This window comes from Lathyrus oleraceus, chromosome 5, assembly GCF_024323335.1.
Source record: "Lathyrus oleraceus cultivar Zhongwan6 chromosome 5, CAAS_Psat_ZW6_1.0, whole genome shotgun sequence".
Classification (NCBI taxonomy): domain Eukaryota; kingdom Viridiplantae; phylum Streptophyta; class Magnoliopsida; order Fabales; family Fabaceae; genus Lathyrus; species Lathyrus oleraceus.
Window position 1 is genome coordinate 110,840,006 of NC_066583.1, and position 72,089 is coordinate 110,912,094.

At 35.6% G+C, this 72,089-nt stretch overlaps 4 protein-coding genes and 1 pseudogene across 4 annotated transcripts; 2 read left to right on the plus strand and 3 right to left on the minus strand.

The window, feature by feature from the left end:
* Positions 1-6,775: 6,775 nt before the first annotated feature.
* On the minus strand, positions 6,776-7,336 carry LOC127079058 (uncharacterized). The gene has a single exon (XM_051019469.1). It carries the CDS (start codon positions 7,334-7,336, stop codon positions 6,776-6,778), a length of 561 nt encoding a protein of 186 aa, XP_050875426.1.
* A 171-nt stretch (positions 7,337-7,507) lies between these two features.
* Positions 7,508-9,073, minus strand: LOC127079059 (uncharacterized). Its single transcript, XM_051019470.1, has 3 exons — positions 8,471-9,073; positions 8,117-8,260; positions 7,508-7,954 (listed from the first exon to the last, which is right to left on the minus strand). The coding sequence occupies exons 1-3, from the start codon at positions 9,071-9,073 to the stop codon at positions 7,508-7,510; spliced, it is 1,194 nt and encodes a 397-aa protein (XP_050875427.1).
* Positions 9,074-27,815: 18,742 nt separating this feature from the next.
* Positions 27,816-29,370, plus strand: LOC127079060 (FBD-associated F-box protein At5g56370-like; annotated as a pseudogene).
* Positions 29,371-39,714: 10,344 nt separating this feature from the next.
* On the minus strand, positions 39,715-42,099 carry LOC127088075 (putative cyclin-A3-1). The gene is made up of 8 exons (XM_051028985.1): positions 41,654-42,099; positions 41,317-41,549; positions 41,139-41,214; positions 40,968-41,044; positions 40,828-40,861; positions 40,588-40,737; positions 40,365-40,499; positions 39,715-40,258 (listed from the first exon to the last, which is right to left on the minus strand). The coding sequence occupies exons 1-8, from the start codon at positions 41,960-41,962 to the stop codon at positions 40,187-40,189; spliced, it is 1,086 nt and encodes a 361-aa protein (XP_050884942.1). The 5' UTR covers positions 41,963-42,099; the 3' UTR covers positions 39,715-40,186.
* A 26,509-nt stretch (positions 42,100-68,608) lies between these two features.
* On the plus strand, positions 68,609-70,771 carry LOC127084942 (putative cyclin-A3-1). Its single transcript, XM_051025474.1, has 8 exons — positions 68,609-69,064; positions 69,149-69,375; positions 69,474-69,549; positions 69,668-69,744; positions 69,857-69,890; positions 69,980-70,129; positions 70,219-70,353; positions 70,461-70,771. Exons 1-8 carry the CDS (start codon positions 68,747-68,749, stop codon positions 70,524-70,526), a joined length of 1,083 nt encoding a protein of 360 aa, XP_050881431.1. The 5' UTR covers positions 68,609-68,746; the 3' UTR covers positions 70,527-70,771.
* Positions 70,772-72,089: the final 1,318 nt, after the last annotated feature.

Here is a 72,089-nt window from a genome sequence, read left to right on the forward strand (position 1 = left end):
TTTAGAGTAGAATAAAATTGTTTGTTCAATGATTTAGGAGTAAAAAAGTATTGTAGTATGTTGTAACATTCAATAATTTAGGAGTAAAAAACTGTTGGAGTATTTTGTAGTATAATGCAATTATTAGATACCAATCCATATGAAAAAATATATCTATAAAATATAAAGTATAATGTGATTGGTTATTTCTAAACAGGTTTGAGATTTTGAAAAAGCATGAAGAATAGTAGCTATCGTCCCCATTTTGTTGCGCCAGGCTCCTTCTCGACCAGACCTGCCTCTTCCTCGGCTGCGCCGGCCTCTTCCTCGATTGCACCTACTTCTATTGGTGCGCCTGCCATTGCTACACAGGTAATAAATTCTTTGCTTCTGTCAGATTTCTATTTTTTCTTACTACAATACTTTGCTTCTATTGATGCGGGATATTTTTCTGATAGGTGAATAGAATACTCCTCCTATTAATAATTTTTTTACTAAGTCATATATTCTTATTAATTAGATTAAGTCGTGTTTTGTAATGGCAGTTAGATTAATGTATGTATACAAAAGCTTTAAAAGGCTAAAAAGATAACATTGTTGCCCTTTGTAGAGATCAAATTCAATATTACTCCTATTTTTGTAAAAATGTATTATGTTTCTATAGGGGAGTGGAAACCAGCATTGAAAAGCATATCTAAAGTAATAGATGTAGGCTTCAAGTTACAATACTTATGTTTCTTTCTTATAGTGCTTAGATATTAGAGTTTTCCTTTTTCAAACATGTATTATGTACAGTAGTATAATAACTAAAGGAATATAAATAGAGGATTAGACAGTAATATGATATGGTCATGTATTGGTTCTAAAATGATGTTCCCTTAGACAAATATATTGGACACCTACCAAAGAATTGAACACAATAAAGTTATCACAAACTCATAGTAAATACCATGACAGTAGAGAAACAATGATATTGAAATTAAAATTTAGAATTGTTTTAGTCAATACATTTCTCCTATAATCTACATTTTATTGCTCAGTCGTTTACTTGCTCCTATAAATAAGCTTATATCTGATCGATTTATTATGTTTCTATGCCATGATAATCTTGTATGTTCTTCAAATTTTTGAATTATTCATTTCTTGAGAAATAGTTTTCATTGGACTTGAGGCAATAAAACATGATTATGTTTTTTATTCTTGTGAATGACTATGTGTGACTTTATTCTAGATTTCCTAAGTTGCTTATTTTTATGATAGATGGCAACTAATGTTGGCATTAGTGACTCAAGGCTTTGGCCTGATTTTGTAACTAAAGCTTTCATTGACATTATCGTTAATGAAGTTACAAAAGGAAATCTGTCAAATGGTGTTTTTCATAATAGAACATGGACCTAAATGACTATTAAGTTGAGTTGCATAACTAATCGATCATTTAAAGCCTGATAATTAAAGGCAAAATATGTAGGTTGCGGGCCATGTATTGTGGGTTATATTCACTCTTACAAAATACCAGATTTTGGTGGAACACAGAAACAAACACAATTACTGCAAGTGAAGATGTCTGGAGAAATTATCTTAAGGTATGTTTCTTATAATTTATAATTTTTAATATTTGAATGTTTCAAGAGATGCTGTCAAATTTGTTTTACAATGTTTCTTCTATATATTTCATTGTACTGTGATTTATATTGGCTGGATATTTTTTCTAAATTGATTATCATTAGGGGTAAGGGGAGGGTGTGGTAACTCTAGATCCTATTTTCCATGGTTCTTAAGAACTATAGTATTTTACTCTAATTACAAGTTGCTATTAAGAACATGGTTAATACAATGTGCTTGCTAGTTACAACAGAAGTTGCGAAGCTTAAGCAAGGTTTTTTTAATTTGAAATAAGGTTTAACTAATGAAAGTTTATTTTCTTACTAAGTAAAATTTGTCTTTTATAAACCTTGAGGTGTTTTGGGTTAATTGTAAAATGCCCCACATAAGTAGTGTTGGTTGTAACTGTTTCGGTGACAGATGCAAATGGGCATGGGTTAGGGTCTTATCTCATGAAAGTCAGTAGTTGAATAAATGATTGTAATAAGAATCATAATATTCACAATTGAAAATATTCATAAACATCAATTAACTATTGCAACATTGCTACTTATTGATCCAACAATAACAGACACAAAAAATTGAAAGCCATCCAAACTATAGGAAAACTAGATCACAAAATGTCACTAAATAGACAATTTTATGACTAAATATATCAAAACACTAAACCCATGAGATAATATGTTAGTTATAGTCTTCAAATAAATGTGTGGTTAGCTTTATTTATTGGATTACCTCTTTTGAATTAAATTACAGGGTAGTATATTAGTTATTGCCTCAATCTTCATAATGTGATAGTAGCACAAAGCTTTTTTTTACCGACATACGCCATAGATGACTAACATTAGAGTTCTAGTTTGAAAAAACATGTTATTGATTTAGGATTTTTTTAATTAATGGGATCTTGGAGTTCTAGTTCGACATAAGATGTCTATTTTCCAAGTTAGTGTTCTTTTTGTAATGTATCAATGTGATTGAAGATTGATTGTGAGGAAAATTGAATGGTTATAGAATGGGGTTGAGAAACATTTTATTATTTGTTTAACAATTTGATCACAATGCATTTACTATTTGTTAAATATAGTTATAATCTTTTGAAATTTTTTAATCTATTTCCAACTGATTTTAGGCACATGATAAAGCTTCTCAATCCCAAAAGAAAGGGTGTGATAATTATAAGTTGTTAGAAATCATATTCAACAAAAATAATGCAACTAGAGTACTTCATCATTCATCTACCCAAGACCCACCAAATACAAATGAAGAAAATGAGCTTGGCAATCAATACCTTAACAATGGGAGTGCGAGTCATGTATGTGTTGATAATGATAGTCCAGACGATAATCTACATGAAGTTGAGCACATCACACGTAGTGGAAAGAGATAAGTTCAAGTACGATCCAAGAAAGAGTCTACATCATATATGATGGGAGAGTCACTTTCAGCATGGGCTAAAGCATCTTTGGCAAAAGCTGAGAGGTATAGGGATAGGAGTGTGGAGGTTACTTCACGTGTAACAACAGACTGCTCTCTTACTAAGTGTGTGATTGTTCTGGATGAGATGGAAGACATTCCACATGATGCATATGGAAAAGCTTTGGAAAAGTTTCTGGATCCTGATTGGAGAGAAGTGTTCATCGCCATGTCTGTTGAGAGGAAACGTGGATGGTACTTAGACTTTAAGGATAAAGTCTTACTTAAACTTGTGGTGATATTAATGAGACACACTTCTCTTACTACTTTATTTATTGTTTTTATGATTGTGTACTTTGTTCTATTTGCTAACAATTGTTTGTGTTTTTATTCATTATTTGAGTTTTATAGTTATGTTATGAAACCTTTTTATTTCCTTTTTATTTCCTATTTATTGAATATACTATTCTTAAAGTTTTGTTATTAAATTGTAGACAGGTTCTAACCAGAATTGATATTGATAAAAGTGATGATTCTACTTTTGATGCAAGTGATGATGAATTCACATAATTTATCTTTAATAGTATGATTTATAACTATCATCAGAAATACTTTAACAAAGAAAAGATTTTGACATCTTCATTGACTGGTCGTGAGTTTGTTGTTGAAGTATTAAATGGATTTCGAATAAGTTGTTTTGATTTATTTCGAATAAAGAAATAATGTTTTATTAATTTTTGTAATGAATTGAGGGAGAAGAACTACTTATGTGACTTAAAATATGTGCTTGTTGAAGACAAGATTGCTACATTTTTATTCATAATTGGTCATAATGTTCATCATAGAGTTGCTTCAATCCGCTTTCAACATTCCACTCAAACAATATCACGACATTTTAAGGAGGTATTAAGGGCAGTTTGTCAATTTGGAAAGGAACTAATTAAGCAAGAGTCCAAAGAGTCTCCCGAAAGAATTAAAAATAATTCAAAATACTATCATTGGTTTAAGGTATGCACATAATTCTTATTCTTCTATTGTAGCTGTATCTTTATTTCAACATAATTTGATTATGGTTTACTTATTCATATTATTTAGGTTGTCTTAAAGAACTGCGTAAGTGCGATTGATGGTACACATATCAGTGCATCAGTTCCTGCAGGAAAAAAAATCATGTAGAGATAGAAAGGCAACAATCACACAGAATGTCATGTGTGCTTGTGATTTTAACATGATGTTTACGTATGTATATTCAGGATGGGAAGGAAGTGCACATGATTCAAAGATTCTTTTGGATACAATTACAAATCAAAATGCTGAATTTCCTTGATCACCTAGAGGTAAGTCATAGTATCAACATAAAATTATGTTCAATGAAATTAACAAAGTTGAACTAACATATATTTTATTTGATGAAGGTTCTTTTATCTCGTTGATTCTGAATATCCATGTATTGGAGGTTTTCTTCCCCCTTATAAGGGTGAAAGGTTTCATGCACAAGAATATAGAGGTCAAAGTAGACAACCAAAAAGTCTGGAAGAGTTATTTAACTATAAACGCTCGTATCTAAGGATGACAATTGAGCGTTGTTTTGGGTTGCTGAAAAATAGATTTCCTATTTTAAAGTTGATGCCTCCTTATAAACCTTATAGGCAACGACTCATAGTTATTGTGTGTTGTGTTATTCATAATTACATACGCAAGTTGAATTTACCTGACGAGTTGTTTAGGATATGGGAAGCAATGAATCTTATCGAACTTTAAGGAACACAAGAAGATCATATCATAGAAGGAACAAGTTCCAATGTCGACAACTTAACAAAGTTATCTAATGAAGGTGCAGCTGAAATGGCAATGAAGAGAAATCATATTAGAGATGAGATGTGGGTACACCATAACAATTAAGTGAACTAATTATCTCTATGTTAGATTTTCATACAAGCAACTTTGAATTTTAGTGATTATTTTTAAATACTTATGTTAGTTTGGTTTGATGTATATGCTTCAGATATTGATATATGCTATAAAATTTTGATAACAAAATATTTTGTGTGAACAAGTTATTAACTTGACTCTAAAAAAAATTAAATCATATATTTAATCATAACAAGTTTTTATCTCGATTTTATTTAATAATAAATTTTACATTTGCATATTTAAATATGAGTCATTAAAAATTTAATTGTTATTTACTAAAAGTCTTTTTCATTTTATATTAGTTAAAAAAATATTTTTTTAAAATTGACTATCATTTTTTATTTTCTCTTTTTTAAAACTTCTTTGAAAAGTCATATCAAACAAATTTTTAATAATTCCCTTTTTAAAAATACTAGCAAAACTATTCAAACGAGCCTAATTATTGACTTTTAATCAATAGTCACACATCGTAAACTTTGTAAAATACCCAGAGCAAGAAGCCTATAAAATATAGGCTATGATATTCGACAATTTTACACTTACAAAATCATCGACGTCTTCAATGTCACGGGTTCGCATTCTAAGGAAAGCCTATAAAATATAGGCTATGATATTCGACAATTTTACACTTACAAAATCATCGACGTCTTCAATGTCACGGGTTCGCATTCTAAGGAAAGAGGACAGAATAAGGACTTTTTTCCCATAATGCCCCAATGTTGAAATAATTTTCCCACAATGCCCCAGTCTGAAAAAAAAATCCCAAACTGTCCCATTTTCTTATTTGGGCTCGTTCATTCATTGGGCGAGTTGATGAAGGACTTTTTTCGTTGGGCAGGCTCGACCATTCATTGGCCGAGCTAGTGAAGGGAGTTGTTTTTTTTATTTTTTATTATGTTAAAAAGTATTATATAATTAAATAACTTTATTAAAATTATTATTAAATGGTTTTCTAATTAATTCTATATTTAAGTAATATAATTGATTTTTTTAAAAATGATAATAATATTTTTATAAAATACAAATAATAGTTTTCTACTATTGTTTTATTAAAATATTAATAATAAAAATGATTATTTTTTATAATATTAATAATAAAAATAATTTTTTTATATATTAATAATAAAAATGATATGTTTCCCTCCAAAATTTCAATAATTTTTTGGGAATGATATGTTTCCCTCCAAAATTTCAATGGTCGAGCAATTGCTTTGTGTTTGTACTGTCTCGGCCAATGATTGGCCGAGTATTCAAGTATTAATTTTCTATAAATAGCAGGACTTGTAGAAATGTAACTCAGATCACAAAATCCTTTCTTTTTGTAAGAATGTATGTTTGGGGTCTTGTATTTTATGGACAAAGTGAAAAAATCAGTGTTTGCCTTGATCCGCAATGGAATTTCATAACACTGATTTCAGCCATCCACACTGGCTTCCGACAGTTGGGCGGGCATCGTATGAAGGTGAGGAAAGTAGAGTATCGTTGTCCATACATAACGTTGACTGATGCAACCCCGATGGTACGTACATGTATTACCTGGATCGTATAGAAAATGATGAAGATGTTCGGTGTATGTTTTCGGCACATAGTGGTGAAGTTAATAGAGGAGTTGAAGGTCCACTTGTGTTGGTTGTTGTTGTTGATTAGTTTTTTAATTACCACTTGTGTTGGTTGTTGTTGTTGTTATTGTTTAGTTGATGTGGTCGTACTTTGTAACCAGAAGCCTTTGATTATGAAATGTATTTCCTAATTGTTTGTTCCCAAAAGACATTAGAAATACACAATGGTTTATATATAGTGTGTGCATAGTAGTTAATAATTAAAAAAAACATAATCATCTGGACGGATATTAAAAATAACAACATAATCATCTGGATGGTCGTTGGGACGGTCCTTCAACATTAGGACATTTCCTACGCATGTGTCCTATTTCACGGCAAATTCCACGCCTTCTCTTTTCCTTCTCAACATCGTCCATCTCGGTTCTAATCCTGGTGTTGTTTGGGTGCCCTTTCTTCCTCCTTCTCATAGAGTCGTCGTGGCAAAGAGTAAATCCTTCATATTGTGGCCAATTTTCCTCATGGGGAAGTCCTAGGAAACTCTCCGTATAGACCTTGAAGACGTTATGATTTTTAAAGACGCCTGGAATGTGAATGGAGTAGTCCTGGCGTATGCTCGAACATGCTGCGATTACATGGGAGCAAGGTAAGTGAAATGCCTGAAATTTCCCACAGTCACAGTGTTGTTTCCTCATATCAACGTTAAATGTTTCGGTTGGTCGACCGTCGTTATGATTAATCTTCTCTTGGACCATGAAATAAAATCTCTCGCGATCGAACTGCATGACGTTGTGCGTGTTAGCTTTGATGACTTCCTCGGTCATCCCCTTGTTGCAGTTATCAGTGAAAACCTGCCCAGAGGCTAACATTTTTGTCCATTGATGGCCTCTTCTACCAAATAGTGATCCTAATCGATAGTACGTAGATTTGACCAATGCGGTGATTGGAAGGTTTCGGGTTTCTTTTAGCACTGAGTTCATTGCTTCTGCTAGGTTAGTTGTCATGTGACCCCAGTGTTGCCCTCCGTCAAATGCCCTTGCTCACTTCTCCTGAGGGTTGTTGTCTATCCATGATAAAGCGTCGTTGTTTGTTCTTCGGATTTCCCCCTGATAGTAGTTAAATTTTGCCTCTATTAACGCATAACCCATGTTAACAATTATTTTGCGCAGATCCTTGTCTTTAATCTCACGCATGAAGTTTTGCGCGATGAGTCTAATGCAATAGACGTGTGATGATGGAGGATACTGCCATCCATTTTCCGGATTGTTATATGCACTCTTTATCGATTCATGCTTATCTGATATTAGACACTGATTTGCTTGGGGGGTAACGTGTATTCTTAAATTCTTAAGAAAGAAACTCCAAGCTTCCTTGGTCTCACTTTCAACCAATGCGAACGCTATCGGAAATATGTTCTCGTTCCCATCCTGTGCCACATCCATCAATAGAGTCCTTCTGTACTTGCCATACAACCATGTTCCATCAACCTGCACAATAGGTTTACAATATGCGAAACCACGTATACATGGTCGAAACGCCCAAAACAGACGATGAAATATCCTTTGGTCACCCAAGTATGAACCATCACTTGAAATCACAGATAAGGATTGTAATTCTATAATGGTACCTGGTAGATATGTTTTCATTACCAGTATCCACTGCGACAGATCGTTGTAAGATGTCTCCCAATTTCCATACAGCGACTCAATTGCCTTACACTTTGCAATCCATGCCTTTTTATAGGATATGATATACCTGTATTTCTCAGCAACATGAGTGATGATAACCTTCACCTTAAGATAAGCGTCCCGATTTATAAGCTCCATTATGCTCTTACTAATCATTTCTGAACTGAGTTTTGTATGGTCTTATGACATGGAAGTGGTTGTGCACGTATGAGGCCCACCAGACTTACCAACTCTCCACCTTGAGTTGCCCTTACGCAAAGAGACCCTGCATTTGAAATTGCATGTTGAATTTCTACATTTGATGATAAAACGTACATTGTCAGATTTAACCACAGAAAAATCTAGACTATGTTTTATATGCCATTGTTGCAACGCCAGAACACACTCTTCCTTATTTTCATACTCGATGCCCTCCTCTATTTCGTCAGCATTGTGAGTTGGTATGAAACTTCCGAAAACGGAGATTAGTTCAGCATCATCCAAACTTATGTTTTGCATGTGCACAGGTGGGTTGTACAAACTAATTGGTTGCACTCTTAGTGCAACGGTCGGTGTATCGAAGATGTCTTCATTGCCATCATCATCGCTAACACCAAATAGATCTTCAAATCTAACCTCCTCAAGATCATCCTCACTATTCTCGCCTACCTCTTCATTTGGTATGAAAGGTTCATTATTTTGAGTCGGTTCTTCGTCAATGGCTTGACTCATTCTGTAATCGTGTGACTGTACAGATTGTGTTGGATAACAGAGATTTTCATTGTGAGTCGGTTGTTCTTCAACATTTTCATTGTGACTCGGTTGTTCTTCAAGATTTTCGACTAGACGAACATATATCTCAATGGTGGGTAATTGAGATAATGTTATATGACATTGAAACATCGACTTGACATCTTCATCGGTCTCAATGGGTGTCATTATGTAAAAGACGGTATTATCATCTCCATTAAATAATGGATGGCGATAAATGGTGTCTTCAACATAACTTTGTAACTTTTTTTTCAATACGGTCTTTTAAATGATGGAAGTCGGAGTTGATGTGGATTTTGAACATATGCAAATTCGTATTGCAAAATGAGAATCCCTCATTTGCATCTGTGAAAAGGGACCCTTCGGAATGGATAGACACAATTAAGTTTCTTTGAGCCATGGATGTGGAATATTTGATTTGATTTAGGAGATATGAATGTAGAATATTTGGTTTGATGAAAATAAGTAAAGATGTAAATGTAGTAGATTTGGTTTGGTGAGAATGAATGAAGATGTTAATGCAATTTATAGTAAACCAAACCCTATACAAATCACATGCAGCTAGTCATTCAATTGGAAGAGAGAGAAAGCGTGAACCCTAGCCTTTACTAGCTCGCCCATTCATTGGACGAGCCATAACCCTAGAAGAAAAAACTCGTCATTCCATTGGAAGAGCCCATACATTACAAAGGTTAACTCGTCCATCAAAGGGACGAGTCTGCAAGCAGGCTTTTTGGCAGTGTGATTTCTCATCAGCGTGGGAATCTCTTGGTTGCAGGATTCCTTGCCAAAATATTTTGCATGCATTCCATTAATTGTCCAATCAACCATTACAATTCTAACCTATATACTTATTATTTTTTACTATTATAAATAATCCTTTCCTCTCCAATTCTTTCTCATCATCTTCCTACAATTTCTATTTCACAATTACTTACTCTCTTCAAATATTTATTCTCTACAAATATTCACTATCTTCAATTCCAAAATGTCTTTGTTATGGATGGGAGAATCACATTGTGGGACGGCGGTAAACATTGCCAAATACGTAAGTCTCTTTAAAATCTATTTCACAAATTCAATATGTAAATATCACATCAAATATTCATTACCATTTTTATTTGAATTTCAGCAAGACCGTAGGTTCCGGGTCCATTCGCATACATACATTCAACCAAGTGCGGTTATAATACTGTATTTGGAACTAGCTGGTTTTGCAAATGTGGCCAAGATTGCAAGTCTAAAAGTAGATTCTAAATTAATTGTTGCATTGTTAGATAGATGGAGACCCGAGACACATACCTTTCATTTACCAACGGGTGAATGTACTATCACACTAGAGGATGTGAGTATGTTACTCGGTCTCCGAATCAATGGTAAAGTTGTTAATGGTCCAACAAACGTAACCAATAATGTTTACATAAAGAATTTGGGCATCGAACCAACAGCTTCGGATAAAAATGGGGCTTCTGTCAAAATAGTTTGGTTAGAAGCAGTATTAACACAACTGAAAAATAACCCTAACCCGACCGAGGCAGAAAATATTCTTCATTCAAAAACTTATATTTTACTTTTAATTGCTACTTTTTTAATGCCAGATAAGAGTCACAATTTGTTGCATTCTTCTTGGTTACCTTTAGTAGGAGACCTAGAAAAATGTAATACATACAGTTGGGGTTCTGCTTGTCTGGCGACACTATATAGACATATGTGCAAGGCAACCCATAAAGGAGTCAAGAGCATAGGAGGGTGTGTTGTATTACTAACTGTATGGGCATTCACATGCATACCCTTGTTAGCCCCTGTTAGTAACGAGGTTCCATCACATCCTTATGCATTAAGGTAGCGATTTTCATTTAAATGCAATTTATATTTCTCAAAATTATTTATACATCGCTTTAAGGTATTTTTTTTTAATATGCAAGATGGTGCAAACGAGGTATGAATTACGGAAATAATCCTCGTCATCGTCTACGAGGGTACCGTGTTGCAATAGAACACATGGAAGAAAACGATGTAAGAATGATTAATTATAATATTCAACTTATTTAAATTTATTTTATACATTCTAATAGTTATATTTCTTTTAACAGTTTATTTGGAGGCCGTACATACAATATACAGTGCCTGATTATAGTGACAGCCGAGTTTGGAGTGCAACAACATATATGGTATGTTTCTTTACCGTTGAGATGCATCAGACGGATTGAGTCAAACTCCAATTTGGATTTGAACAACAAATACCGTCTCAGCCAAGATGTCTAAGTGAACACCATAACATGACTATGGTCCAAGCTTGAGCCACACATTGGCAAGATTTAAACAAAGAAGAGCTAAAAGAATGGAAAAGAAGAAGGCATTTGGTGTTACAAGGAAACTCGGTAATTGGTGAGTCTAAGTCGGGTAGAGAATACATGAATTGGTTTTTATCAATTCCTTTTATGCACGTTGCTCCAACACAGTTTTTGAATGATCCCCGTCAACGTGTAGCTTCTTCAATCCAACAAACAACATCACCCCCACAACAACATAACCAACCATCATCCTCAGCTCAACAAACTTACCAACACACCCAGACCACACAACAACACACAATTTATTCCACCTCAACCCAACACCATAATCCCTGCACTTCATTCCCTCAAACAAACTACTATTACAACCAACAATATCAACAACAAACCAACCTACGTCCACCCATACAATACACTCCAATTCCTCAACCCAACTTTGAATACTCAAATCCTCATTCTCAACCCCAAACATCTAACACCACATTCGCACAGCCCACTCCTACATACAACCCTGATGATGTCTATTATCCTCCTATCCAACACACCCAACCCAACACCTACGCACAACTCCCACATTCACTACCCAACTATGACCTCATTGATGATCATCTAATGAATATCCCTTCTTTTCGCATTCAAGATCTCGACAGTATGGATATGCCTCCAAACACATCACAACTGTAAGAACAAAAATTGTTCTACAACAGATTCCTTGATTTTGATGATAACAAAGGATGAAACCAAAAATGGCACCCTAACGAAAAGTTTCTAAGTGTGCAGGATTCTAAAGAAAGAAGGAAGAAATCTGATGATGTCATCAGATACAAAACTAGATCAGATACAAATTATCAAATGATCAGAAGCATCTGAAGTGGAGACACGTTCAAGAAAGTCTAACTCTGAGCAAAACAGCAATACATTAGTAGCATCTGAACAAGAATACGCTATAGAAGTTCTGACTCTGAACAACGGTTGTCTAACTCCAGAAATTCTCAGCGCTATCTGAAGAAATCCATCAGAACTCAAAAGAGATTAACATCAGAAGCAAGATTTCAAGATTCTCCAGAAACACAAAATACTCTGAGCATGGAATTGCTAATCATGAAAGAGTAACGTTTAAGTCAAGAAAAGATTTGCAAATGGATTTCCTAATTGAGAAAGAGACGTTAATCTACAACTTCAATAAAGAAAATACTACTTGTGGTAAGTAGTCATTTCAAGAAGAAAAAGTCATCCTGCAGAAGCTATTTATGTGATGGCGTAACTTCATCTCAATATCCACCAGTTTCAACTACTACCTCACTGATCTATATAAAGGATTGCAAATCAACATTCAGCTACACTACATATACAAGGAAAAATTATACTGAAACATCAACACAAGAAAACCTTCTTGCTCTCTAAATCTTCACGAAGCTTTTGCTTATAACGTGAATCACTTTGTTCATACTATTGTAATATTTGCTTTCCTAGAAGCACTCTAGATTACATAAATCTTTCATTCATTGTTTGTTGATTTCCTCAAGTGACTTAGTGTAGTCTGTAAACTTGAGAGGGCTAAGAGATTTTTCTCTTAGACGTTGTTTGTAATCTTTCAAGATTAGTGGATTAAGTCCTTGTTGAAGGCGAAATCACCTTGGCCGGGTGGACTGGAGTAGCTTTGTATTATAAGCGAACCAGTATAAAATCCTTGTGTGATTTTCTTTTTGAAAAGCGCTTATTTTTCAAAATAATTCAAACCCCCCCTTTCTTGTTTTTCTCTTCTTCAATTGGTATCAGAGCTCCGGCTCTGTTATTGATTTTCTAATCAAACACTTAACCGTGTAGAGAGATCCAGTACGAGAAAAACAATGGCCCACTCAAATGAAAGAGATTCTTACAATGCTAAGCCTCCTGTTTTTTATGGAGAGAAATTTGATTACTGGAAAGATAGAATCGAAAGTTTCTTTCTGGGTTATGATGCTGACCTCTGGGACATTGTCACAGATGGATATACACCTCCAGTCTTGGAAAATGGAGCTGAAGTTCCCAGAAACAAGATGTCAGAAGATCAGAAACGTATCTTCAAAAATCATCACAAGGCCAGAACAATACTTCTAAATGCTATATCATACAACGAATATGAAAAGATCACCAACAGAGAGACAGCCAAAGATATACTTGACTCTCTGAAGATGACCCATGAAGGAAACTCCTAAGTCAAGGAGACGAAGGCTCTGGCGCTTATCCAGAAATATGAAGCCTTCAAAATGGAAGATGATGAAGCTATAGAGGCTATGTTTTCCAGATTTCAAACTCTTATTGCAGGTCTTAAAGTGCTAGATAAAGGATACACAACTGCAGATCATGTTAAGAAGATAGTCAGAAGTCTGCCAAAGAAATGGAGACCTATGGTTACTGCTCTGAAGCTGTCAAAGGATCTGAACAATATCAGCCTTGAAGAACTTGTTAGTTCTCTCAGAAGTCATGAGATAGAACTAGAGGAGGATGAACCTCAGAAAAGGAACAAGTCCGTAGCGCTAAAGTCCAGATCTGAAAGACGGAAACCTGACAGAACCAAAGCTCTCCAGGCAGAAACTGAAGATACTGACGACTCTGAACCTGAAGACTCTGATGATGAAGAAGAGTTGTCCCTACTAACCAGAAGAGTTAAGCAACTCTGGAAAAAGAGGAACAACAACTTCAGAAGACCAAGACCCAGAGGGGATCGATCAGAGTCAACTTCAAAAGGTAAAGCTAACAAAGATATTACCTGTTATGAATGTAAAGAAACAGGTCATTACAGGAATGAATGCCCTAAGCTAAAGAAGGACAACCCTAGAAAAGAAAGCTTCAAGAAAAACATCTTCAGAACAAAGAAAGGACTGTTGGCTACCTGGGATGACAGTGAATCTGGATCATCAGAATCTGACTCTGATGAACAGGCCAACGTAGCACTTATGGCTACCACATCCAGCAGCTCAGACGAAGAATCTGAAGAGGTGTTTTCTGAACTTTCTCGATCTGACTTAGAATCATGTTTGTCAGAAACTCTTACCTCTTATCAGAAATTAAAACAAAAGTTTAAAAACATTAAAGGCTGTCTTAAAACAAAATTTGAAGAATGTAATGAACTTGAGATAACAATTCTAGCACATGAAGATACAATCAGATCTTTAACGTTAGAAAGAGATGGAGCAAAAACAAAAAGCTCAGAATTAGAAGAAGCGTTGTCTCAAGCACCACAAACTTCAAATAAAATTATTTATAAATATGAAGAAGCCTTTCAAGAATTTCTGAAGAATGGGATAGATAGGAGTATTATGGCATCCATGATTTATGGAGTAAGTCAGAACAATAAAAGGGGAATTGGGTATGATCCTAAGGAAGATAAAACTTCTACAAGTGATCAAATTAAATCTCCTTTTTCATATCACTACACACACACACAAGAACACAAATTTAAAAATGCTAGAAGACCCAAAGTTATAAGAAACTCTGGGAAAACTAATCTAAAAGGACCCAAGAGATTCTGGGTACCGAAAGATAAGATTATCTATGTTGCAGATATCCTATGCAGCAAAGTTCAGACACCAGTCATGGTACCTGGACTCTGGATGCTCGCGACACATGACGGGAAGAAAGTCTATGTTCCAAAGTCTGGAACTTAAAGACGCTGGATTTGTAGGCTTCGGAGGAGATCAGAAAGGAAGGATCAGAGGCTCCGGAACTATTGGTAATGGTACTCTTCCCTCTATATCTGATGTTCTTTATGTAGAAGGATTAATGCATAACTTGTTATCCATAAGTCAATTAAGTGATAACGGTTATGATGTAATCTTCAATCAAAAAACATGTAAAGCCATTAATCAGAACGATGGCTCTGTCCTTTTCACAGGCAAGAGGAAAAACAACATTTACAAAATAAATCTTTCTGATTTAAAAGATCAAAATGTTAAATGTCTAATGTCAGTTCACGAAGAGCAATGGGTATGGCATAGACGCTTGGGACACATTAGCATGAGGAAACTTTCTCAGCTAACTAAACTCGAGTTAGTCAGAGGCCTACCTAAACTGAAGTTTTCTTCAGATGCTCTGTGTGAAGCTTGTCAGAAAGGAAAATTTTCAAAAACATCTTTTAAAAAGAAAAATGTTGTTTCTACCTCTAAGCCTCTGGAACTTCTTCACATTGACTTATTTGGTCCTGTGAAAACAGCATCAGTTAATGGAAAGAAGTATGGACTAGTCATTGTTGATGATTACAGTCGCTGGACATGGGTAAAATTCCTAAAGCACAAGAGTGAGTCTCACTCTGTATTCACAAGTTTCTGTTCCAAAGTGCAAAAAGAATTTGACTCTAAAATTATTAGAGTCAGAAGTGATCATGGTGGAGAATTTGAAAACAAAGATTTTGAAGAATTATTTGATTCTAATGGAATATCCCATGATTTCTCCTGCCCTAGAACTCCACAACAAAATGGAGTTGTAGAGAGGAAGAATAGGACACTCCAAGAGATGGCCAGAACCATGATATTTGAACCAAATGTAGCAAAGCACTTTTGGGCAGAAGCTGTAAATACAGCGTGTTACATTCAGAATAGAATCTCTATAAGACCTATTCTAGAAAAGACTCCCTATGAACTGTGTAAAGGAAGAAAACCAAACATTTCATATTTTCATCCTTTTGGATGTTCTTGTTTTATATTAAATACTAAAGAACATCTGAACAAGTTTGATTCCAAAGCACAGAAAGGTATTATGTTAGGATACTCATAACGCTCTAAAGGCTATAGAGTATACAACACAGAAACCAAAATTGTGGAAGAATCAATTCATGTCAGATTTGATGATAAGCTTGACCCTGAAAAGTCAAAGCTAGTTGAAAAGTTTGCAGATTTGGAAATCACTCTTGTAGAGTCTGATAAAACTCCAGAAGCAACTGTCACTCAGAACTCTGAAGAAATAAAATCTCCAGAAATCCCAAAGAAAGTCAAAAGTCGTATCAATATATCTGAAGATTTGATTCTGGGAAACAAGGACGAACCTGTCAGAACCAGATCTACCTTCAGAACTTCTGAAGATATTCCTCTGGGACTAGTGTCTCTGATTGAGCCTACGTCTTGTGATGAAGCACTTCAGGATAACGACTGGGTGGCAGCTATGCAAGAAGAATTGGATCAATTCTCAAAGAATGATGTCTGGGATCTCGTTCCTAAACCCAGAGGCACTCACGTCATTGGAACCAGATGGGTTTTCAGAAACAAGCTGAACGAGAAAGGAGAAGTTGTCAGAAACAAAGCTCGACTGGTAGCTCAAGGTTACAGTCAACAAGAAGGTATTGACTATAATGAAACCTTTGCTCCAGTCGCGAGGTTAGAATCTATTCGTCTTCTTGTATCTTTTGCTATTAATCATTCTATTAAATTATATCAAATGGATGTTAAGAGTGCATTCCTTAATGGTTATATATCAGAAGAAGTGTATGTCAACCAACCTCCAGGTTTTGAAAATTCAAATTTTCCAGAACATGTTTTTAAACTTAAGAAATCCTTATATGGACTTAAACAAGCTCCCAGAGCTTGGTATGAACGTTTAAGTAGTTTTCTTCTGGAACAAAATTTTATCAGAGGGAAAGTTGATTCTACACTCTTCTGTAAAAACCTTAATAATGATCTCATGATATGCCAGATTTATGTTGATGATATTATTTTTGGTTCTGCTAATATCTCTGTTTGCCAAGAATTTTCTAAGTTAATGCAGGCAGAATTTGAGATGAGTTTAATGCAAGAACTAAAGTTCTTTCTGGGAATTCAAATTAATCAAACTCCAGAAGTCACGTACGTCCATCAAAGTAAATATATTAAAGACGTTCTGAAGAAGTTTGACATGACTGAATACAACTCTGCAAAAACTCCCATGCACCCAACTTGCATTCTGGAAAAGGAAGAGGTAAGCAACAAGGTTTGTCAGAAGCTCTATCGAGGTATGATAGGCTCTCTTCTCTATCTGACTGCTACTCGTCCTGATATTCTCTTTAGTGTCTGTCTTTGTGCCAGATTCCAATCAGATCCTAGAGAATCTCATTTAACAGCAGTTAAGAGAATTCTTAAGTATCTGAAAGGAACTCCTAACCTGGGCCTGATGTATGAGAAAACATCAGAGTATAGACTCTCGGGTTATTGTGATGCAGATTATGCAGGAGATAGAATAGAACGCGAAAAAGCACATCTGGGAATTGTCAGCTTCTGGGAAACAATCTAATCTCCTGGGCTAGCAAAAGACAGTCAACTATTGCTCTATCAACTGCAGAAGCAGAATACATCTCAGCGTCACTGTGCACAACTCAGATGCTCTGGATGAAGCATCAGCTAGAAGATCTACAAATCTTTGAGAGTAACATTCCTATCTTTTGTGATAATATTGCTGCTATTTGTTTAAGTAAGAATCCCATTCTACATTCCAGAGCCAAACACATAGAAATAAAACATCATTTTATCAGAGACTATGTTCAGAAAGGGATAGTAACATTGAAGTTCATTGATACAGAACATCAATGGGCAGATATCTTTACTAAGCCTCTAGCTGAAGATAGATTTCTTTTTATCTTAGAACATCTGAACATTAAAAATTGCCCTGAGCGAAATATGGCTCTGAAAATGTAAAATGTGACTCTGATGTAGACAAATGTACTTCTGCCTCTGACTCTGATATTTCTACCAAGTTAAGAAGATATCTGAGTTAGAAATCTTCAGAAACCAATCCTTTGGTATTCCTGAAGATCAGATACATCAACACGTGGAGCTCTAAGCGTCTAACCCTAGAACTTCTAGACAGCTGTCAAAAGAAATCAAAGGTCAGAACGTTTGAAATCTCCTAGAGCAGTGTGCGTACTGTTGGGATTAGACATTCATTTATTAGCTGTAATCATTTTTCCCCCCAAACGTGCTATTTTGATTTTTGTGCTAACGCTGGAATGTGTGTCGTTTTGCATGTGTTTTACTTAGAGTATATAAACACTTTTCTCACATTTCACACTTATCACTCTCACTCACTCTCAAACCCTCTCTAAAACCCTAAAACTCTCTGAAGCATTCTCTGCAAGTTCTTCAATCTTCATCTTCTTCTTCACCATGGACGCTCAACAACAAGAAGTGTTTAACTTTTCACAACAAATGGAATCAAGTTCTACCGCTCAAACCTCAAACACTCAAACTCCAACCGTTACAGGCGTCACCATCACCCCTGTTTACAAAGAACCTCACGTTCTTGACCGAGAACGCCATATCAACCTTTCAACTCCTTTTGAAGGTTTGGATGTGTTGTGCGAATCGCTTGTTGATTTCGAAAACTTGAAGAGGAATGGCGTTGATCTCACTGAAGAGCTTCGTAAACAAGGATGGGAAAACTATTTCCAAAGGCTTTATGGTCCTATTTACCCACTTCTCGTCAAGGAGTTCTGGAGACATGCAGATGCAGATGACAACTTCATCGTCTCATATGTTCTGGGGGTGAAGATTGTTATTACTGAAGGGTCTATTGCCTCCTTGTTGAACATGGAGCGAAGTGGAGGAAAAAGGATTTACAACATTCCTCCTAGGTCAAAGCGCATTACTGATGTTATCAACCCAACAATCTCCAAACCCAACGTTGAAGGAAACCCTTCTAAAAACAAAGAGCTACACCAGAACCTCAGAGTGTGGCTGAAGATTATTCTGGGAACCATTCACCACCGTCCAGCCTCTAACTCTTCTGACTACATCAATGCAGACCAGAAATGCATTCTGTACTGCATTCAGAAGGGTGTGAAGATCTCTCTCCCTGTTCTCCTTTTCAGATATCTGAGAGATTCGGTCAGAGAAACCAGAAACAACATGAAGCCCAGATCCTACATTCCTCTGGGAAGATTGCTATCTGATGTCTTCATTGAGCATGGACTGGTAGACCATCTGGAAAAGACAAAACTGATGGATGATCTGGCAATAGATGTGGGGAAGCCTCTGAATGCCAGAAACCTCAAGAGTATGGGGATAATCAAGAAAATTCAAGTTAGGCCAACTCTGGATACATCCTGGGATAGTTTGAAAGATCAGAGGAAGATGCCTCATGGCCTTGCCAGATTCTTCAAGAATGAACCCAGAGACGCTGTTGCTATCTATCTTCATCGTCTGCTGGAAGAAGGTGTTGACGTCTCTGATTTCAGCCTCGACGACTGTCTGGACTCTGAAGAAGACTTCGTCAGATACAAGAGAGGTCTTTCTGAAAAGAAGATAGCACCACAGGCAAAGAAGGCCAGACTTGGAGAAGCTTCTGGAAGCAAATCTTCAGCTCCTCTGAATATATCAACTGGTAAGTCTGTTCCTCCTAATACCTCTAATCCTCTGATGGCTTCTTCTAATCTTCTCTCTTCACAACCTATTTATACCACCTCTGATATTTCACCCTCAATCACCAGAACCTCCCAACCTACACCAGTTCTAAATATAGCCCGTACATCCATACCTCCCTCTGAACCTAAACAAACCCACCAAAGCACTTCATCTTCATCATCCTCAGCACCAGAATCACCCCCATATGTTTCCCTCTCATCTGACCCAGAATTTTCTGACCCTGATTCCCCAACCATAGCCACAATTTATGCTCATAGACTTGCTTCACAACAAACACAACCACAATCTGAAGCAACTTCACCTCCACCACAACGAACAACCACCATACCTTCTGAAAACCAACCCTCTGACCATCCCACTTCTGATATCAACCCACCAAACATCTCCGTTGAACCAGAACCAGAATCCGAACCTTTAGATTTAAACCCTCTTTATGCTTCACCTCAAACATCTGACCCTCAACCAGAAGCAGAATCTGAACCCCAACCTGAATCAGAATCTGAACCTCAAATTTTAAATCTCAGCCCTCCAAACTCTCCACCTCATACCTCTGAACCAGAACCTGAACCTGAACTTTCTAAACCTACCCTTAAGGAAGCCATCTTGATGATTGCAGAGGCTTCAGTTCAAAAGGTCGATTCTCTGGTCACTAACTCTGAAATCAGTGATGATCCTGAATCTGTAAGGACACACTGGAACAGAGTCATTGGCTGGATGACATCTGAGGCCTTTAGACTGAAGGGCATCTCTGAACAAGTCAGAAATGGCTACATCAGAGATGCTGAGGCAAGACTCCAGGAGAGACTTGCCAGAGAAGCTGAAGCCAGAAGGCTTGAGGAAGAGAGAATTGCCAGAGAAGCAGAAGAAGCAAGAAGGATAGAAGAAGAAAGACTTGCTAAGGAAGCTGAAATCCTAAGGCAAAAGGAAGCTGAAGCAAAGGCTCTGGCAGATGCAGAAGCTCAAGCTGCTGCTGAAGCTGAAGCTCAGAAGGCTCTGACTCTGGGGGAGTCCTCTTCTGTGATTCCTACGGTTCTTCAGACTCTGAAAGAACTCAAGCAAGATCAGAATGAACTCCGGGCCAGAATGGACAAGCAAGATACTGTCAACGAAAACATCCAGAACATGCTTGCTATGCTGCTTCAGAGAATGCCTCCGCCTCCGAACCCTTAGGCACTTAGGATTTATTTTTGCTTGCCTGTTGTCTTTGTTTTTTGCTCTCTCTCTGAATCTGATGTTTTCTTGTTGCCTTTGTGCTTTTATATGAATTTCAGTTTTTATATGAATTTCAGTTTTTCTCTTTATTTTATTTTGGGTTAAATACATTTTTCCCCCCTGTAATGTTAGCGAGTTTAGGATTACCCCCCTGTAAAAATATTTTTTGTAAACCCCCCCTTATGTTATGTAGATTCCTTCATAGAACCCCCTAATATCCAGGTGGCATGGAATCTAATAAGAGGTCCTACACCTGGCATATTTTTAATTTTGTTAAAGTGATTATGTGTCATTTTACACTTTTTAATTTCAAATACCCCCTTAGAAAATTAGGGTTCTGAACATAGCAGGGAAGACGAAGACGAAATTTCCAGGGGAAGACGAAGACGAAGAAGAAGAATGCAGGGAACGAAGCAAACGAGAAAGACGACCGCAGTGAAGACGAAGATGAAGACAACCTCAGCGAATACGAAGAAGCGATCCAGCTCAGTGAAGACGAGCTCAGTGAAGTGTCCAAAGTCCGAGGTTAGTAAAAATTTGAAGTTCATCAATGTCGTAGGGTAAAATTTTGAAATCAACAATCTTTGACATGTGGGTATAATATATTGACAGGATTCACAACACTTTAGTGTTACACTCCACCATGGGGGTGAATTTTACAGGGTTTTTGAAGAAGAAATTATATACAAAGGGGGTACGGATACGACAGTTAATGGGATACATGTTTCAAATTGGAACATGGATAACATTGAGAAGTTGTTGAGTAGGTTAGGGTATAAGGCTGATTGTGTTAGGGTATGGACAAAAGTTTTAGAAATTCAAGATGGTTTTTTTCTGATTAGGAAAGATGATGATGTTGTTGATGATTTTGCTCTATACTTTAGTGCAATGAATGTGAAAGGAGATTTGTATGTTGAACATAGTACTGGGAACATGGACCCTGCTGATAGGGAACCTAAATGTGTGAATGATGATGACCACCCCCCTGATAATGGAATTGTTCCATTAGATGAGGAGAAGGTAGAGGGGTTAGATGACAGTGAAGATGAAAGAGCTACTGCTTACTTTGATGGTTTTGAAGGAATAGATGTTACTAAGCCTATTAGGGAGGAGCCCAATAACAGTATGGAGGAGCCCAATAAGAGTATGGATTCAGATGATGTATACTATAGTGATGAGTTGAATAGTTCTGACCCAGATGATTCTTGTGATGAAGAAAGGCCCAAGTATGCTAGGTTTAGGAAAGAGCATCTAAACAAAGACTTTATATTCAAGTGGGGTATGGAATTCAACACACTTGATGACTTTAGGGCAGCTATCCGTGAGTGGTCAGTGCTTAATGGGAGGGAAATTTCTTTTGTGAAAAATGAGGGAGATAGGGTAAGGGTGGTGTGTAAGCATAAATGTGGGTTTTTAGTCTTATGCTCTAAGGTGGGCCACAAGGAGACTTTTGCTATAAAAACACTTGTACATAAGCACACATGTGCTAGGGTTTTGAACAACAAGTCTGCTAGCTCAAAGTGGGTGGCCAAGCATGTGGTAAAGAGGATGCAAACTTCTGATACAGTCAGGATAAGAGACATCATCCAAGATATGAGGCAAACATATTCTGTGGGTATTACTGTTGCAAAAGCATGGAGGGCTAAGCTAATTGCCAAGAAGATAATTGAAGGTGATGCTGACAATCAGTATGCTTCCATATGGAGGTATGCAGAAGAACTAAGAAGGGTAAACCATGGCAACACTGTGAAGATAAATGTAGAAAGACCTAGTCCATCCATACAACCAAGGTTTGGGTCATTTTATTTCTGTTTTGATGGCTGTAAGAAAGGCTTTATTCATGGATGCAGACCATTTGTGGGGGTTGATGGATGTCACTTAAAGACCAAGTATGGTGGACAATTACTTATTGCTGTAGGCAGGGATGCTAATGATCAATACTTCCCTTTGGCATTTGGTGTGGTTGAAAATGAAACAAAGGAGAGTTGGAGATGGTTTATACAACTACTAATGGAGGACATTGGTCAGGATAGAAGATATGTATTTATCTCTGATCAACAGAAGGTATGTATTTAACTCTATCTTTCTGTTGCAAATTATTCTATTCTCTAAATGTTGAAAAAATTTCTATTTTGTATCAGGGACTTGTGGCTGTATTTGAAGAATTGTCTGATACTATTGAGCATAGATTATGTCTTAGGCACTTGTATGCTAATTTCAAGAAAAGGTTTGGTGGAGGAGCCCTTATTAGAGATTTAATGATGGGAGCTGCTAAAGCCACATACTATCAGGCATGGGTCCAAAAGATGAATGAATTGAAGAATGCAGATCCCAATGCTTGGACTTGGTTGATGGTTGTTCCTACCAAAAGCTGGTGTAAGCATGCCTTTTCTTTTTACCCTAAATGTGATACATTGATGAATAATATCTCAGAGTCTTTTAATGCTACCATTCTAGCTGCTAGGGACAAACCTATACTCACAATGTGTGAGTGGATAAGAAAATATCTGATGAATAGGTTATCCACCTCTGCAAGTAAACTAGAAAATTGGCCACATAAGGTGATGCCAATACCTAGGAGAAGGTTAGATAATGAGGTGTTCAATAGTGGTCATTGGTTGCCAACATGGTCAATTGCTGAGACTTTTCAGGTTACACATAGTTACAACACACATGAATTTATTATTGACATTGCTAAAAGGTCATGTAGTTGTAATTTTTGGGAATTAGTAGGAATTCCATGTAGGCATGCTGTAGCTGCTCTGAGTTATAGAAAGCAAAACCCTGATGAATTTGTTGATGCTTGTTACACAAGAGAAAAGTTTGCACTATGTTATGGATTTTCAGTAAGTCCAATCAATGGTCAAGATATGTGGCCAGAAGTTGAGATGGAACCACCTCTACCACCTGCATATAAAAATGGTCCTGGTAGACCTAAGAAGATTAGGATAAGAGAAAGTGGAGAGGATGGTGCAAGGAAGAGAAGATCTGGTGTTGCATATAAGTGCACCAAATGTGATAATTTTGGTCACAATGCTATGACTTGTAAGGCTACCACTCAGGATCCCAATGCACTTAAAAGAAAGGTAATTCATTGTGATATACATTTTGTCTTACATTCTACATTCTGTCTTACATTCTTCATTGTGATATGCATTGTGATGACAACCATACATTGTGTCTTACATTGTAGAGAAAACCTAAAAAAGGACATGTGCCAACTGCAACTGATATGCCAACTGCAAATGATATGCCAACTGCATCTGATATGCCTGCCCCAACTGCAACTGATATGACTGTTCCAACAAATGTGCCTGTTCTAACTGATCCACAGCCTCCAACTGATATGCCTGTTCCAACTATTATGAGTCAAACAGGATCTAGTGTGGCTGCCTCTATCACAAAACAATCCAGAAAAAGGGTTGAAAAAAAACCTATCATCAAAAGAAGGCAAAGTGAGAGGATCAAGTTGAGTTGGTTTAAAAGACCCATAACAGGTGAAGGAATATCTAGTGACAAACCAATTACCCTACCAGAAAATGAAGACATACCCACTTCAAAATGAGGGACTGATTATTATGTTTCTGCTATGTATTTTGTAATCCTTTTGGAAAACTCTTTTGTAATGCCAACTGATCTTTGAAGACATGTATTTTGTAATCCTTTTGTAACAAACATATGCACTTACTGTGATGATCAATTCTAATGTATCAGTTTAACATTATTGGTGTGTATTGTCTATAAAACACAATGGCTAGTCTGTCACATTTTTTTCTTGTTTTTCATAAACCATGAATTCTGCAGAGAGCCATGGCTAGTCTGTGCACTAATCTTACAACAAAACCATGAATTCTGCAGGACCTAAAGAAAAAGCCAAAGTATTTAATTACATTCACCTTGAATTCTGCACTGAAAAAGTTTAAGAGATAGACTACATTAATATATTTCAATTTATTTATATGTTTACTATGTCATATTTTCTTTAGAATTACTGACTATAAAATTGTTCTGTAGTTTTCTGATGATTTTGCAATTTTGCTCTTTCATTATGATATAACTTTTTTCTGTCATTATTGGTAGATTGAATGCTGAAAGTTTAATCAAATAATGATGCTGCACTGACAGTTTAAGATTGATGAACAGATTACATTTCATTGATGAACACATTACAAGTTCAACATTACATTGCTGAAAAACACTAATGACATAACAATTACATGACAGACTCATTAGACTAACTTAACCATAGCTGCTATCAACATCCATGACAGACCAATTACAAACATTAACCATAAATTTTTCCTCTTTTCCATTGCAATCTTTTTCTTCAGTTTTTCTAACTTGTTAAGCTTTCCGACTCTGCAATCTATCTCCTCAACAATCTCTTTAGCAAATTCAATCAAATAAGCCTTGTTGACTTCACATTGGCGGCATCTGGACGGATTGGTTTCTTTCACTGCAAACTCACTGACCAAATCATCCCACAAAAATAAACCGCACCCATTCTGCAATTTGAGACAAACACCACCAACAATTAATTTCGAAATCAAACTCAAAATAATAAAATGCTTCAAAATTGCTCACCGTATAATTCCTGCATTTCCAAAATTTGCGACCGGGGTTTTCAATTGACTTGGAGACCAACAACTTCATGGTTTCATTGCATCCACATCTTGGTAAGCCGTTTCCAACTTCACTCGTGGAAGATGCCTTGCTGCCACCCATAACCCAGATGAAGGGGACACGGACGAAAATGAAGAGAGGGATGGATTTGGGGTAGGGATGGATTTCACGAAGAGAAAGAGGGATGGATTTGGGATAGGGATGGATTTCACGAAGAGAGAGAGGGATGGATTTGGAACCCTAATTTCTAGTTTATGCCATGCTGGAGACCTAATGAAGATTCACATGTGAAAATAAAAAAATTAAAAAGCCACGTCTGAAATAAAAAACCAAGATTCCATGCCACCTGGATATTATGGGGTTCTATGAAGGAATCTACATAACATAAGGGGGGTATTGAAAAAATAACTTTACCAGGGGGGTAACCCTAAAATCGCTAACATTACAGGGGGGTAAAGTGTATTTAACCCTTTTATTTTTTTATTTTTTTTTTCTATGTCTTTTTTATTCTGACAAAAAGGGGGAGAAGTCATTAATAGCTCTGATGAAAACATTGTCTGATACCTTAAGCATTCTGCAACATATCTTTTTCTTAAAAATAAAATTTATCTAACCTGGACTTAAGAAATTGCAGAAAGTTTCAGAAACCTCTGTACTTAAGAAACTCTGGTAAGAACTTCTGAACTCCCTAGCATTATCTCAGGGGGAGCTTCTGTCTATCTGATCTAATATTTTTCATGTTTCATCTGCTAATTAAGGTTGTTTTGTCATCATCAAAAAGGGGGAGATTGTAAGAACAAAAATTGTTCTACAACAGATTCCTTGATTTTGATGATAACAAAGGATGAAACCAAAAATGGCACCCTAACGAAAAGTTTCTAAGTGTGCAGGATTCTAAAGAAAGAAGGAAGAAATCTGATGATGTCATCAGATACAAAACTAGATCAGATACAAATTATCAAATGATCAGAAGCATCTGAAGTGGAGACACGTTCAAGAAAGTCTAACTCTGAGCAAAACAGCAATACATTAGTAGCATCTGAACAAGAATACGCTATAGAAGTTCTGACTCTGAACAACGGTTGTCTAACTCCAGAAATTCTCAGCGCTATCTGAAGAAATCCATCAGAACTCAAAAGAGATTAACATCAGAAGCAAGATTTCAAGATTCTCCAGAAACACAAAATACTCTGAGCATGGAATTGCTAATCATGAAAGAGTAACGTTTAAGTCAAGAAAAGATTTGCAAATGGATTTCCTAATTGAGAAAGAGACGTTAATCTACAACTTCAATAAAGAAAATACTACTTGTGGTAAGTAGTCATTTCAAGAAGAAAAAGTCATCCTGCAGAAGCTATTTATGTGATGGCGTAACTTCATCTCAATATCCACCAGTTTCAACTACTACCTCACTGATCTATATAAAGGATTGCAAATCAACATTCAGCTACACTACATATACAAGGAAAAATTATACTGAAACATCAACACAAGAAAACCTTCTTGCTCTCTAAATCTTCACGAAGCTTTTGCTTATAACGTGAATCACTTTGTTCATACTATTGTAATATTTGCTTTCCTAGAAGCACTCTAGATTACATAAATCTTTCATTCATTGTTTGTTGATTTCCTCAAGTGACTTAGTGTAGTCTGTAAACTTGAGAGGGCTAAGAGATTTTTCTCTTAGACGTTGTTTGTAATCTTTCAAGATTAGTGGATTAAGTCCTTGTTGAAGGCGAAATCACCTTGGCCGGGTGGACTGGAGTAGCTTTGTATTATAAGCGAACCAGTATAAAATCCTTGTGTGATTTTCTTTTTGAAAAGCGCTTATTTTTCAAAACAATTCAAACCCCCCCTTTCTTGTTTTTCTCACCTTCAACAACAACATCAAAGTCAACAACAACATCAACAACAAGACGCCCATGATGAATTGTCTTCCGACTCATCTCTGTCTCCCGCAAGATAAAGACAAGAAGACTTGGGCAAGGGAAAACGCAAAAAAGTTGGCACAAGATATGGAACAGGCGGTCACTATAAATAAAATGTATTCATTCCATTATATCAATAAAATATTTCTTCCATTATATCAATAAAATGTATTTCTTCCATTGTAATTCTTAAAAAAATAAATCATTTCTATTATTAATATTTAAAAAAAACATTTTAGTATTAATATTTTAAAAAAAACAATATTAGAAAACTATTATTATTATAAAAAAACTATTATTATTAATATTTTATTTTAAATATTTTTATAAAAATATTATTATTATTTTAAAAAAATCAATTATATTATTTAAATATAGAATTAATTAAAAAACTATTTAATAATAATTTTAATAAAGTTATTTAATTATATAATACTTTTTAAAATAGTTATAAAAAAACTACTCCCTTCACTAACTCGGCCAATGAATGGCCGAGCCTACCCAGCGAAAAAAGTCCTTCATCAACTCGCTTAATGAATGGACGAGTCCAAATAAAAAAATAGGACAGTTTGGAAAAAAAAATCAAAGTGAGATATTGCTGAAAAATTATTTCAACATTGGGACATTCTGGGAAAAAAAGTCCAGAATAAGTGTTTTGCCTGACTTGCTTATTGATCACATTCTCTCATTCCTTCCGACCAAAGAAGCCTTTGCCACGAGCATCCTTTCAAAATGTTGGAAACAACTCTGGCGTTCACAACGCACCATCTACTTAGATGACAGATCCTTTCCAGACACTTTCGCCTTTCGCAGTTTCTTCAATTCCTTCATTACCATGCGAGATAAAACCCTACCAATCCTCTCATTCCACCTTAAATGTCAATATCGCTTCTTCTGCTACAAGGATTTCCACGATTTTGTTTATGCCGCTATCACAAGACGTGTAGAAAACCTAATCATCGATCTCTGCCATCCAACCACATTGCCTTTTTAGTTCTAACCACAAAAACCTTGACAGTACTCAAATTGAAGAGAATAAAATTGAAAGACGTTTCTTTCGTTGATCTTCCCTCCCTCAAAGTCCTTCACTTGGAATATGTCACTTTCACATATATTGACTATCTCCATAAACTTCTATCTGGCTGCCCCATTCTACCAGAGTTGGAAATTAATGATTTAACAGTCAATATCCCAACTAGGATGTCTCCTACAGACATGGCAAGCCTATCCAATTTGGTCAGAGCTAACCTTTCCGGTGATTTCATGATTGGGTTTGAGTGGCTTCATAATGTAGAGCATCTCCACATACAACTTGTATGTATCAATATCTCTCCCTTGTCCAAATTTATCACTTTCATTCTTCCATACTAACATCTTTCTTACTCAATGCAGAATTGGAGCCCACCTACTATTACCGGTGTGTTTCACAATTTAACCCACCTCGACCTTATATTCAGCTTTGACAGTGAAGATTTTGCGGTTTTCAAGTGGCGTTGGCTCGTACAAATGCTTCAAAATACCCCCAACCTTCAAACTCTTATCATTCATGAAGCCTTTAAGGTTACTACCATTGCCCCCTCTCTTTTTTTTTAGTTCTACTTCTATCTATTTTAAAAAAAATTCAATTGTTTATCATTCAGGTTGATGTTCATGCACTCTACTATTTCCCTATTAAAGAATGGGAGGACCCAGAAATTGTTCCGGAATGCCTTTTATCTCGTCTTACAACATGCGAATTTAGAAATTACAGTCACTTGAATTGTGAGCTTCGATTTGCAAAATATATACATGACAATTGAGAGTGACAAACTCTTTGACACAAATGAAAAGCTTCAAATGTCAATAGATTTATCTTCGTGCACAAGGATTTCATCCACGTGCAAACTCTTATTTATTTGAATGATACTTGATAGAGCATGCGTGCAATAGCCACATAGAATTCCAGAGCTTATTAGATTGACCTGTCATTGTTGTTTTGTATGGACTAATGTAAGCTAGTATGATTACACTTTTTCTAAATTAGATTGACAAAGAAAAGTTAGAACACCTCCCTTTAGTTTCAATTGTTGTGGAATGGATGCTTACAAGTGACTCACTTAAAGACGAAACCGTTCGTTGTTCTCACAGATGTGAATGTTCCCTAGACAAGTCACTGTTAATAATGAGTTGGTCTTCATATTTAATGTTATGTTAGATATCATATTCAGAATTTATTTTTGTTGCATTGCCACTTGATAAAACTTTTTCCTACATTTCTAACTTCCCAAGCTCACGTTTAATTAGATCCATCTTGGTTGGGAGTCGGCGGCCATTAAAAATGGAGGTCATTGTAGTTACTTGGTGACTTAAAAGAATTTATATGTATAATAACGTCTGTCCTTGCTGAATAGTTACGAGCTCTTTATAGGCATTGTTTGCTTTGTCTTTTGACCTATTAAGCTCGGATTTGGACACGGACATAAATATAGGATCCCGCTAATGTAAAAAACATAGGAAACGGACACAGATTTTATATATTAATATAATAATGCATAATTTATAAAAGTTTAAAATGAGAAGCAAAATTTATATTTATTTAAACTTTTTTAAAAATTGAATCGAACATGAGAATGTTGCATTCCTATGGCAATATTCCCGGGAATATTTTTTAAAACCTTGAAACAAACACACCCTTAAGGAATCACAAAGAACAACTTTCTTTGTCTTCTCAAGGATATGACTATACCCTAGTCTCCTTAAGGAATTTCAAACAACAAGTTTGAATAAAAAAAATTGTGTTTACAAGTTACTTCTACACAATCAGGTTTTACACAAATGAAAAACAAATACTTAAAGAAAAGTATGAACAAAGTTGATATCTCTTCTACACAAACAGGTTTTACACAAATAAAAAACAAATACTTAAAGAAAAGTATGCACAAAGTTGATATCTTTTCATGAAGAAACAGACTTGTCAAATTGTTGTAACCCTTGAATTTTTCTTCAAGTCTCCAAGTCCTACTTATAGCATAAGAAAGAGATCGTTGGAGGGCAAAATGGGGATACCACTAGAGCGGTTGTCCACTGTTGGATTAGTGAAAGGACTGACACATAGTACCGTCCTTCGCCCACAATATCAATGACTTGTGTGATGTATAATATTGTCATTTGCCCACGATATCAGATAGTGGAAGAAATATTTGATTTGTACCATGTACTATTTGATAACGTGTCCATTTTGATCTTATCTTCAAACTATTGGCTTCTGATGAATAGATAATGAAGCATAAAATGAAGAAACACACAGCTGGATTCAGAAACTTTAGAATCCTCAGTCAGAACCTTGACAACGTCAGTAGTCTGACTTGAGATCTTCAGTATCTTTAGTCAAAACCTTGATAACCTCAATGTATGGCTTAAGATCTTCAGTATCTTCAGAATCTTCAGTCAGAACCTTGATGACCTCAATGCATGGCTTGAGATCTTCAGAATCTTTAGTTAAGTAACATAACTTCAGAAGCTTGCCATTCTTCAGAAGCTTAATGATCAGAGTCACATCCAGAAGCATAAACCAAGAGAATGTTGCAGCAACAACATAGCGTCTCCTCAGAAACTTCTCAGGGTTGAATCAGCACAAAAGCAGAAAGATTATTGCAGCAACAACTTGAACATCTTTCAGAACTTCTCATTATTAATGCATAAGCGAAATTTAGAACACATTGTTCAGAAATTGATGACAATGCACGTCATAAACTCAAAATCAGAACTAGCTGTTAAAGCTACACAATAACAAACCAATAGGGTGCCAAAATTGTTCTCATATAAATACAACATTGTTATCATCAAAACTCAAGGTATAGATGCAAAACCAAATCTTATTATAACAATCTCCCCCTTTTTTATGATGACAAAAATATGTATTTTGATGAACATTTTTGTACAGGGTAATCACAAAAAGATACATCTTACAGAAGCACAAAGCTCCCCCTGAGATGTATAATCCTAAAAAGATAAAATCAGAACGAAAGAACACGTTCTTGATTAACCTTTTTGAAGTACCAGAATGATCTTCCATCAGAATCTGGTTTGTCTTCAGAAATTGCTTGATGTTATCCAAAGCACTGGTTGTTGACATCAACATTATGATGAGCTTCACTTCAGAAGCTTGGTTGAACTCTTTTGAAGAAGCTTCATAGTCTGGTTCTCTTTGAAATTCTCTTTGAATCTTTGAAAGAGCTTTCGGGGCCTGGTTATGTATTCTTCTTAAAGAGCTTCAGAGCCTAGTTATAAACCTTAGGACCTGGTTTAGTCAAGTACAATTCTCAGAACTTGATGCCGAGTTTTCAATTCCTCACAAATTGATGTCTGGTTAAAATACTTTTTAAACAGCAAGGTTAAAGCTTCAAACTCCGAGAGTAGACCATTTCCTCAAAAACTGGTAACTTAAGTTCTGATCTGAAAGACTTCAATAGCTTTTGATATTCTTGATTTTTCCCTGCAAGACACTTAACAAACTATTCTTCTAAGTAGTTATTATCAAAAATATTAAACAATATTTAGTTTCTGATTTATGAATATAGGTATATCAAAATGAATTACGATTCTCCCCCTAAGTATGTTTCTCCCCCTTTGTCATCAATCAAAAAAACATAGACAAATAAAATAAAAGTCATGAAAAGAAACAAACATGATTTTTGTAGGGTTTATGTTGAATGAATGTAATGGTTTAGAGTAGGGTTTATATGGAAAAATAGAAATTATGTAACGTATGATTACAATTTTGAAATTTAAATGTAATGGTATCTGGGAAACTTCGAATGGATTAGAAATTATATTGTAATTATATCAGTTTAATGTAAAATTGCCTTATTGAAATGATTGGAATTTGAAGATGTATGGTCTATGTTATGGAATTGAAATGCAAGGCTTATGCAAATGGGTAATGAACATGATTTGATTTAAAAATAACCAGATGAAATAGGCCTAATCAAAACATGGACTAGGTACTTGAAATGACCATATGAAATAGGCCTAAGCAAGACATGAACTTGGACTAGGCATGAAGAAATGATCAGATGAAATGGAAAGGCATGCACTTGGGCTCAAACCAATGGACATCGGCACAAGATGAAGGAAATCAAAACCAAGGAACCAACATGAATGGCCCTAAACAAAGGAATGTTGGGTGAAGCTTGACCAATCAAAAGAATCAAGCCACAATGGAATGATCAGATGAAATTAGGGTTAGGAGGGCACATACAAGGGTATGGGACACAATTAGGGTTTATGGGGCCCATGATCAAGTGGGGATCCCAAATTAGGGTTTTGCTTCACCAAGAAGCCATAGTTGAATCTTCAATGTTGGGAATAATACACTAGTCTCAAGAGATACCCCCATTAGGGTTTTATAGCTTTAGCTACCTTTAGCTGCAAGGAAACCCTAGCCTCCACTAGGTGCAAGCACAAAGCTCGGAATCCAAGATACTTGTCCTCTTGTATTGGACAATGGTTATGCAGATGAACAATTGTGAAGGGTAGGGTGAATTTTGGGGTATGACAGAGATCTTTTTTAGTTTAATCCCTTAAGTAAATTGAAACTTGTTTTATTTACTAAGTTTCATGGTAAACAAATTGGCACACCTGGTGGGACCCCTTTTGTGTGAATTTATACTTTTTGTTTTGGAAAAAAATTATTTTTTAAGTTCTTCATTTGAGAAACTTTTTATATTGTGAGTGTGCATGAGATTGAGGAGTGGTAGGATACCAAAAGAGAAATTAGAAACCTAGTGAGGAGATACATTAAGAAGATGGTTACTCCCAGAAACAAGAATAATGGATAACAACCAGCTAATAGCATTGGGGCAGGCACAGTTAATGAAAGTTCGACATAACAAGTCACCTTTATTGCTAACGCGATGGACATATCGTCAACAACGGTTATACCATTAAATCCATAAGAAGGGATGGTTTTTCCCCTTCCATAACACAGAGTTACCCAGTGACTCCCAGACCAATTATGGCAACGGATTTTAGACCTTTTGCCACCAATTTCACAATGCATATGTCGGGGCGTGAACAACCTTAAGGTATGCCAACATCAATGATGGCAAACCTACACACTAATCCTTCGACATTTGCTGACAAAGCTGAGAATGCATATTCACCAATACTTGCATCTGTGTCTGCCATATGTAACCCTGGTCGAACCATACAACCCCAAGTAGGAATAGGATTTGGTTCCCAAGTAATGCTAACACTTACTACAAATTCAGTGATGGTGATGAGACAACAAATGGACGATGGTGTCTGAGTTCGATGCATTAAAGTGAATTTCGGCTTATGTAGCCAAAAATAGATTAAAATCGGTATTAGAGGCCGAGATACCACACGAGGAGATCGAAGCCAACGAATTAGAGGTATTCAACATGGGGCAGAGAACCAACGTTGAGCCAAAGTTACTTAGAGAGACGCAACAAGCAGGCATAGAAGATCATGGCTTGAAAGGCCCGAGACTCGATTGCATCTATGATGATAAGCCTTTTGGATTCAAAAAGGATCATGTCGCGTCAACTACAAAGATGTAGCCCTTAGATCCATTTGAGGAAATCGACTTGGATGATAGAACCATTAATAGGGCAACATATATCAGTGTCGACATCGACCCGGGTCTAAGGTTAGAGCTAATTCAATTGCTTCATGAATTTAAAGATTGTTTTGCTTGAGATTATAACGAAATGTCAGGTTTGAGCAGAGATTTGGTGGAGTTAAACTACCAATAAAGAATGGGAAGAAGTCGGCCACGTAGATGCCTAGACGGTTTGCACAAGAGGTTATGTGTAAAATAAAATAGGGGATCGAAAGACTCTTGAAAAGCAAGTTCATAAGGATAACAAGGTATGTTGAACGTCTTACAAATATTGTTCCAGTGATCAAGAAAAATGGAACATTTAGGGTTTGTATCGATTTCAGAGATCTGAATGCAGGAATCCCAAAAGACGAATATCCAATATCTGACGCCAAAATATTGGTCGACTCAGCAGTGGTTTCAAATATCTCTTTATGCTTGATGGTTATTCTGGTTATAACCAAATTTTTATTGTAGATGAAGATGTGCCGAAAACGGCGTTTCGATGTCCAGGAGCCTTAGGCACTTATGAATGGGTGGTGATCCCATTTGGCTTTAAGAATACTGGGGCAACTTACCAGAGGGTGATGGATTCTATTTTTCATTATTATATTGAAACATTCATGCAAATATATATTGATGATATAGTCATTAAGTCTGCATCGGGAAATGATCATCTCGACCATCTTCGGCAATCATTCGAAAGAATGAGGAAGTACGGACTAAAAATGAAGCCTCTTAAGTGTTCTTTCTATGTACAAGTTGGAGATTTCCTTAGCTTTATTGTCCATAAGAAGGGCATCGAGATTAATCGGAACAAGAATAAGGCTATCATGGAAACTAAATCTCCTTCAACTAAGAAAGAGCTTCAATCTTTATTGGGGAAGATTAATTTTTTTAGGAGGTTTATCTCAAACTTGAGTGGCAATATTCTACCATTCTCACTGTTACTTCGCTTGAAAAAGGAAATGTTCAAATGACAGCTAGAGCATCAAAGGGTTTTTGATGAAATAAAGGATTACTTTATGAATCCTCCAATTACCCTTCAGTTAGAAATAAATGCACGAGGTTGTATATTTCTGCTTTAAACTTGACTATAGGAAACATGTTAGCACAATAGGATGATAATGGTATCAAAAGGGCAATTTATTACCTCGGTTAAGTCTTGAACGATGCAGAAACTATGTATAGTCTTATAGAAAATATGTGTCTTTGCTTGTATTTCTCATGTATGAAATTAAAATACTATATAAAACCAGTTGATGTGTATGTGTCTTTGAATTTTGACATTATTAAACACATCTTATCCAAACCAATTTTACATAGTGGAATTGGAAAATGGGCTCTTGCCCGAACAGAATATTTCCTACATATGTGCCTTTAAAAATAATAAAGGGACAGGTGGTCGCAAACTTTATCGTCGATCATGCAATAGTCGAGGCACCTCAAAATTATTTGGAGCTAGAAGCTTGGAAGCTATGCTTTGATGGCTCCAGCCATAAAAATGGAACTAGAATTGTAATTTTAATAATTTCACCTGATAAGATTCCGACGAAGTTCAAATATAAAATTGATGGCTCTTTCTCAAATAATGAGGCTGAGGATGAAGCTTTAATATATGATCCCAAAATCTTGTTAGATTTGGGGGCAAAAAGAGTCGAGATAAAAGGAGACTCTGAATTGGTTGTTAAGTAGATAACGAATGAGTATAGATGTATTAAGGAAAACTTAACCATGTGCTTTGATATATCCAACCGACTAATCGAGTGTTTCAATTTTATGGGCATTTAACATGTTCCTCGACTTGAAAATCAAAAGGAAAATTAGTTGGCACAAATTGCTTCAGGATACAAAGAGTTAAAAGAGAAGTTAGAGGATTTGATTGAAGTACGAGGAAGAGTAAAATCGACAAGGTTGTCTCCTTCGGATCTAATAATGATGAAGATGGGTTCATAAGATCTTGGAAATTTTGAGGTATTTGCCATTGAAAATTTGACTAATATTGACTGGCGAAGATCAATAGTCGAATACTTAAAGAATCCGACTGAATCAACTGCTCAAAAGGTTAAGTGCAAATATTTGAGTTATGTTATCATAGGGAACGAATTGTTCAAGAAGACTCCTAAGGGTATTTTTCTAAAATGCCTTGGTGAGAGTGAGGTGTATCTAGCTATATTGAACACTCATAGTGAAGCATGTGGTGCCCATTAAGTGTGACACAAAATGAGATGGTTGTTGTGTCGGCAAGGCGTTTATTGGTTACCATGCTAAAGGATTGGATTGAGTTCGCTAATAATTATCAAGAGTGTCAAGTGCATGCGGGCATTCAATATGTCCCTACAAGTGAATTACATGCAATTGCGAAGCCATGGCCATTCAGAGGTTGGGCATTGTGTTTAACTGGTGAAATTTGGCCAGCATCATCTAAAAGTCAAAAGTATATTTTGGTGGATATTGATTATTTTACTAAGTGGATATAAGTGATTCCTTTAGTCAATGCTGACCAAGAAGCAATAATAGAGTTTATTCAAAAACATATTATTTATAGATTCAGAATTCCTGAGACCATTAAAACTGATCAGGGATCGGTATTCATTGAGCGAAAGATGCAAGAATTTGCCTCTGAGATGGGAATTAAGTTATTAATGCCTACGCCTTATTACGCCCAAGCCAATGGCCAAGTCGAGGCAACCAATAAAGTTATTATTAGTTTGATTAAGAAACATGTGGGGGAAAAGGCAAATAATTGGCATAAAACTCTAGACCAAGTATTATGGGCTTGTCGAACGTCTCCTAAAGAGGCGATGAATACTACTACTCCCTTTCGATTGACTTATGGATATGAGGATGTTCTACCTGTCTAAATATATTTGTAGTCATCTCGAATTCAAAGGCATAGTGAGATTCCATCTAATCATTATAGGAATATGATGTTGGACTAAATGGTTGATTTGGATGAAGAAAGGTTAACAGCGTTGGATGTCTTAATAAGGCAAAAAGAGCGGGTATCTAAGGCCTGTAATAAAAAGGTTAAGATAAAGACCTTTTTAGTCGGAGACTATGTGTGGAAGGTTATTTTACCTATGGATCGAAGAGATATGACTCTGGATAAATGGTCTCCTAATTGGGAGGGCCCATTTCGAATCATTCAAGCATTTTCAAATAATGCTAATGAGATTGAAGAGTTAGCATATGATCATCGAATCCTGAGAGTAAATAGGAAATACTTAAAAAGGTATAAACATATGCTATAAGATATTCTAATTACAATAGAATAACATATATAGATGCGAAAGCGCCAAAATGGTATTCATAAAAGTATCAAAATGGCAAAGTAATTACAAAATACTAGAAGCAAAAAAAATCAAAGTACAAGTTAAACAGGGAATTTGGATTTGGACTCTTCGAGCTTGATCTTAGAAAAGTTGAGATTTGCCATTAATCGATCATGAGTTTCTTCCAGAGATTCAATTTCAAGTCCTAGGTTGAGAGCAGCTTCAGCATATTTAACACCTTTGGTGGCCTCCTGATCAATCATTTCTCTGGTAGGCAATGATTTCTCTCAAGCAAGCTAGCTTTTTGCTTTTCCAGATTCCCGATTTCTTTGGTCAGTTCAAGAATGTTGGCACAACATTGTACAATTTTTTCATCGAGTGAAGCTTTCGTGTATATTTACTCTTGGAGTTTATTTTCGAGCCTATCGACTTCCTCTCAGACGCATCACTCAAGTCTCAGGCTACAGCCATAGCCTCTTTTGTTTGTTGGAGTCGAGCAATGTTGGTTCTTTTAAGGTCGATGTCCTGACAGACCTTGTCAAAATAAGCTTCAAAGTCGAACAAGAATTGGACCATAGAATCAGAGACCCGGTGTTTCTTGAGCTCGACCAAGTTGAGCGTCTTCTTCAATAGCATTGAGGAGATCAACTTCAACGATATTTTCTTTTAGTTGCTGGATAAAGAGGTTTGCCTAGTCGTCACCTGTATCAGCCAACGAAGCATCAGAGGATTTGGAGGATTTAGAACCAGTTGAAAGTTCTTTGTATTTCGACTTGTTTAAAGTTCTGTATTATTTTCAAACTGTACATTTCGACATTGATGTCAAAATTATTTAAAGTTTATGATTCACATAAATATGTCATAGGGTATTTTCGAGTTTAATCCCTTAAGTAAATTGAAACTTATTTTGTTTACTAAATTTCACGGTGAACACTTGATCAAGTCACTTGCTAGAAAGGATGTAAGAGTTCACCAAATTGAACGAGCTTGAAAGAGAATCAAATAAGGAGAAGTCGAAGGAGGAACTTGTAGTAGATTTATGTGGTGATGCATCTTTTGAGACATTTTAGATTGTAATCGATACACTTTTTTTAATGTATTATCCTAAACGATGTAATCTTGATACGATTTAATACATAAGTAATATATATTCAGCAATAATGGTGTTAATGTCTACTATTTTAGTTTATAAATTTTAAGGTTTGCATTTTTTGTTTTTGCATACATAGGTTCTAGTTTGATTTTGGTTCAGGGTAATTTCATATATGTATATTCAAGTAAACCTCATACATATTAAAAAAAACATCATTGAACTTTTCGGATATGCATATCCGTAAACACTCTTTTTCGTAAAAAAAAATCAGGATTTAACCGGAGATACATCTTCGAAAAGTGATCTGATGACATGATAAGATTTATAAGATCAAAAGTGATCCAATACTTGTATAAATAGGGTGTCTCTCAACCTATATTTTCTACAAAATACACAACAATCAGAGAACGAATGCAAGTCGTCACCTTGCATTTGTGTATTTAAATGGCGCAAAGTCGTCGTTTCAATTAAGGGTCACCGATGACACACCTCTCACCGATATGATATTCAAACTGAATACTCTCGTGCGATATCCAGAAAGTCAGAGAGTTGTCAAGTTCGATATCATTCACCATCGATTGACAACGAAAGGAAGATACATTTCACCAACTTTGAACTGAAGCAGATGAAGATTTACATGTCATGTGGAGTACATTTTATTGTTACGCATCAAAGAGTATGATTGAAGTGGATGTGAATATTGAAAGATTCGTCGGCGATATTATCAATATGTTGCAATATCCTAAGCTACTCATTTATAACGATATGTAATGTTGAATTGATGTTAACAACTATCTATGTAATGTTTAATGTTTTAATTTAATGTCAAGTTGATTTTGTTTCTAGATCTTGCTCATACTATCTTTGTTTTTTATTTGAAATATCAGGGCTACTTTCGGATATGCATCTCAGTAAACATTCAAAGATGCAATTCCAAACAAAAATTAGGTATAATTGGGGTGTCTAAATTGTTGGCGTTCAATTTTGTGAGAAACAGGTACGTCCAAAGATGTATCTTCGAAAATATGGGACATCAAAAATATGAGATATTTTTTACTTTTTGTCACAAGTTTGGGAGAACCTATATAGATGGGAAAAGAAATTATCCATATATATATATATATATATATATATATATATATATATATATATATATATATATATATATATATATATATATATGAGTGAAAAAGAAGTTAGAGGTTGGGCTTATTGCCTTTAAATAGGCCCATTTAACCAAAGTTTGTTAGACAGTAATTATCTCTAACATACTATTACAAAACAGCTAACATAATTGAGTAAATTGTTAATTATAGATGAATGAAAAATGAACTTAGTAGTTATATTGTAACATTATGTGACAACAGAAAGGATACAAATTATTGAATTATGATAGACATGGATATTTCATCTATGTAGGAAGAGTCTTGTATTCATTATTGCAAAAAATATTAATATCATATACTATATGCTATTTATATTGTTTACACTTTTGCAATTCTATAATCATAAACAATTAAACAACACTAAACAATATAGTATTCAGCAAGTGACCAAACATATGAATTAGTTTATCATGGGCAAGATAGAAGGAGAATAGCCTATATCTGACAACTTGAACACAAAGTTGGTCCATTAGCAAAGGATTGTCAAAATCTGGCAGATGTGACCATCAATTGATAATTGGACTAGCAAAATCCAACAGAGGTTGCTATCCGTCGTTGAATAATTGTCAAAAGTCGTGTATATTTTGAAAATATCACCATCTTCTGTAGCAGAGATTTATTTTCCACAAGCCAAAACACCAAAATTTGAAATCATCTCCATTTGTGCAGAAGAAACTAATTCCTTTCATATTAGACGCCTCAAAAAGTCATTTATAATTATCAGCCATGAACTTCTTCAAAGTAAAGGGCTGGCAACTCTGGCAGGGAAGGCAAGTTTGCTACACATTTAAACTGTTCCAGAGAAATGATTTCATGTCAATACACTTGAAATAATAAGAATTAACTACAACAAAATAAATACTTAAAGTAAAAAAATAAAATAAAATAAAAAAATCACCTTGTTCTGCTTGTATTTGTCACGAACAGCTTTCAAGGATGCTGCCCTTCTTGACAAATACAAATCATGAAGAATGGTGACACATTCTTCCAAATCATCAGATTGATAACCCAGTGATTCATAAAGGGACAAAGTCTGCAATAGATTCAAAACATTAAGTACATTGAAAGACTACCCTCTTAGATAATCAAATAGATTTTAGTCCATAACATCAAGTATTTACCCAAGGATGTACTCTAGGCCGGATAATAAATTTGGCAAGAAATATAACAGAGGCAGCCACAACAGAAGGCAAGAATTTTATACACTCATAGTCAAGCAGGCTTAAATCAGCAAGATAGTTGCACAAATATTCAAACTGCAAATTGGAAGTCTGCAATTAAAACAAAAACAAACAAAAATTAGTGTCACTATGAAAGCATTTGACAATGTTAACTAGTAATGAAACAGTATTTCAACTTACCTTTCGATTCTCAGAAGCAATTGCAACAAACCTCCTAAAGTGAAACAAAATAAATAGCAAATAAATATAATCAGTACAAGTAACCTCACTCCAACAAAGTTTATATAATTCAAATCTAAGACATGAAAAAGGATCCTTACTTTAAGAAAGTGGTGACATTAGGGTTTCCCATTTCAAAATTTAGGGACTTGAGTATGTGAGCTTCCATCTCTAAAACCTACATTAACAGCAATAAATATGAGAAACAAAGCAAAAATGAACAAACTATAGAAATTTTGATACAGGAATAGAGAAATTAGTATTATATTTACCTCAGGCAGTTCATATGTGTTATCAGTAATTTGGCAGAAATCCACTGCTTTTGGTGGAGTGATTTCTTCATACTTCCTGCATATTTAAAATTGATGAAACTTTAATGCTTAAACAAAGCAGCGTGACATTTAAAATATATAAAAATAATAATTAAAAAAAAAGTTGTTGAGATCTTACGATGCAATGAGCATAGCGGAAACACCGAGCAACTGAAGCTTGGATCTATTGAGAGAATGGATAGATAGGAATCTGTCAATGTAGGTAACAGCTAGATGAAGAGTTTCAGGGAGAAGTTTGTATTCATCCGCAACCTCAACTAACCAATCCACCAATGTTCCCCTCATATTTGTAGTAATGCATGTCTGAACTTTATCCATGTAATCAACCGCTGGTCTTCGTTTTTCCTGCATCTGAGAAACAAGCAATCCATTAATTTAAACACACAGAAATCGTCAGTGAAAATACACAATGAATTGAGATATCATTAACACAAAAAATTGGGGGATTAGATTACCTCCATTGTGCGAAGATAATCGGAGATATCGGATAGGTAAGGCTCGATAATCTGCTGACTGTCACGTTTAGCATTGCTTTTGTTACAAACAGACTTATCCAAATTGGAATTAGGAAGTAAAGAAATTGTTGAAGTTAATGCTGATTTGCTGAGGTTAGGGTTTTTTCGACACTGGAGTTTCTGTAGAGGCCGGTAATCAGAAATGTCGAGATCTGGAAATTCTTCCAAAACGACCCTCTGCCTTTTGGGAACAAGGACAGACGGTTGTTGATTGGTGGTTGCTCTTTTCTTTGAGGCACGAGTCTCCATCTCTCTCTCTCTGGGTATAGTTCAGTGCTGCTCTGAAACACAATGGAAAGAGAAATGCGAAATACTAGGGTTTTAGAATGAATGGAAGTGAACCTTCATTTTTATAGTTAGTAGGTTTTCGTAGGATTTGAAAATGGGCGCAATTTGAGTTTGGTTTTTTCTTCTTCTTTTTTTTAATATGGCGGTCAAAGCGAGCGCTCGTTTTCTCCTTTCAATTAATTTAATATAATTAAATTCAAAAGGCTTGGGATGGCTCTATCCGCTATTGGTCTTTTTTTACTTCAAGCACTTTCACCTCTTCAATTTTTCAATATTTTAAATCTATTTTCAGATTCACCCGGAAGAAAATGCGGTAGAAAAATTTCACTTAAAATACTGCATATTTCAGGTAAAGAAAATACGCGCCAGTTATTTTACCAACTTTCTTTTTTGTTGTTGTTAAATGTGATATTCGTCATTTTTTTCCATCTATTAAAAATGCAATAAGTTAAAATGATGTCTTCTTTTCTTTTTTGCATAATATAATTCATGTGAAATCTTTGGAATTCTTGAGAACTTTGGTGAATAATTACTCATAATTAATATTATTATAGGATATGTTTAATTAGGATTGGTACTTTCATATTTGAATTTTTTTTTAAATAATCAAGTTTTTTAATTAAAAATCTAAAATAACTATTATCTAAAAATATTTATCAAAGTAATTATTTTTTCAAAAATATCTAACATAGGCGTCAGGTACATTGGCGCATCCAATGAAAATATTATTCATTTGCGCCACATGCATTGGTGCATGCATGGTCATGGTGCCACCAAGAGTGGTGCATGCATGTGTAGGCGCATGCATAGTCCACTATGTGTGCGTCAATGCATGTGGCTACTGCTTCACCACTCCATCTATAAATACATAGCATCACTCTCCCATAATTTTTCACACATCTTCTTATTATCTCCTTTCATTTTTCTTTAAAATGTCTTCATATTCATATTTGTGTCCTTATATTCAAAAGAGAAATGTCGATTTAATTTTTTCAGCAGTGCAGACTTCGATGAAGATCCAACTTTGGAATGTAGATACGCTTGAACATCTGAACAGAACCTTGAACCGTTGGTTAGATGGAGAAATTGCAGATGGTGAAAGGATCAGGAGAATTTAATGGCTTGATACGACGTTCAACCAAAATGGAGAAGTTCGTTTTTGGTTGGATGTTAAAACTTACAGAGACGTTCACATGATGATGTATACTTCTCACAAAATTGTTTTGATGGTTGTAATTGCATGGTTATGTTGTTTATGTGTTGTATTCATTTGTGATGTTATTTTATTTGTTGTAGTTGCTTGTGTTGTTGTTTAATTATTGTATTTGTTTTGCTTATCATGTGAAATTAATGTTGTTTTTAATATAAAGCATCAGAGTTACAATTAAAATTATGTTGTTGTGCTTAGTCCAACACTAGGACAGTTATACGATTATGACCAGGCTGGCGACATGAACTACATAATCTAACCATTTTGTTCATTGTATCGATTTCGGTTCGAATACGAATGTTGTTTGGGCGGCCCTTTTTCTTTCTTCGCATTATTTCATTGTGCCAGAGAATGTCCCATTGATATGCAGGCTTGTAATCCTCTTTTGCTACCACCGAAAAGCTAATTTCATAAATATTGCAAAGGTTTATGACTTTATAAACGTTGGATAGTAAGTTTGAAGGATCATGTTGAACCTTTGAGCATGTCGCTATGACATGGGAGCAGGGCATACGAAAGGCTTGGAACTTTCCGCAATCGCAACAATCTCTATCTAGTTCCACTTGATAGTGTCTCCTCGGCATGTCTTCATTGTGATCCATTGACTCGGCAACACTGTACCAACCTTTAGTAAGATCAAACACCGTGACCACATGTGTGTTAGCTTTGGCAGCTTCATCTTTAATGAATTTCATTGAAGCATCACTGAACAACTGCCCAAATTATAACAGTGGACTCCATTTGGAACTTCTGATCTCAAACAGCTCCCCTAGCCTAAAATAGGTTGCTTGCACTAGAGCGGTTATCGGTAGTTTCGAATGCCTTGGAAGACATGGTTCATTGATTCCACAAGATTTATTGTCATGTGGCCTCATCGTTGACCGTTGTCGTATCCCCTAGTCCACTTCTCCAATGGAATGTTGTTGATCCACCTTACTGCATATGTGTTTGACTATCTGATAACTTTGCGGTAGTGGTTGAAAGAAGGTTTAGTTAATGCATACCCTGCGTTGACAACCTTCTTCCGCAATGTTTTGTCTTTGATCTCCCGCATGAAATTTTAAGCAATATGTCTAATGCAATAGACATGTGTCAAAGGAGGATCTTGCCAGCCATTATAAATATTTTATAGGCACTCATAATTGATGGGTGTCTGTATGAGATCAAACATAAGTTAGGCTGAGGAGCAACGTGCAATCGTAGATTTTTTAGGTAAAAACTCCATCCTCCAACAGTCTCCCCTTCAACTAGTGCAAAGGCGATTGGATGAGTCATTTCTTCAGATTCTTTAGCCTTGCCTTCTTAGTCTTTTTCTTCAGACACAATTTCTTTGGATTCTGAAAGATTAATCTTCAGATCTGCAAATTTCTCATCTAACTTTAACTTTTCAGGGTCAAGCTTATTATTAAATATAACATGAATTGATTCCTCAATAATTTGTGTTTCTGTATTAAAGATTTTGTAGCCTTTAGAGCATTCAGAATATCCTAACAGTAAACACTTTTGTGCCTTAGATTCAAACTCGCCAAAATTCTCTTTAGTGTTTAACATAAAGCACTCACATCCAAAATGATGAAAATAAGAAATGTTGGGCTTTTTGTTCTTCCATAATTCATAAGGAGTTTTACCCATAATAGGTCAAATAGAAATCTTGTTCTGAATATAACATGGTGTGTTGACTACTTCTGCCCAGAAATACTTAGCCATATTAGTTTCTTGGATCATGGTGCGGGCCATTTCTTGTAAAGTCTTATTCTTCCTTTATACAACTCCATTTTGCTGTAGAGTTCTAGAATAGGATAAATCATGGGAAATACCATTTGAATCAAAAAGATTTTCAAAATGTTTATTTTCAAATTCGCCACCATGATCACTTCTGAATTTGACTATTTTATAATTCATTTCTGTTTGCATTAGTGAGCAGAAAGTAGAGAACATAGAGTGAGACTCATCCTTGTGTTTTTAGAACTTTACCCATGTCCACCGGCTGTAGTCATCAACAATGACTAATCCATACTTCTTTCCATTGATAGAAGCAGTTTTCACTGGTCCAAAAAAATCAATGTGCAGAAGTTCTAATGGTCTAAATATAGAAACAACAGTTTTAGCTTTGAAAGATGTTTTAGAAAACTTGCCTTTCTGACATGCTTCACAAAGAGCACCTGAAGCGAACTTCAGTTTGGGTAGACCTCTGACTAATTCAAGCTTATTTAGTTGAGAAATCCTTCTCATGCTAACATGACCCAAACATCTATGCCAAACCCATTGCTCTTCATTAACAGACATTAGACATTTTACATTTTGATCTTCAAGATCAGAAAGTCTAATTTTGTAAATGTTGTTTTTCCTCTTTCCATTAAGAAGGATTGTCTAATCTTTCTGACTGACAACCTTACAAGACTTTTGATTAAATATGATATCATAACCATTGTCACTAAGTTGGCTAATGGACAATAGATTATGCATTTAACCATCAACTAAAAGAACATTAGTAATAGAAGGAAGTTTACCGTTACCAATGGTTCCAGAGTCAATGATCTTTCCTTTCTGATTTCCTCCGAAACCAACAAAGCCTTCAGGCTTAAGTTCTAAATCTTGAAACATAGACCTTTTTCCCGTTAAGTGTCGCGAGCATCCACTGTTCAGGTACCATGATTGGTGTTCCAGCTGAGCTGTTAAGGATGTCTGCAACATAAATGATTTTATCCTTAGGTACTCACTTTCTGGGTCCTCTTTTGTTAGTTTTCCCATAGTTTCTTACAACTTTGGGTCTTTTAGCAGAAGGGTAGTCATGAGGGATTTGTGCATAATAATTAGGTTTTAGAATAAATTTTTTATCCTTAGTATGCTTATGTGTATGTGCAGTAATATCAGACTCAGTTCCAGCAGGCACGAAATACACATAGAGAGGTTTTGGTTTGACCTTCTGACTTTCATCAGGTTTTGTAGTTTTTATACAACCCAAACCTTTCTTGCCATTTATGCTAACTCCATAAATCAAAGAAGCCATTTTGATTTTATCTATGATTTTAGCAAGAAAGTACTGGAATGCTCTATTATATCTGATGATGTAATCCATACCCGAAACTTCAGAAGTTATTTCCTCCTCTAGTTTTGAAATTTTGCTTTTCAAAGCAGAGCTATTACTTTCTAAAGAAAATACTTTTTCATTTAGAGAGGAAATATCATTCTCATGTTCTCTATGAGTTTCAGAAATAGTTACTTGAACTAGTTTAAGGTCCTTATATTTTCTTTGAAGACTCCAGTACTTTTTCAGCATTTCAAAAGGACAACTTTTAATATCAGAATGAGATAGATTAGAGAATACCTCTTCAGAATCGGAGTCTGATTATGATTCTGACAAAACCTTATCTTCTGGTTCCTCAGAGCTTGTGGGATCCTTAGTAGTTGCCATGAAGGAGAATTGCCATCCAAGGCGCAGCGGAATTTAAAAATTTCTCCATTTAGTGATCCTTACGAATGGGCATGATCAGTGATAGAATCGTTACCTCTTGTGGCGATCACGAACGTTGAACGATGACAACGTCTCTACTCAGTCCACACGAACGGATTCCTTCAATCTCAGTGCTAGCTGGTACGAATGAAGGCTTTGAGTGAGAGAGAGAGATACGAAATTCCAACTCTTCAGTTGTGTTGTATTCCCATACAATGCTTCTGCACAAGAGTTCTATTTATAGAACCACTTGTGTGGGCTTTAAGCCAAAAAGCCCACTTAAGTGTATTTTGGCTCATATCTCATAATATGCCAAAATCACTTAAGTATTTGGTACCTTACCATATTTCGTATCCTACTTAAGTACACCGTACCTTACGATGTTCCTTAGTTACTATATCTCTCATTAATATGTCCTTTGTGTGTGACCCTATAGGTTTTTGTGGCGTTGGCAATTATATTAAATCATGTATTTAACATAATAAACAGTGAGCGGTATCTAGCAACACATCACTGCTACCCAAGACATGAAAATGTCATGTGATCTGACAAAACCTCCTGTGATAATAATTATGTGTATAATTACCCCTTTGCCCTTATGTCTATATTGAACACAAGGTATAGACCGTGTCACCCTTGTCCAATTCAATATTGGGCCCATAGACATTTATCCTGTTATGCAGGATGGACAAATTCCATCTAGGACACTCATGTCCCTCAGCATGCTTTGTGGAGTACCCATCAACTGTCTTTATGGTTATCCAGTTACGGACAACGTTGGATCAGCAATAAAGCACTCGACTCTACATCTAGGATCCATAGTGGTTTCAGGTCGAAGAGTGGTATACACTATTATCACCATGAGAATAACTTATGACACTTTGCATAACTTTCTATATAGTATTCTCATAGCGGGTCAATCCGGTATAAATGTTACTCCTAATATTCATACATATGTTTAAGACTTGATAACTCTTTATCCATGATCCATGAGATGTGATCATCAGTCTACAAACATAATAGTCTTAATGCTTTAATGTTATCCCACTTCACACTAAAGCTCGACTACGGATACTTTAAGAATAATGTCCTTATGTTTAATGTGCTCTCATGATTAAGTCACACTAAATACATTAAACGGACTATCTATTTCAGGGACTTTATTAATCAACCATAATAAAGAAAATGCCTTTTATTATTAATAAATAATTCGATACAAGTACCAAAAGTATTGGCCTCTAGGGCTTACACCAACATGTCATCACTGCAACATTAGCTCTTTCTTCGTCAGAATCTTCTTCTTCAGATTTTGAGTCATCCCAGGTAGCCATCATCCCCTTCTTGACTTTGGAGAAGTTCTTCTTGGTCCTTTTATCCTTCTTCAGCTTGGTACAATCATTATTGTAATGGCATGGATCCTTGCACTTGAAACAAATAACTTTTTTTCCATAAGTTTGCTTCTTTTGACCAGATGAGGATTCGAAGCGACCAACAGTCCTTCTGACTCTTTTGAATTTCCCTTAACCACTTTTCCTGTGTTTCCCGAGTTTGTTGGCTCTTCTTGAGATTAGAGACAACTCATTATCGTGTTCTAAGTCTTCATCAGATCCTTCTGATTCTTCCTCAGCTTTATATGTTATAGTCTTCTCAAGCTTAGATTTTAGAGCTACAAATTTACCTCTCCTTTAAGGTTCATCTTCTTCAAGCTCAATATCATGACTTCTTAAAGAACTAACAAGTTCTTCAAGACTGATGCTATTGAGATCCTTATCCAGCTTTTAAAAAGTTACCATAGGTATCCATTTTTTGGGAAGACTTCTAATAATTTTCTTAACATGATCAGTTGTAGAATACCCTTTGTCAAGAACCTTAAGTCCTGCAACAAGCATCTAAAACCTTGAGAACATGGTTTCAACATTTTCATCATCTTCCATTTTGAAAGTCTCATATTTATGGATTAAGGCTAAGTCCTTTGTTTCCTTTACTTTAGCGTTTCTCTCATGAGTCATTCTCAGAGAGTCAAAAATGGATTTGGCGGAATCTCTGTTTATTATCTTCTCATACTCCATATAAGAGATAACATTGAGAAAAATGGTTTTGGCCTTATGATGATTTTTGAAGTATTTCTTTTGTTGATCAGAGATAACACTTCTCGCTAACATATTTCCTTTAGCATTTATTGGGTGAACATAGCCATCAACTATGAGATCCCAGAGATAAACATCGTAACCAAGAAAGAAACTTTCTATTCTGTCTTTCCAGTAGTCAAAATTTTCACCATCAAAAATAGGTGGTTTAACATTGTAATGATCTCTATCATTATTAACGTTAGCAACGTTAGCAACAACCATTATTTCTCACACAACTGGATCGGTACTGAACATTGTGAGGTGTTGATAAAAAGTTTTTATCACAATCAGAACCGGAGCTCTGATGCCAATTGAAGGTGTGAAAAACACAAGAGGGGGGGGGGGTTGAATTGGGTTTTACAAGCAAAAGCTTTTTCCAAAACAAAAATACCATTAACAACTTAAACAATGAAGAGATAAAAACACAAAGATTTTTATCCTGGTTCGCTTGAAACTAAAATCTAATCCAGTCCATCCACCAAGGTGATTTGCCTTATACACAAGGACTTAATCCACTATAATCAACAAATTACAATAAACACAAATAATACCCTTCTTTGTCTTCTCAAGGATCCAACTAAACCTTAGTCTCCTCAAGGATTCACAAAGAACAACTTTCTTTGTCTTCTCAAGGATAACCTCCTTAAGGAATCTGTCACATCCCAATTTTGGCCCTGAAATTTTTCCATCACTCATTCATTTTTCTTTTTTGGTCATGAGTCTACCCACTGACTTGTTTGTTTAGACTTATCATCACCTGTTATTCCATAAATCTTTGGGCCTCTCCATGTTGTCTCGAGATGGAGTGATTATTTTCCCTTGGTCAAGCAAGACATGGGACCTTTGATCATGTGATAAAATCAATCATTGCTTGGGTGTAATAACCAGTCAAGCTACACTGAGAAGCTTACACCCAGAAACAGGTGATAGATCAAGTTGTGTAAAAGGGTGTGTGGCAATATGTTTTACACATCTTTGAGTTTATTTGCTTTGGTTAAGAACATAGTAAGAGGCTTCGTGACTGCATTTGGGAGATGATCAACTTAATGAAAAGGAACATAATGGAGTAAAGTCACTTGAGACTTTTGTTCAATTGGCTTTTATTTAGTTTAACTTTAAGATTCAATGTTGTTGTTACAAGCTCACTTTTGTGTTATAGTCAGTAGAAATCCCACTTTACATTATTTCAATGTCTATTGAATCAATGGCGCATTATTTCAATGTCTATTGAATCAATGGCGCTGTTGTATGCTATTTAAAGAAAACATATTAAAGACTTAGGTGGTGAATACGTGACACTGTCGTGAATTGTTGGATAAAAACCAAAGTTTCAAAATTGACTCAATAATTCAAAACAGTATAAACCTTAACAGTTTGAAAGCTTTATCCTACAAATACTTCATACAACCAATAATGGAAGAAAGTAAGACATGGCAACAAAATTGTTCTCTTAAACTAAACCGAGTTCAATACAAAGTGCCACTTGGTGGAGTTTAAGCCCTCTTCTTGCTAGAAGCCAACTGGATCTCAGGCTCCTTCTTGACAGATTTTGCAGGCCAAATCGAAAATACAAATCTGCATAGACCAAATCGAAACCCTAATCTGCAAGATATAAAGAGGGAGGAGAATCACGAACGAGGGACGAAAAAATTGGGAGGCGGACAAAACACCACAAAACCCTAATCCCAAAATCAAAACAAACCTGGATTTGAAGAGGCGAAGGAGGAGGATTTAAGCATCATCGGAGCCGTCGTCACCGCCGAAGGTGAGATTTTCACTCGACTCTCTTTTGAAACCATAGATTCGTGTATTTCTAGGGTAGAGGTGAGCGATTGTGAGAGAGACGCGAGGTTGAGAGCGAAGGAGAAATGCGTTTGAGCGGCTGTGAGAAAGGGTTTGTTAGCGAGAGAGATTGAGAGAAGTGAGGTTGAGAGGACGCGAGGGAGATTGAGGACGAGTGATAGAGAGATTGAGAGAATAATGAGTTTCAGGTTTTCTTCACTGTGCATCTTCTCTCACGTTTCCCAGTTTTCTTTCATTTATTTTTCTTTAAAAAAAAACACAAATATTTAAAACAATATTAAATAGTGTATTCATTTGTTTATTGGTTACTACTTTTTGTTTAGTATTCCTCTTACGTTTAGCATTCATTTGTTTTTCATTTAAAGTGTGTATTAATAAATTACCTTTGATTTTTCCAACCCATGTTCCTTTGGAAACCCAACAGCCAGGCGGCTAGGGTATCTTTTCTTGGTTTCTCCCATTTGGTAGTCCAACAGACTATTTAGTTTTAGTTTTTTTTTTTTTTAATTTTAATTTCAATCTGTGCTGGTTTATATATCCAAGTTGTTATTGTAAATAATAACTAATCATAAGTGGCCTAGTGGATAGAGAGTGGTTTCATTGTCTTTAGTGGAATGGGTTCGATACTTGTGGATAGCAGATATTTATGTCTCTATTTGTTATGCTCATCATTTTGTTTAATTTTGTATATAACTTCTACTATTTATTTTATTTTAAATTTTTATCAATTTAATTTAATCAATGTTTAGTTGTGTGTATCTTTAAATGTTTGCCTTTTAGATTTAATTAATGGTTGAACTTCCGATACTATTTTATTCGATTAGTCGATTTTTGTGTGTTAACTAATTTAGTTAGGTTATTAGTACCCATATACATACTTTTACACGTGTAAATAATCACCAAATTTCATTCGATTTCAAAATCGATGTCAACTTTCCTCAATTTCAAAATACATTCCAAAAATAAATATGAATCATTTCAAGATCATTTCACAAATCAAACATAATATTCAAACCCTTTTCTAAAAGCGTGAAGAAAAAGATTATCCTGGAGGGAATATCCAGTTATAATCCCGAATATTAGGCTCAAGTTGTAAGAGCTTGCAAGCCGTTAAGGCTGCCTGGGTGGAATGTCCAGATGTAGTCCCGAGTGTTAGACTCAAGCCGTAAGAGCTTGCAAGTCACAAGTACTTGTCTTTCAAACTTCAAAATACCTAATTCCTACCTTAATACTTTTTCAATAAAGATGGAAATGGAACACGGTGTATACCGTGCACTCCTGAGATGAAGATTCGAGGCGGATGCCTCGCCTATCTTAGCTCTCGCCATCGTCTAAAATTTTCAATGCGGATGCCTCGCCTTTTAGATTTAATTAATGGTTGAACTTCTGATACTATTTTATTCGATTAGTCGATTTTTGTGTGTTAACTAATTTAGTTAGGTTATTAGTACCCATATCCATACTTTTACACGTGTAAATAATCACCAAATTTCATTCGATTTCAAAATCGATGTCAACTTTCCTCAATTTCAAAATACATTCCAAAAATAAATATGAATCATTTCAAGATCATTTCACAAATCAAACATAATATTCAAACCCTTTTCTAAAAGCGTGAAGAAAAAGATTATCCTGGAGGGAATATCCAGTTATAATCCCGAATATTAGGTTCAAGCTGTAAGAGCTTGCAAGCCGTTAATATTCGTCTTCTCTTTAACACTCTAATATTCAAATCGTTTTTCTAAATAAAGCGTGAAGAAAAAGATTATCCTGGAGGGAATATCCAGTCATAATCCCGAATATTAGGCTCAAGCTGTAAGAGCTTGCAAGCCATAAATATTCGAATCATTTTCTTAATAAAATTGGAAAGAAACAGGCTGCCTGGGTGGAATGTCCAGATGTAGTCCCGAGTGTTAGACTCAAGCCGTAAGAGCTTGCAAGTCACAAGTACTCGTCTTTCAAACTTCAAAATAATTAATTCCTACCTTAATACTTTTTCAATAAAGATGGAAATGGAACACGGTGTATACCGTGCACTCCTGAGATGAAGATTCGAGGCGGATGCCTCGCCTATCTTAGCTCTCGCCATCGTCTAAAATTTTCAATGCGGTTTCTTCAAACCTTTTCTCAATCAAACCTAAAAATACTTAATCTTTATTAAACACTCTTGCCAATAAAGATGGAAATAGAACATGGTGTATATCGTGCACTCCTGAGACTAGGATTCGAGATGTATATCTCGCTCATCCAAGTTATCGCCATTACTCAAAAATACATCCAACCAATCAAACTCTTTCTCGCCGCCGTGCGATTGATAAAAAAAACCTTTTCAAAACGAAAGACATCTTGTTTTAAGGTGATGTAAAGCAATGCTTCAGCCACGATTGTTGAGCCGAGATAAGTGACGTTTTTCCGAATGTAGATTTATAAATCCGTTCGATGTCTGGTATGCGTCCACTCCTAATCTGTTTTGGGTAAAACAATGTTTTCATCGATTAATACAATATAGCTTTCGCTAAAATCGACCAACAAACAAACATTTTTCTACCCAGAACTACGTAAGCCTTGATTTCTCTTTTGAGATACGTAGGAGCAGGATTTTTAAATCTTGTCAGGCCCACTAATAAAAAACTTAGGTTTAGTCCTTCGTCAAAAATCCAAAAACATTCTCTTCTCATCCTTTCTCTCTTTCCCACTTAATGACTTAAAACCTAACATTTCAAACTAATATTAATGCACACAACTAACCTAATGGTTCCCGTTGAGTACAACGGACGTGAGGGGTGCTAATACCTTCCCCTTGCGTAATCGACTCCCGAACCCTGATATTGGTTGCGATGACCATATCTTATCCTTTCTTTTAGGGGTTTTATCGATATTTTCCTTTTCCCATTTTTGGGAATAAATAAAGTTCGGTGGCGACTCTGTTCAGTCCATCATTACGAGCGTGCGATCGCGCTTCGCTTTAAAGTCGTATCGCCATTTTTCGAGGTGCGACAGAATCAAACAAATAGTTTAAATACAAGTTTACATGTTATAAGATGCTTCTTCAAAAGAAGATTTATACAAATGAATAAATACTTAAAGAACACTGAATACAAAAGATGATAGCTTTTCACAAAGAAAATTAGCTTGTCAAAATACTTGTGTTGTTCAACAGCGATAAAGCGAGAGTTCTTCAACTCTCCAATGCATGCTTATATAGTGTAAGCATGTGACCGTTGGAGGGGAAAATGGGGAAAACTCCTTGAGCGACTGTCCACTGTTGGATGAGAAAGGAATGATACCATGTACGTCTTTTCGCCCACATATTCAGTGATAGGTGTGATGAATAGTACAGTCGTTGCCCACGAAATCAGGTAGTGGAAATGTTGTTCAATGTTTACTATGTATTATTTGATCACGTTCCCATTTGATTCTATCTTCAGATTCATTGGCTTCTGATAAAAGATGATTGAAGCATGAAGTGAAGAAATAGAGAGTTGGATTCAGAAACTTCAGAACCTTGACAACGTCAGTGGTCTGGCTTGAGTTCTTCAGTGTCTTCAAAATCTTCAGAGTCTTCAAAAACCTCAATTAAAACCTTGATAACTCCAATCGTCTGTCTTGAGATCTTCATAATCTTCAGCTACTTAACAAAACTTAAGAAGCTTGTCATTCTTCTGAAGCTTGTTGATCAGAGTCAAGCCCAGAAGCAAAATTACTGAGAGAACATTGCAACAACAACATAATGTCTCCTCAAAAGCTTCTGATGGGTGAGATAACGCAGAAGCAGAAAGAACATTACAACAACAATATTGACGTATTTCAGAACTTCTATTTGCAACGCAAAAGCAGATTTGGAACGCAGAGTTCAGAAACTGGTGATGTTGCACATCATGTGATTAGAATCATAACTGTTTGTTAAAGCTACACAATAACAAACCATTAAGGTGCCAAAATTGTTCTCAAACAAATACAACATTGTTATCATAAAAACTCAAGGTATAAATGTATAATCAAATCTTGTTCTAACAATATCCATTATAATACTGTTAGCCATGGTGGCAAAGTTTGACCTAGAACTTGAACAAATTGATGTGAAAACCACTTTCTTGTATGGTGATCTAGATGAAACAACCTTGATGAGGCAACCTGAAGGGTATGCAGAAAGAGGAAAGGAAGATTATGTGTGAAAGTTGAATAGGTAATTACATGGTTTGAAACAATCTCCTTGATAATGGAATAGGAGATTCGACAAGTTCATGACACACATAGGTTTCACTAGGAGCCCATTAAAGCACTGTGTTTACTTCATATTTCGACCTATAAGTTCACTTGTTACTTTATTACTTTATTACTTTATGTGGATGACATCCTCATGAAGGTGAGAAAAACAAGAAAGGGGGGGTTTGAATTGTTTGAAAAATAAGCGCTTTTGAAAAATGAAAATCACACAATGATTTTATACTGGTTCGCTTATAACACAAAGCTACTCCAGTCCACCCGGCCAAGGTGATTTCGCCTTCAACAAGGACTTAATCCACTAATCTTGAAAGATTACAAACAACCCCTAAGAGAGAAGAAAATCTCTTAGTCCTCTCAAGTCTACAGACTACAAAGAGTCACTTGAGGAAATCAAATAAAAATTAGATACAAGATGTGTAATCTAGAGTGCTTCTAAGAAAGCAAATATTACAAACTTAAGAATAATTTTTCACTTGATAAGCAAAAGCTTAGTGAAAATCTTTGAGAACAAAGATGATTTTCTTGATCGTGAAATAATTCAGTATAGTTTCGGCTAGTTGATTTCTTGCATTGCTGAATGAGATTTCTTCTCTATTTATAGGAGTTGAAGTAGAGTTGAAGTAGCGTTGAATCTGTTGGATATTGAGATGTAGTTACGCCATTCCATTAATAGCTTCTGCAGTAGACTTTTTCTCTTAGAAGTGACTACTTACCACAAATAGTATCTTTTCTCTTGGAAGTGGAGATTAACGTCTCTTTCTAATTGAGGAAATCCATTTGCAGAACTTTAACTTGGCTTAAACGTTACTTCATCATGATTAACAAATCTGATTAGAGTCTTCGTGTATCTGGAGAATCTTGCTTCTGATGTTATTTCTTGAGAGTTCAGATAGCGCTGATAACGTTTCTCCAGAATTTACAGAGGGCATTAGTTCAGAGTCAGAGCTTCTAGACTTTACTTCATGTTCAGATGCTTCTGATACTTTGTAGTTTTGTCCAGAGTCAGAGCTTCTTGAATGAGATTCCTCTTTAGATGCTTTTGATACTTGAGATTTTGCATCTGATCTTGTTTTGCATCTGATGACATCATCAGATTTATTTCTTCTTTCTTTAGAACCTTGCACACTTAGAAACTTTTCGTTAGGGTGCCATTTTTGGTTTCATCCTTTGTTATCATCAAAATCATGGAATCTGTTGTAGAACAATTTTTGTTCTTACAATCTCCCCCTTTTTGATGATGACAAAACAACTTAAAATAGCAGATGAAACATGAATAAAATAAGATCAGATAGACAAAAGCTCCCCCTGAGTTAGTGCTAGGGAGTTCAGAAGTTCTTACCAGAGCTTTCCAAGCAATGAGATTTCTGAAAACTTTCTGCAATTTCTTAATTTTAATGTTAGAGTTATTTAATCAAAGCTATTTATATCAGAGCTATTTCTACAAATGTTGCAGAGTGCTTAAGGTTTTAGACATAATTTTCATCAGAGCTATTTAATAATTTCTCCCCCTTTTTGGCATAATCAAAAAGGCATAAAAAATAAAAAGAATAATAAAGAGAAAAACACTTCATTAAAAAGCACAAACAGTCAAAAACATCAGATTCAAAGAAGAATATCAGAGCTAAAAAGAAGTTAGAAGCAAAAACACTAGGCAAGCAAACAAAATAAATCCTAAGTGCCTAAGGGTTCGGAGGTTGAGGAAGTCTCTGAAGCAACATGGCAAACATGTTCTGGATGTTTTCATTCAAAGCATCTTGCTTGTCCATCCTGGCACGAAGCTCATTCTGATCTTGCTTGATCTCTTTCTGATCTTGCTTGATCTCTTTCAGAGTGTTAAGAATCAACGGGATCGCAGAAGAGGACTCCCCCTGAGTCAGAGCCTGCTGAGCTTCAGCTTCAGTAGCAGCTTGGGCTTCTGCATCTGCCTGAGCCTTGGCTTCAGCTTCCTTAATCCTTAGAAGTTCTGCTTCCTTTGCCAGTCGTTCTTCTTCTAACCTCTTTGCTTCTTCTTCAGCTTCTTTAGCCAATCTTTCCTCCTCTAATCTTCTGGCCTCAGCTTCTCTGGCCAATCTCTCTTGGAGCCGTTCCTCAGCATCTCTGATGTAGCCATTTCTGACTTGTTCAGAGATACTCTTCAGCCTATAAGACTCAGAGGTCATCCAACTAATGACTCTGTTCCAGTGTGTCCTAACAGATTTAGGATCATCACTAACTTCAGAGTTTTTAGCCAGAGACTTGACCTTCTGGACTGAAGCTTCTGCAACCTGTATAATGGCCTCCTCAAGGGTAGGTATGGTAAGTTCAGGTTCAGGTTCAGGTGAATGAGGTGGAGAGTTTGAAGGGCTAAGATTTAGAGGTTGAGGTTCAGATTCTGCTTCTGGTTGAAGTTCAGAATCTGCGTCTGGTTGAAAACTAGGGGATGAAGCATATAGTGGATTGAGGTCTAAAGGGTTAGAGTCTACTTCAGGTACAGCGGGAATTTTTGGTGGGGTGATATCAGAGGTGAAGGGATCAGATGGTTGAGTTTCAGAGGGTAGAGTTGTTGTTTGTTGTGGGGGAAGTGAAGTTTGGAGTGGTGAGGTTACTTCAGATTGTCTTGTGGGTTGTGGAGCGAAATTTTTAGCATAAATTTCAGCTATTGTTGGGGAGTTAGGGTCAGAGTGTTCTTGGTCAGAGGACTCTTGGTCAGAGAACTCTTGGTCAGAAGAAGGGGAAAGGTAAGGAGGTGATTCATATTCAGAGGATGAGGAAGAAGAAGTGCTTTGGTGGGTTTGTATAGGTTGAGAGGGAGGAATGAAAGTTCTAGCAATGTTTAGAACTGGTGTTGGTTGGGAGGTTCTGGTGATTGAGGGTGGTATTTCAGAGGTGGTATATATTGGTTGTGAAGAGAGAGGGTTAGAGGAAGCCATTATAGATGCAGAGGAGACAGGAGGAATAGACTTACCAGAAGAGACATTCAGAGGTGCTGAAGTTTTGCTGCCAAAAGTTTCTCCAAGTCTGGCTTTCTTTGCTTTCCTTGCCTCAGCATCTATCTGTTTCTCAGAGACACCTCTCTTGTATCTGACAAGATCTTCTACAGAGTCCAGACAGTCTTCGATGCTGAAATCAGAAACATCAATACCTTCTTCCAGCAGACGATGAAGATAGAGGGCAACAGCGTCTCTGGGCTCATTCTTGAAGAATCTGGCAAGGCCATGAGGCATCTTCCTCTGATCCTTCAAAGAGTCCCAGGTTGTATCCAGAGTTGGCTTGACTCTGATCTCTTTGATGATTCCCATGCTCTTGAGGTTTCTGGCATTTAAAGGCTTTCCCACGTCAATTGCCAGATCATCCATACATCTGGTCTTCTCCAGATCATCTACCAAGCCATGCTCAATGAAGACATCAGAGAGCAATCTTCCCAGAGGAATGTAGGATCTGGGCTTCATATTGTTCCTCGTTTCTCTGACTGAATCTCTCAGATATCTGAAGAGGAGAGTAGGGAGGTTGATCTTGATACCCTTCTGAATGCAGTACAAAATGCATTTCTGATCTGCATTTATGTAATCTGAAGAGTTGGAGGCTGGACGATGATGGATTGTTCCCAGAATAATCTTCAGCCAAACTCGGAGGTTCTGATGAAGCTCCTTGTTCTTAGAGGGGTTTCCTTCAACATTAGGTTTGAAGATTGTTGGGTTGATGACTTCAGTGATGCGTTTTGACCTTGGAGGAATATTGTAAATCCTTTTACCTCCAGCTTTCTCCATGTTTAGCAAGGAAGCAATTGATGCTTCAGTGATGACAATCTTTACTCCCAGAACAAAAGAAACAATGAACTGGTCATCTGCATCAGCACATCTCCAGAACTCCTTCACCAGAAGAGGGTAGATTGGACCATACAATCTTTGGAAATAATTCTCCCATCCTTGTTGACGCAGTTCTCCAGTTAAATCAACACCATTTCTTCTTAGGTTGTCGAAATCAACCAACGATTCACACAGTACATCCAAACCTTCAAAGGGAGTTGAAAGGTTTATGTGTTGTTCACGGTCAAGAATGTGAGGTTCTTTGTAAACTGGGGTTGTGGTGACGCTTATAACCGTGGGTGTTTGAGTGTTTGAGGTTTGGGGATTGGAACTAGATTCCACTTGTTGAGAATGGTTGAAGAGTTCTTGTTGTTGAGCGTCCATGTTGATGAAGATGATGAAGATTGATGAAGATTGATGAAGAACTTGCAGAGAACTTGCAGAGAACTTGCAGAGAAGGGTTTAGGGTTTTAGAGTGAGTGAGAGTGATAAGTGTGTGAAATGTGATAAAAGTGTTTATATACCTAAGTTCAAAACACATGCAAAACGACAACACATGCAAAACGACACATATACCAGCGTTAGCACAAAAATCAAAATAGCACGTTTGGGGGGAAAAATGATTACAGCTAATAAATGAATGTCTAATCCCAACAGTACGCACACTGCTCTAGGAGATTTCAAACGTTCTGACCTTTGATTTCTTTTGACAGCTGTCTAGAAGTTCTAGGGTTAGACGTTTAATGCTCCACGTGTTGATGTATCTGATCTTCAGGAATACCAAAGGATTTCTGAAGATTTCTAACTCAGATATCTTCTTAACTTGGTAGAAGTATCAGAGTCAGAGGCAGAAGTGTATTTGTTTTTATCAGATTCTCATTTTACATGTTCAGAGCCAAATTTTACTCAGGGCAATTTTTAATGTTCAGATTTTCTAAGATAAAAAGAAATCTATCTTCAGCTAGAGGCTTAGTAAAGATATCTGCCCATTGATGTTCTGTATCAATGAACTTCAAAGTTACTATCCCTTTCTGAACATAGTCTCTGATAAAATGATGTTTTATTTCTATGTGTTTGGCTCTGGAATGTAGAATGGGATTCTTACTTAAACAAATAGCAGCAGTATTATCACAAAAGATAGGAATGTTACTCTCAAATATCTGAAGATCTTCTAGCTGATGCTTCATCCAGAGCATCTGAGTTGTGCACAGTGATGCTGAGATGTATTCTGCTTCTGCAGTTGATAGAGCAATTGTTGACTGTCTTTTGCTAGCCCAGGAGATTAAGTTGTTTCCCAGAAGCTGGCAATTTCCAGAAGTACTTTTTCGTTCTATTCTATCTCCTGCATAATCTGCATCACAATAACCAGAAAGCCTATACTCTGATGTTTTCTCATACATCAGGCCCAGGTTAGGAGTTCCTTTCAGATACTTAAGAATTCTCTTAACAGCTGTTAAATGAGATTCTCTAGGATCTGATTGGAATCTGGCACAAAGACAGACGCTAAAGAGAATATCAGGACGAGTAGCAGTCAGATAGAGAAGAGAGCCTATCATACCTCGATAGAGCTTCTGACAAACCTTGTTGCTTACCTCTTCCTTTTCTAGAATGCAAGTTGGGTGCATAGGAGTTTTTGCAGAGTTGCATTCAGTCATATCAAACTTCTTCAGAACGTCTTTAATGTACTTGCTTTGATGAATGTACGTGACTTCTGGAGTTTGATTGATTTGAATTCCCAGAAAGAACTTTAGTTCTTGCATTAAACTCATTTCAAATTCTGCCTGCATTAACTTAGAAAATTCTTGGCAAACAGAAATATTAGCAGAACCAAAAATAATATCATCAACATAAATCTGGCATATCATGAGATCATTATTAAGGTTTTTACAGAAGAGTGTAGAATCAACTTTCCCTCTGATAAAATTTTGTTCCAGAAGAAAATTACTTAAGCGTTCATACCAAGCTCTGGGAGCTTGTTTAAGTCCATACAAGGATTTCTTTAGTTTAAAAACATGTTCTGGAAAGTTTGAATTTTCAAAACCTGGAGGTTGATTTACATACACTTCTTCTGAAATATAACCATTAAGAAATGCACTCTTGACATCCATTTGGTATAATTTGATAGAATGATTAATAGCAAAAGATACAAGAAGACGAATAGATTCTTAACCTTGCGACTGGAGCAAAAGTTTCATTATAATCAATACCTTCTTGTTGACTATAACCTTGAGCTACCAGTCGAGCTTTGTTTCTGACAACTTCTCCTTTCTCGTTCAGCTTGTTTCTGAAAACCCATCTGGTTCCAATGACATGAGTGCCTCTGGGTTTAGGAACGAGATCCCAGACATCATTCTTGGAGAATTGATCTAACTCTTCTTGCATAGCTGCCACCCAATCGTTATCTTGAAGAGCTTCATCACAGGACATAGGCTCAATCAGAGACACTAGTCCCAGAGGAATATCTTCAGAAGTTCTGAAGGTAGATCTGGTTCTAACAGGTTCATCTTTGTTTCCCAAAATCAAATCTTCAGATACGTTAATACGACTTTTAACTTTCCTTGGAATTTCTGGAGATTTAATTTCTTCAGAGTCTGGAGTGACAGTTGCTACTGGAGTTTTCTCAGATTCTACCAGAGTGATCTCTAAATCTGCAAATTTTTCAACTAGCTTTGACTTTTCAGGGTCAAGCTTATCATTAAATCTAACATGAATTGATTCCTCCACAATTTTGGTTTCTGTGTTGTATACTCTGTAGCCTTTAGAGCGTTCTGAGTATCCTAACATAATACCTTTCTGTGCTTTGGAATCAAACTTGTTCAGATGTTCTTTAGTATTTAATATAAAGCAAATGCATCCAAAAGGATGAAAATATGAAATGTTGGGTTTTCTTCCCTTACACAGTTCATAGGGAGTCTTTTCCAGAATAGGTCTAATAGAGATTCTATTCTGAATATAACACGCTGTATTTACAGCTTCTGCCCAAAAGTGCTTTGCTATATTTGTTTCATTGATCATGGTTCTGGCCATCTCTTGGAGTGTCCTATTCTTCCTCTCTACAACTCCATTTTGTTGTGGAGTTCTAGGGCAGGAGAAATCATGGGATATTCCATTAGAATCAAATAATTCTTCAAAATCTTTATTTTCAAATTCTCCACCATGATCACTTCTGACTCTAACAATTTTAGAGTCAAATTCTTTTTGCACTTTAGAACAGAAACTGGTGAATACAGAGTGAGACTCACTCTTGTGCTTTAGGAATTTTACCCATGTCCAGCGGCTGTAATCATCAACGATTACTAGTCCATACTTCTTTCCATTGACTGATGCTGTTTTCACAGGACCAAATAAGTCAATGTGAAGAAGCTCCAGAGGCTTAGAGGTGGAAACAACATTTTTCTTTTTAAAAGATGTTTTTGAAAACTTTCCTTTCTGACAAGCTTCACACAAAGCATCTGAAGAAAACTTCAGTTTAGGCAGGCCTCTGACTAACTCAAGTTTAGTTAGCTGAGAAAGTTTTCTCATGCTAATGTGGCCTAAGCGTCTATGCCAAACCCATTGCTCTTCGTGAACTGACATTAAACATTTAACATTTTGATCTTTTAAATCAGAAAGATTTATTTTATAAATGTTGTTTTTCCTCTTGCCTGTGAAAAGGACAGAGCCATCGTTCTGACTAATGGCTTTACACGTTTTTTGATTAAAGATTACATCATAACCGTTATCACTTAATTGACTTATGGATAACAAGTTATGCATTAATCCTTCTACATAAAGAACATCAGATATAGAGGGAAGAGTACCATTACCAATAGTTCCGGAGCCTCTGATCCTTCCTTTCTGATCTCCTCCGAAGCCTACAAATCCAGCGTCTTTAAGTTCCAGGCTTTGGAACATAGACTTTCTTCCCGTCATATGTCGCGAGCATCCAGAGTCCAGGTACCATGATTGGTGTCTGAACTTTGCTGCATAGGATATCTGCAACATAGATGATCTTATCTTTCGGTACCCAGAATCTCTTGGGTCCTTTCAGATTAGTTTTCCCAGAGTTTCTTACAACTTTGGGTCTTCTAGCATTTTTAAATTGTGTTCTTGTGTGTGTGTGTAATGATATGAAAAAGGCGATTTAATTTGGTTACTGGTAGAGGTTTTATCTTCCTCAGAATCATACCCAATTCCCCTTTTATTATTCTGACTTACTCCATAAATCATGGATGCCATAATACTCCTATCTATCCCATTCTTCAGAAATTGTTGAAAGGCTTCTTCATATTTATAAATAATTTCATTTGAAGTTTGTGGTGCTTGAGACAACGTTTCTTCTAATTCTAAGCTTTTTGTTTTAGCTCCATCTCTTTCTATCGTTAGAGATCTGATAGTATCATCTCGTGCTAGAATTGTTGTCTCAAGTCTACTACATACTTCAGATTTTGCTTTAAGAAGGCCTTTAATGTCTTTAACTTTTTGTTTTAATTTCTGAAGAGAGGTAAGAGTTTCTGATAAACATGATTCTAAGTCAGATCTAGAAAGTTCAGAAAATACCTCTTCAGATTCTTCATCTGAGCTGCTGGATGTGGTAGCCATAAGTGCTACGTTGGCTTGTTCATCAGAGTCAGATTCTGATGATCCTGATTCACTATCGTCCCAGGTGGCCATTAATCCTTTCTTTGTTCTGAAGGTGTTTTTCTTGAAGCTTTCTTTTCTAGGGTTGTCTTTCTTCAGCTTGGGGCATTCATTTCTGTAATGACCTGTTTCTTTACATTCAAAACAGGTAATATCTTTATTAGGTTTACCTTTTGAAGTTGACTCTGATCGATCCCCTCTGGGTCTTGATCTTCTGAAGTTGTTGTTGTTCCTCCTTTTCCAGAGTTGCTTAACTCTTCTGGTTAGTAGGGACAGTTCTTCTTCATCATCAGAGTCTTCAGATTCAGAGTCATCAGTGTCTGCAGTTTCTGCTTGAAGGGCTTTGGTTCTGTCTGACTTCCGTCTTTCAGGTCTGGACTTCAGCGCCACTGACTTGTTCCTTTTCTGAGGCTCATCCTCCTCTAGTTCTATCTCATGGCTTCTGAGAGAGCTAACAAGTTCTTCAAGGCTGATATTGTTCAGATCCTTTGATAACTTCAGAGCAGTAACCATTGGTCTCCATTTCTTTGGCAGACTTCTGACTATCTTCTTAACATGATCTGCAGTCGTGTATCCTTTGTCTAGCACTTTAAGACCTGCAATAAGAGTTTGAAATCTGGAAAACATAGCTTCTATAGCTTCATCATCTTCCATCTTGAAGGCTTCATACTTCTGGATAAGCGCCAGAGCCTTCGTCTCCTTGACTTGGGAGTTTCCTTCATGGGTCATCTTCAGAGAGTCAAGTATATCTTTAGCCGTCTCTCTGTTGGTGATCTTTTCGTATTCGTTGTATGATATAGCATTTAGAAGTATTGTTCTGGCCTTGTGGTGATTTTTGAAAACACGTTTCTGATCTTCTGACATTTTGCTTCTGGGAACTTCAGCTCCATTTAAGATTGGAGGTTTGTATCCATCTGTGACAATGTCCCAGAGGTCAGCATCATAACCCAGAAAGAAACTTTCGATTCTATCTTTCCAGTAATCAAACTTTTCTCCATCAAAAACAGGAGGCTTGGCATTGTAAGAATCTTTCTCATTTGAGTGGGCCATTGTTTTTCTCGTACTGGATCTCTCTACACGGTTAAGTGTTTGATTAGAAAATCAATAACAGAGCCGGAGCTCTGATACCAATTGAAGGTGAGAAAAACAAGAAAGGGGGGGTTTGAATTGTTTGAAAAATAAGCGCTTTTGAAAAATGAAAATCACACAATGATTTTATACTGGTTCGCTTATAACACAAAGCTACTCCAGTCCACCCGGCCAAGGTGATTTCGCCTTCAACAAGGACTTAATCCACTAATCTTGAAAGATTACAAACAACCCCTAAGAGAGAAGAAAATCTCTTAGTCCTCTCAAGTCTACAGACTACAAAGAGTCACTTGAGGAAATCAAATAAAAATTAGATACAAGATGTGTAATCTAGAGTGCTTTTAAGAAAGCAAATATTACAAACTTAAGAACAATTTTTCACTTGATAAGCAAAAGCTTAGTGAAAATCTTTGAGAACAAAGATGATTTTCTTGATCGTGAAATAATTCAGTATAGTTTCGGCTAGTTGATTTCTTGCATTGCTGAATGAGATTTCTTCTCTATTTATAGGAGTTGAAGTAGAGTTGAAGTAGCGTTGAATCTGTTGGATATTGAGATGTAGTTATGCCATTCCATTAATAGCTTCTGCAGTAGACTTTTTCTCTTAGAAGTGACTACTTACCACAAATAGTATCTTTTCTCTTGGAAGTGGAGATTAACGTCTCTTTCTAATTGAGGAAATCCATTTGCAAAACTTTAACTTGGCTTAAACGTTACTTCATCATGATTAACAAATCTGATTAGAGTCTTCGTGTATCTGGAGAATCTTGCTTCTGATGTTATTTCTTGAGAGTTCAGATAGCGCTGATAACGTTTCTCCAGAATTTACAGAGGGCATTAGTTCAGAGTCAGAGCTTCTAGACTTTACTTCATGTTCAGATGCTTCTGATACTTTGTAGTTTTGTCCAGAGTCAGAGCTTCTTGAATGAGATTCCTCTTTAGATGCTTTTGATACTTGAGATTTTGCATCTGATCTTGTTTTGCATCTGATGACATCATCAGATTTATTTCTTCTTTCTTTAGAACCTTGCACACTTAGAAACTTTTCGTTAGGGTGCCATTTTTGGTTTCATCCTTTGTTATCATCAAAATCATGGAATCTGTTGTAGAACAATTTTTGTTCTTACACCTCATAGTAAGCAATAATGTTGAGAATGTTATGAAGGTGAAGGATGAACTCGATAATGAGTTAGACATGAAGGATCTGGGAGCTACCGCCATAATTTTTGGGATTGACATCCGGAGAGATAGAAAGCAGTCAGAATTATACTTATCTCAAGAGACGTAACGGAAGAAGATTCTCGACAAATTTGACATGTCGAATTCAAATCCTGTTGCAACACCGATAAATCCTTAATTCAAGTTGTGTATGACTTAAAGTCCTAATATTGAATTCTAAATATCCTATATGAATATCATTATGTATGCTGGTATAATAGGTTCTTTGGTGTATGCCATGGTATGTACGAGTTCAAACATAACGTACAAAGCGAGTCTTGTAAGCAGGTATATAGCCAATCCTAGGAAGAAACATTGGCAAGCTTTAAAGTGGATTATGAGATACGTAGAACAATCCCTGAGTAGGGTTCTGGTTTATGGTGGAGCTAATAGTGATGGCAAAGTCGAAGTCAATGGATTTGTCGACTCTGACTATGCAAGATGTTTGTATACCAGAAAATTTCTTTGTGAATATGTTTTCACTATGTTTGGTACAACAATAAGTTGGAAAGCTACTTTTCATAAGGTTGTTGCCTTATCAACCACTGAAGATGAATATATTTCCGTCACTGAAGCATTTAAAGAAGCATTATGGCTTGAAGGGTTTGTTAAGGAACTGAAAATTCAAGGCCGAGTTATCACTATTAAATATGATAGTCAAAGTGTCATACATATATTGAAGAATTTAGCCTATCACGAGAGGACCAAACACATCAATGTTAGGCTGTATTTTGTCAAAGAGAAAGTCGAGAAAAGAGAAGTGAAAATGCTAAAGATTACGATTTATCAGAATGTTGCAGATATGATCACTAATTCATTGACAAGTAGCAAGTTCTTCTAGTGTATGCAGCTGATAAAGCTGCATGATGAAAATTAGTTTGTTCCATTGATATTGTAAAGTTAATTTGCTCCAAGGTGAAGATTTGTGGTATTTTGGATCGAACTTTAGTCTCGACAGGAATAACCTCATGTTTCGATAGAGTTGTGCATGTTGTATTCAAAGTCTGTTCAATCATGTAGTTTTCTAAGTTAACTTGTTGATAATGTTAGATTAGTGCTTAAGTTAGCTTAGTGTTTAAGTTAACTTAATAGTCTATAAATAGGTTGCTCTCTCAAGTTGTGGAGGGGGGGGGGGGGGGGGGGTATTAAGCGTTGGTTGTTGTGATTCACTTGTAACCATTTGCATTAATAGGAAAAGTGAATAGAAAATTTGTTTTAACCAATTCTTGTTCTTCTTCTTCCCTACTCTCTCTGTTTCGTAAAACTAAAAAAGTTTTTTGTGTTTGTTCAAGAAACTCAATCTTTCTCATAGTGTTCATTCGTTATTGCTGAGACGTTTGTCTCAACAAAATTTAAATTCTAAACATAGTCATCACCCACACAAAAAACAGTACAAAATACAAATTCAATTAAATTTTGAGCAAAGTCTAATTACAACCAATGTTTTAAAAATCGAATCGAATAGACGATTCAACTAGTTGGATTAAGAATCAGAGCTGAATCCGATCCGGTAAAACTTTTAAAACCGCTAGTGGGTCAAAACTGGAAAAACCGGATTGAACCATTCAAAACCGTTTGAACCAAAGAATCGGAGTTGGTTTTGTAAAACCGTCAGGTTCAAATAAACGCATCAAATTGGTCCTTATATATATATATATATATATATATATATATATATATATATATATATATATATATATATATATATATATATATATATATATATATATATATATATATATATATATATATATATATATATATATATATATATATATATATATATATATATATATATATATATATATATTATTGACAAAGTTTAACATATCAATATAAAAAATTAAAACATTCCTCAATCACAAAAAAAAAATCCTTATTTTTCTCAACCATATAAGCTTCTAAGTTCTATCACTCTGATATAGGCTTATTTTAACCACACTCCATCATCATCACATTGTCTCTTTCAAACACAGTCACACTGTCCAATTCAATATTGATTTTCGTTCAAGTCAATATTGTTTGTCGTTGTCAATTATGAGTTGTTGATCGCTGTTCAACTCGAATTTGCTTATTATTGTTCAATGTAATTATATCTTATTTAATTTAGGTATTCTTAATTATTTTTATTTTATTTTAGTTATTATGTTCCATTATTTTTGTTTTTCTCTAAATTAGCTTAACTTATTTTATTATAATTCTTTAATTTTTTCAAATTATTCTTAAATAAATATTGAAATTAAGTATATAATTATGTTGTATTATTATATGTACTATTGATATTATTGTATTAAATTTGTAATAAGTTTTGAAAATATTAAAGAAATATTTATTTTATTAAATTGTGAATATATGATTGTGTGTGACATATCTATGAAATTTAGTTTTAGAATATTAGTTTATTTAATAAATGATTGGACCGTAAATTTAACCAATTGAACCATTAAATCTTAAACCGAGTATTTCACATATTCGATTTTTAAAATATTAATTACTATTTAATAATAAAATATTTGTAATATCTAATAAATTTAATTCTAAGAAAGATAAGTTGCTCCAAATAAGTTTTAAACAAAATTTTCTTATTATTATTTTTAATTATCAAAACGATATTTTCAAAAAAATAAACTTTGATCCGTAGATTTTTCAAAACTCCCGACAATATGTTTTTATCAGTTTTGATCGGTTTTAATCAATTTTTACTCATTCAATAGTATATATTGTCCAACAAATAATTAAACCTGACCGATGACTCTTCCGATTTTCAATTTAATCGATTTGACCAACCAATTGAATCCAATTTTTAATACAATGTTCAATATGAACCATTATTTTTAACTCGTCTTTTTGTGAATCACATTTTTCTTTTTCAATATATTTGGCCTTATTTAAAGAAAAAACACATTGGCGGTGATGAAGTGAATGTTTGTGGATTTGCATAAATAAGTCAATATACATATTTTACTAAATTTTATTGATTTATTTAACTTGAAGTTCTTTTACCCCATTCTAAACCAAACCTATTTTATTTATTTTTTCAAATTAAAAAAGTAAACAAATCCAAATCCCGCATAAAAACAAACATAAATCTAAATCCAGCAAATTTCCAACTGAAAAACAGATTCGGCGCCATGAAAATCTAGAAGTCTGTTACTTTGCTATAAAACAAGAAGCTCAATTTGATAACAATACTGAACTTCACAAACAAAGATGATGGAGACTCGTGCCTCAAAGAAGAGATCTAACACCAAACAAAACCTACAACTCGTTGTTCCCAAACGCCAGAGGGTAGTTTTCTCTAAACTCCCCGATCTCAATCTTCGTGTTTATCAAACTAGACAAAAACTCCAATCTCAGATAAACCCTAACCTTAAAAAATCAACAACAACAACAACAAAAACCCTTCCTTTCCTTAATAATTCCAATTTGGATAAACCTGTTTATAACAAAACTAATGCTGAATGTGATCACCAACAGATCATTGAACCTTATGTATCCGACATTGATGATTATCATCGAACATTCGAGGTAATACTAATACATCTTTATTTCATTCAAATTCACACTGTCATGGTATTTCAATTCTCACATTGCTTAATTTATCGGTTGCAGAAAAAGGGAAGACCAACGGTTGGCTACATTGAGAATGTTCAGAGTGAGGTTACTATAAACATGAGGGGAACATTGGTGGATTGGTTAATGAAGGTTGCAGACAAGTTCAAGCTTCTTCCTGAAACCCTCCATCTATGCATCTCCTACATTGACAGATTCTTATCCCTGAAATCCGTTACCGAAACAAATCTTCGGCTGCTTGGTGTTTCGTCTATGCTCATTGCATCGTAAGACTTAAAGAACTGTTTTAGTTTAGTTATTTAACAATGTTGCCAAGTTGTTTTCTTAAGCATCACACAATTTTCAACTCGTTTTTAATATGCAGTAAGTACGAAGAAATCGCATCGCCAAAGGCAGTGGCTTTCTGCAAAATTGCTGATAACACTTATGAACTTTCGGAGGTGAATATCCTTTTCTTTTCAATGATCTCGAACTAGATTTTGTTGTTTGAGTTAGTTTTTGTATTATATTTCGGTGTCGTTTTGTTTCTCTTTCTCATGTATGTTGCTGTTTCTTTAGGTTTTAAAGATGGAAGCTGAGATACTCAAGTCACTGAATTATGAAATGGGAAATCCTAATGTTACCACATTTCTAAAGTAAGCACATTTTTTTTTATTGTAACAATTTGAAGATCTAAAACTTATTGAAATAAAGTTAATTGGACTGATTATGTTTGTTTGTATTTGTTTTGTTTCATAATCCTATCAGGAGGTTTGTTGGGCTTGCTTATGGGAATCAAAAGGTAAGTTGAACTATTTTTTTTCCTTAGTTAGTGATGTCAAAAGCTTTTACTGTGTTTACTAATTGTTATTTGTTTGTTTTAAATTGCAGAATTCGAATTTGCAGTTTGAATATCTGTGCGACTATCTTGCTGATCTAAGCTTGTTGGAGTATGAGTCTATAAGATTCTTGCCTTCGGTTGTGGCTGCATCGGTTATATTTCTCGCTAGATTTATAATCCAACCAGAAGTACATTGTTGGGTAAATTGCTTATGTTGGGGTCTTTAATCAATTTGATTCATTACAAAACTTAAGTTTTCGATGTACTTAATGTCAATTATCTGATGCAGACGCCATCTCTGTGTGAATGCTTGGGTTACAAGTCATCTGAGTTGAAGGAATGTGTTGTTATTTTACATGACTTGTATTTCTCTAGAAGGGCAGCATCCTTGAAAATTCTTCGCAACAAATACAATCGGAAAAAGGTGATTGATTATTTTGATTTTTTGATGTTTTCTTCTGTCATAGCTAACTGTCATAGTTAACTCTTGTTATTGCAAGTTGATTGACTTGAAATCATTGTTTGTAACAGTTCAAATCTGTGGCCAATTTGCCTTCTCCGCTAGAGGTGCCAACTCATTACTTCGAAGAAGCATGATAACGTGTGAATTTAAAGGACTTTTTGAGGCTTCACAATAAATTTTGAGGGCTGAAACTATTTGGAGATGGCTACTTTATGATAGTTCAAGTTGTCACTTGTTAATACAACCTACCATTGATAAACTAATTCATATGTTTTTGTTACTTACAGAATAGGACATACTACATTAGTTAGTGAAACTTTTAGTGTTTAACTATTTAGGATTTGTTTGTTGAAAGTATAATTACATCAAATGTAAACAAGTGCAAGAGAATGTTACACTGCATTGTTATTATTTTTACAATGAGGAATGCAAGACTTTGCCTCTGTAGTTCAACAACTATCTTTATCTTAATTTGTACCTTTCTGTTGTTACCTCTTCATGTTCCTCTTAATTATTCTTGCTATCTTTAATGTCTCTTAATGTTTAGTCATCTTTTTCTTCCTCTCCCCTCTATTCTTGTTTATTAGAGATATGTGAAAAGGAGAGGAAAAATATACTAGAGCACCAACATTGCTATTATTAGCAATTTAGAAAATGAATGATAGTTTTATTGTGTTGTTCAATTAGGATCACTATACAATGTAGTTATTAGCTAGTAGCTAGCATCACAAGCTATGATGCATACTTATGGGGGTATTAGTAAAAAATAAGAATTTTCTACATAAAAAGTATGATCAGAGAATAAAATTGATAGGTTCATAACCGAATATATAAAAATGCATGAATATATTACATTGGTATTTGAAAAAATCACAAATTTTATTTAAAATTAAATAATGAAGAAAAAAAAATACTATGTGTATAGTTCGAACGTGTACCCGATCCTGGTGTTTGGCCCTTTTAGAGTTTTTTTTACAAAAATAACCCAGTTTTTCAAGGAAATTCCCAAAATACCCCCGGTTTCAAAAAAAATCCCCAAATACCCCACTTTTAGGAGGACTCTCCAATTGAATTGGCGACTCCTCTTCAAACTTGAATGGAGGCGCCAATTGGATTGGCTAGGGCAGGTGCCCTAGCCAATCCAATTGGCACCTATGTGTAGGTTTTAAGAGGAGTCGCCAATTCAATTGGCGACTCCTCCTAAAAGCCTTCAAATGACAAAACCTCCAACATAAAAGTTGTAGGTCTTTTCAAGGCACTCAATTTGGACCTAAATTTTGCATCATTTGGATTTTTTATGAAGAAGTTATGGACACTTGAAGTTGGACTTTTTCACATTTCAATGCATTTGGTCTAAAGTGACCTATAATGTTTTGCATTATCACATGTATTTCTTTTGAGATTTTGAAAAATTTCTCAACATAACATTTGAAGTAGACATCTTAATATTTATAATATATTTAGTCTCACCTCAAAATCATGAAAAATAAAGGAGTTATGTCCTTGGGAAGTTGACCCAAAATTAGGGTTTCAGTCAAAATGACCTATAATGTTTTGGAATGGATGATGACCTTCAAAGCTTCAAATCAATTTTTGATGAACATGAAAGTTGTTCATATGGCGACTCCTCTTAAAACTTGAATGGAGGCGCCAATCCAATTGGCGCCTATGTGTAGGTTTTAAGAGGAGTCGTCAAT

Coding starts and splice junctions, on each gene's coding strand:
- LOC127088075 (XM_051028985.1), bottom strand. CDS start 41,962: ATGGAGACTCGTGCCTCAAAGAAAAGAGCAACCACCAATCAACAACCG. Junction 41,045..41,138: donor ACACATATGAACTGCCTGAG/GTAAATATAATA, acceptor CTGTTAATGTAG/GTTTTAGAGATGGAAGCTCA. Junction 40,862..40,967: donor AATGTCACCACTTTCTTAAA/GTAAGGATCCTT, acceptor GTTTCACTTTAG/GAGGTTTGTTGCAATTGCTT.
- LOC127079059 (XM_051019470.1), bottom strand. CDS start 9,073: ATGACACCCATTGAGACCGATGAAGATGTCAAGTCGATGTTTCAATGT. Junction 8,261..8,470: donor CTGTGGTTAAATCTGACAAT/GTACGTTTTATC, acceptor GCTTATCTTAAG/GTGAAGGTTATCATCACTCA. Junction 7,955..8,116: donor ATCTGTCGCAGTGGATACTG/GTAATGAAAACA, acceptor CCTATTGTGCAG/GTTGATGGAACATGGTTGTA.
- LOC127084942 (XM_051025474.1), top strand. CDS start 68,747: ATGATGGAGACTCGTGCCTCAAAGAAGAGATCTAACACCAAACAAAAC. Junction 69,745..69,856: donor AATGTTACCACATTTCTAAA/GTAAGCACATTT, acceptor TAATCCTATCAG/GAGGTTTGTTGGGCTTGCTT. Junction 70,130..70,218: donor AACCAGAAGTACATTGTTGG/GTAAATTGCTTA, acceptor TATCTGATGCAG/ACGCCATCTCTGTGTGAATG.
- LOC127079058 (XM_051019469.1), bottom strand. CDS start 7,336: ATGTTAGCCTCTGGGCAGGTTTTCACTGATAACTGCAACAAGGGGATG.